General features: G+C 41.8%; 1 non-coding gene across 1 annotated transcript; it reads left to right on the top strand.

Annotated features, from left to right (window-relative positions):
• The first annotated feature begins 56,099 nt into the window (after positions 1-56,099).
• Positions 56,100-56,201, top strand: LOC114921028 (U6 spliceosomal RNA). Its single transcript, XR_003809328.1, has one exon. It is a non-coding gene; the product is annotated as a U6 spliceosomal RNA (small nuclear RNA).
• Positions 56,202-72,089: the final 15,888 nt, after the last annotated feature.

Below are 72,089 nucleotides of genomic sequence, written 5' to 3'. Positions count from 1 at the left end.
TGTCCATTAATATAAGCCCCATTCACCTGACCAGTCCAGATTATTATTTCAATTTAAGATAATACGATCAAGGCCTAAAATTCTTGTAGGGAGAAAAAATATCTGCCAGTGCAACAAGCAAAATGGTTTAGTTTATTAACATATGTTAAGTGTCTTAGTTCAAGCAATTAAGGCCCTAATATTTAACGTGTATTATCTTAAAACAAGATTTCTTTTCCTGGATTTGTCAGGTGAATGTGGCCTAAGTGTAATGAGATAATTTGGACAAGAAATTAAACAAAGGCACCTGATAAGATAAGAGTTTTTACAGTGAATAAATGAATGTGAAACTCAGTGAATGGCTGTCAATGGGGGGGGGGGGGAAGGCGATTGAAAAGAATACTTTACACATCTATTTTAAAGACAGGCGAAGAATGACTCCATCAAAAAGTTGCAAGCAAACTCCTGAACACCTTTTAACTTGCCATAGTACATTTACTGACAACTTCTGTAATGGTTTGCCTGGTTTGTCTCCTGAATTGTTGCCAATACATGTGTGTTTTCAATTTAGACAGTGTGCAAGTGAGTTTACCTTTTAGTTTTTGATGGACACGTTGCTCTCCTTCTCACCTGTCTTATGAGATGGATGAGCAAAGGTTTTAAAATCTCTTGTACCAAACATAGCTAATAAATGTGTTAATGCATGTTAGACTGTATTAGAGTTTCGTCTCTGAACAAATCAATAATTCTCACTTTACTAGTTCACATATATTACTTTTTTTTTTTTTTTTTTTTTTTTTTTTTGCAGAAAAGTTTAAAATGATATGTAAATTAAAAAAAATCCATCTGCATGCCAGACTTCTGCTGGAGGAAACTCTGCACACTTTGATCTCTCAAACAAACACAACCTTCAACCTGTGTGCTCTCAAAGAGACCCCCTGGTGTTAGTGCACAACTACGGATGCACTTTCAACCTTCAGTCCCGAATAATGAACCAGTGGGAGCTTATAGTACAACTATCTACATTTCAGTTGTTATAATTATGATATGTATTTATCTGAATAGATTGACTTTGCTGGATGCGCCTGCTTTCTGTTTGTTTTCACAGCCCAGACTGCGTTCTACATTTCATCCAACTGTCTGGGACTCACTGCTGAGAGTCAGGACTCATACAGTGCAGGAGCGTTGGTTCAGTTGTTACCAGAGAGGGCTACTGCCTGAGGAGCAGAAAGCTTCCCTTTGTTTGTCCTCTAGACAAAGAGACGTGGATGTGCTATCACTTGAAAAAAACTCCTCGTCTAGGCCGCACACCAAAAGAAGACCATCAAAAAAGCTCTCGGGTTTTGGATTACACCCAATCAACATACCATGAGGGCGTGCTTCAGACACACTTATGAGGAGCACAGACCAGAAGAAGATGAGTCTGGGTTTTCTTTTTTTAAAGGGAGATTCCACTCATCTTAATCCTCCTTTTGATGTGTGTTTTTGCATCAGAGCTTTGTGTATCAGAGATGGCGTTGTATTCTTACACCTGGTTGATGCTATACAGCTGCATTTACTGGAAGAGAAGTGTGTTAATGCTTTGTGGTACAGGATGTGATAGACTGCACACAAGTATTTGCATACTTTCACACACAGCTGTGTTTCCACATCAGTTGAAGGGAAGTCCTCGATGTGTAATTGGGACTGTAAAAAGATAGAATGCACATTACCAGAGATAGAAACACACACACATACATAGTGTTGCTGGAAGACTCGTATCTCTGTGGACTCTCAGAATTTTTAATCACTGTGTGACAGGCGGGGCGAGGGCAGCAGATTTGTGACATGTCTTATTCCACTAGGAGACTATTTCTAATGAGGACAGATGTTATCATGCTTTGGGTAAAATGAAAATATACAAGACTAATGAAGTCTGACATCAGCAAAATCAAATCTGTGGGGGTCATTTTTTTGTTACAGTTAACAAAAGCTTTCTCAGAGTCCAAAATGTCTTCACAACCTGCAGCGTATTTTCCAACAAGAACTGCCTACCACAGTGTTTTAGTACTGTAATGAATGTTTTCATGGGTGATGTTTATGTGTGTGTTTTTTTTACGATGGCTGATTGACCTGCATTGGCCCGAAACGAAGAAGGACAAACGTGCAGCAAATTCAGAAAGCAAGTGCAAGTGTCCAAAACAAATGCAACGACTCAAACTTGCTGCAAATGAAAGAACTGCGATAACATCAAACGCGATGCAAATACATAAATGATCCATGATCCAAAAGTAATGTATTGAGAAAACATGTGCATTATGAAATACGCTGCAAATCCAGTCTTCAACAGAAGTGCTCCAGGCCTGTAGGGGCGCTCAGTGGAACGGTTTATTATTGACGCGAGAGAGTGAAGGAGACGAGGAAGTGAATGTTTTGTTTAGATGGGAAAGCTATTGATGACTTGATAGAGGGTAACGTTAGAATAACCGCAACGAGGACGTCTAAAGCAAGGACGGCTGGACCAGGGATGCATGGAGCAAGAGTTACCTTTGCTTAGCCACACCCCTTTACTGACCACCAGTCATGTGGATGTTGGACTATCAGGAGGTTGGAGTTATAAGGTCGGCAGAGGGAAGCCCAGTTGGTCCCCTGTACCCCGATATCCCTGAGACCCATGAATCCAGTTTGACTCTAGTAGCCTGGTGGTTTTGCCAGGTTTGGCTCTAGGCATCCCAGGGCTGTTCTCACCGAACCCCCCGCTTAGATCCCTGGAGATGGACACTGTCATATGATGTGGGAGGATATGCGGAAGTTAATTTATTATCAGACCAAATGACAATAAACACAACTTGAGCCGAGTGTCTCCAGGGACCACGTCTCACTGTCTGCTGTACAAAAACACAACTTTATGACAAGCACAAAAACCCACCCGGCTTTGAGAAATGATGTCCGATGGATTGATAGCTCTGCTAAGCTAGCTGTGCATCGAAAGGTACTGTAAGCTCTATGTCTTTATGTTGGGGGGGTTTGAGTAATAAGTCCTCTGAGGGGGATGGGACTGGTCCTGGTTGACAGGCCTTTGGACATGAGCCTCACAAGTTAAATCTCCTGGCGGTCCGAAGTCCTATCAGCTGTTTTACAACATACTGTCACCATCTCAAATACTGTCAGAATGTTAAATGTCAAGATTTAATTTCCGTTCTGCCAAATCAAAGGGCTTCACAGTTTCCAACAATTACCTAAGAGCTCGAACTGTAAAAGCAGCAGAGGCCAAAATCTCTGCAGATTGCAGCTGTGTTAGGCTTAAATGTAGTGTAGCTACACAACATATGTGGAGTATTTTTAGAAAGTGGCATGGTAGGCTCGATATACTTAAACAAACGTGTAGTTGAATGAAGTGATATCACACCCTGTCTCTAGGGATTCTCAACTTTGTTCGAGTAAATGTGGCTAAATGCATTTTTAAGTAGAAGTAGGTTGAGGGGAAGTGGGTAGACCAAGAAACATTAGCGTCATCATACATGTCCCAAAATAACTCCTTAGTGCTATAAAACACTCCACACTCAGATGAGATGTCCGACCTAGTTAAGAACGCAGTCGTTGGTACTCCATCTGATAATTTTTATGCTGCAGTGACTTTGATGAAGATCCTGGATTTGGCAGTTCAATTGACGCTCTGAATTAGCCTGTTGGTTTGATTCCAACCTGAGCCGGTCTTTGAAACACAAGGCAGGCGCTCAGTCCAATCAGCCGACAGAACACCGGTCCACGAGGGAACCGTTTAGAGTTTTGAAAGACTTGTGTTTTTTCATCATTGTAATGTTGATGATGGCAGTCGGAATGGTTGGAATCGAACACGAGGTAGTTGCTCAATCTGCTGATCTAACGAGAGGCTGTCTATGTTTTTTAAAACTACATTTTTATGGCTAAGGCAGGTACTGGAATGCTAATTTTTGTGTTTCCGAAAAGGCGGGAATCAAACCAACATGTGAATGGGTTTTTCAGGGGGCACTTGAGCACGGGGTTTTTGGGGCCGACACCAATATAGATGTTTAAGAAGAGGAAAAAACCCAATGCCATTAAATCCGACGATATATTTTTATAAGATAGATAAAAATACACACATTTATTGTGTTTATCCCCTTAAATGCAGTTATTAACACTTGTAGAAAAGATATACAATGAAGACAAGATCACTCAACTGGAGAGTAACTGCACATGAACGTGCATCGGCGCTTGACACTCACTCACTCACCACATTGCGATAAAGTTAGCTGATGCCGATAGTCACTTGATATGCTAATATTGGCCGATATTATCGGCTGTCCGATAAATCAGTCAGGTTCTAATTCTAGCGTAGAAGCCTATGCTAAATTTAATTTGACTAAAAGACAAAGATCCCTCTGCGCTCAGCTACGTTCATTGCCTTTAGCTGTAGAGACCGGCAGGTTTAATGCCATTCCAGAGGAAGATCGAGTTTGTTTGTTGTGTGAGTTAAGAGAAACTGAAAACGAGATTCACTTTTTGTTTTACTGCCCGATGTGTGCTGACATCAGGGATGTTCTTTTTAAAAGAATGTCTTCAAATTATGTTGATTTCTTTTGGTTAGACGATTATGAAAAACTTGGACTTATAAGCCCATGAGGGTTGGGCACTTTGTGTGCATGACATTAATCATCATCATCATCATCATCATCATCTAACTCAGAGCTTGAGTGTTCATATGTTTAAGGTGGATAAATACAGGTTAGAGGTACTTTTCCCCTTTTGTCAGCATGCAGCATATTCTTTCCAACATTTACCACAACACGGGGATTTCTCTGTTCAGGACTCGTTTTAAGGCCTGTGTCTAGTGGAAACACTGAATCTTACCGGCCTTTCTTTAGCACATCCAAATATTTTTGCGCGTGATCATGAAAAAGTGAAATGTTTACTAAAACCTTACAGACTTTCTGTTCACTGACTTTACTCTTATGCGTCCAATCCAGACAGTTACTCAGACATGCAGCCTTGCTCTACTTGGAACTGTGCTGATTTACTTCTGCCACTTGCTATAGAAATGGCAGCGCTGACAGATACAAGTTTTGTAAAAGATGTACGAGGGGAAGAAAAAAAAAAAAACCCCGGCTCAACCAGACCTCTGATGGGTCTTAAGTAGTTTCATAAAAGCAGCAGTGGGTTAAGGAGCAAACCGTGTATCTGCGATGTTGGATTCATTAAAAAATAAAGTGAAAAAGACAGACGGAGCCAAGAATGAACAGTGTCTCAGGAGGGCCGTTTTACCCATGCTGCCAAAAAGGAATGATGGCTGGGAGGCGGACATAAAGTCAATACGACACAATTCAAATGGAAGTGTAAAAAGAAATTAAATCAGGAATTATAATATCGTGTGCCTTGCAGTTATACATAAAACACAAGTGTTGGAAATCTCATAATTGCTGTTCATAACTAACATTAAGAATTTTTTTTTAACTCTAGTGACCCATTTTCTGTTCATTGGAGAATGCTGTAGAAATCCTTTTATACCTTTTTAGTAGTAGCAGGATGCAGCACACATGAATCATGCAAACACACAATCTGCAGATGAACAATAAAAACACGCAGGCAACAACTCACACACAGACTCTTGTGACCTCTCCCACACACACACAGCAGCAGCAGCAGCAGGCGTGATTAGAGCAGAGGATGTATGTCGCTGAGCCCAGCTGTGGCGAGCCGGCCCCCTGGATGTGGTATATCAGCCTCTCAGCCCCCTAAATGAAAACTAAATGAAAGGCTCTCAGATGGTGTGAGCGTTGCGTAAGCGGAGGCACTGAGCGAGCGAGGTCCTGGGATAAGCTGATTACGTGGCAGACTCATATTCATTTCCACGGCCCCTAAAGAGCCGAGCGGCGGAGGGCTTAGCGAGACCGGCTTCCTCGCTGCTGTAGCGCCGCAATCTGTTCCTCTCCTCTCTTTGTTCCGTATCTTCCTCAATTTCTTCTCTCTCTCTCGTGTGTGTGTGTGTGTGTGTGTGTGTGTGTGTGTGGTCAGTGTGTTTCCATAAGTGTGTGTGTGTCGCAAATGATTTCTCAAATGCCTCCCTTGGCAGAAAGAGTCAAAAGGGGCCGCTAAGTCAACTTTGGATGGCTGTGGCAACACGGCTAAAAAAATAAAAAATATGAAGCCCTCGCAAAATACACACATGTGCTTACATGTCCGTGCCTCGGGTCAGCGTGCAGGGCCGACAAAGTGAAGCCAATGTAGAAGTGCCAAAAAAAAACCTGCAGTTCCTCGAGTGTCCACTTGAGGCTGACTCCAAAAGTGAGTCAATTCTTCAGACTGTATAAAAAGTGACGTTGGCCATGGCGTCTGAATAGGCCTTATGAAGCCCAATTACATGACATCTCTACCTATTTTTGATCGATCAAGAAACAGGCAAAGAGGCGGAGCTTAGGCGAGCTATAGTTTCCTGGAAAATAGCTTCAACCTGGTCAACCTAGACTGCTGTCAGTAATCCAAAACCACGTCCCTAACTATCCAAATTTGCAAACATTTTAACTTTAATATGATTGAAAAGCAGATGAGTTATTAAAAAACCCCATCCCCTGTACAGTCTAAGCCAACAAAGAAGTGACCAAACCATTTTTGTGTAACATGCTTAACCGAACATCAGAGGTGAACATGTTTACAGCGTGGTAAAAACAACAGTTTTGGTTTCTATAGCTTATTTTTCTTTTCATGGCGTGGCCCCTTTAAGTGACTGGTGTTTGTTGCTAGCTGTCACCTCCGCTATTTCAGTCATTTGCACTTTACAGTGGGCTATGGTGGTGTTGTTGATGCCTTTGGAGGATTTCTTTCCATGCAAATAATGTGTGCACCAGCTTTTACACAGTATTAGTACACAGTATTATTTTTTTCTTTATAGGCCTAATTAGCATGCATACCCCCCAATGTCACCCCTGGATACCCCCCCTGGACACGCACCAGCTTGTTAGCTCCCGTTTTCCATACAATTAATTACGTGCACAGGACTCAGGACTGTTGTTGGTTTCCCCCACAGAGATTATGGCGGCCTGTCAGAGACAAAGAAAACCCGTATTTTAAGTTACCTGGTACTAGTTTTGTGGCTCTCTCACTAGAGAATCAACGAGTACGCCATGTTCACAATCTTCCTTGACGTCTTAAGTCTGTTTGATGAACATCTCTGTCAACTTGCACCTCAAATAGAATCTCATTCTGTGGGGAAACAACATGGCTTACGAACTAATTGGCCAGCTAAAGAATTAGCCACAGGGCATATATATAGCTCTAATAACTAGCAGCTCCCTCTTGTCCGAATATGATGACTTGTGGCTCTAGAAAACCAACATGGCAGCATCCACTGGCTTTATAAAGACAGTCATTAAACCTATGTGACTTGTTGGTGGGAATGTACATTACTAATATAGTCTATGGTTCCTCACACACACACAAACAGAAGCAACATCCTTCACATAGCTGAACCTAATGTAATGTACACACTGAGCAGCTGTGAAGGTGAAAGCGACAGGACAGCTGGTCGTGTTATCTGATTGTCAGAGTATGTCCTGTATGTCACCGTGTGCTTGTTTGTGCGGTCAGTTGAACAGTAGCCGTGCAGTCAGAAGGTCAGAGGTGACATCACAGTGTCTCAAAGAGTCGCAGCTCAAGGTGACTCAGTAATTGTTGCTGTAATGAAGAAGAAGGGGCTGATGGGAGAGCGAGTGCCGTGGCTAGAAAATGATCTTAGGACAGGTGGAAACACTCACCCTGCCTTTCCTCTCATTATAGGATATGCCCGTGTCATAAATGTCATGTGTGTTCCCGCGTGTAGCACACAGTCTGTTATTGTACAGTTAATCCCCAGCTGAGGCCGCGGTGTGGAAACGGAACAACTGTGCTCACAGGGGCCGAGAGGAACACCAGCGCTTCCTGGTTTAGACTTAAATCTCAGTGGGTAGTTCAGGAGCAGTGGGCTTCATTTCCAGCACAAGGAGCAGATTGTCTTCTCGAGCAGTTGGTCTTAATACTTAAACCAACAGTAACTCCAATTACACCTTGTATCCATCAGTGTTTCCAACAGAATGACTGAGTAACTGTGGCTAGGAGCAAGACTGCAGATATTTTTGTAAAAGGATAAAACAAGTGTTATATGGTGTTGAAAAATTAACACAATATGGATATGCCAAAAAACTGCAGTTCCTCAAGTGTCCATTCAAGTCTGGCTGCAAAAGCCAAGAAATTCCCATCAGGTCCCATGTTAAAATGCCCATTTTTACAGCAGAAATAATCATGTTTACTTTACTAAAATAGATGAAATTAAAATGAATTAACAAATGGAAAAAAATTGTATAAAATAAAAATAATAAAAAAAGCCAATTTCAATATAATACACATCTGACTCGATCGAAAAGGGACATCCTGGTTAATAATAATACCTCATATCTGTGACACATCTGTGTTTATTTATTTATATTATTAGTTGATGAAATTTGTTTTTGTTTCTATTTTTTTTTCTTTTTCCTGTACCACTGAGATTTTTTTTGCAAAAATGTAAAGTGCGTTACAAATTAAATGTATTATTATTATTATTATTATTTAATCAAGCCTCAGAGTTATTCAGAACATTTGCATAATTAGGGGCGTGGACACCTTGTAGCTCCACCTTTTTTTTCCTGCTGCTATAGATTGATTACAAGTTACGAGGGTGAAACACGACAAGATTTCTGACCAAAGTTCAAAAAAGGTCAAATTATCTGATAGTTCCAAAAAATGATACAGATAAAGTTAAGAGTAATTTTACCCTCCCTGATCTGGCTGCCTTGATTTGAAATCACACATGTTTAATATTTACCTGCTCTCTGCATTATCACGTGGGACAAGAACGATAGCCAATCAGGAAGCAGTATAAGAACAACTCTGTCATTATTTGTGGTCGTGTGTGTGTGTGTGGTTTCTCCCATTTTCAAAAAGATTTCATCTTAAACAATTTTACAGACTCTCAGTGTGTACCAGCCTTTAGGTTGAGACACCATTTCCAACATGGTGACCTCCATTGTTTGGCTTCATAACGGCTGTTCAGAAACCAATGGTGATGTCACTGTTTGTGTGGTGACGTCTATGTTTATACGTGTACAAATTCAAAATAAATGTGCAGTCCTGTTGTACACATTTTGTGTTTAAGCTGCTTTATTATATTTCTAAACACTCTCTCACTGTGCCGTCAGTCATGTTCATTTCTCTCAGTCCCCTGAGCAGCACTTCATATCTGTAATATAGAGAAGAAGACGCTCAGTCGTCCCCACAGAATAACATCCTGCAATGCAGAGTTTACTCAAGCATTTCCTCCAGCTTTATAAGTACGTCACGGTGCAGTGAGCAGCAGGATGCTCATAATACTGTAGTTCCTCTTCAGTTGCACTGGATCCTGTGCAGACTGAATGAACATGAGCGCTTGAATGAAACAGAAGACGGTCGAGGCTTAGACCTGTTACAGCGAACAGAAATCTCCCGCAGTGTGTTTGTTATATTGATTGCATGGCACTGAGCAGCTCCTGCACATAGGACAAGGACAAAAGAGATGATGAGATGTTATCTAAAAGAGAAGTACGGTGGCCCTGAAGTGCAAAACACAACGACAAATCACAAAACACAACGACAAATCACAAAACACAACAAGTTTTTGTTTTTGTTGTTGTGTTTTGTGATTTGTTGATGTGTTTTTTGATTTGTCGTTCTGTTTTCTTATTTGTTGTTGTGTTTTGTAATTTGTTGTTGTGTTTTTTGATTTGTCGTTGTGTTTTCTTATTTATCGTTGTGTTTTTTGATTTGTCGTTGTGTTTTCTTATTTATCGTTGTGTTTTTTGATTTGTCGTTCTGTTTTCTTATTTGTTGTTGTGTTTTGCACTTCAGGGCCACCGTAGAGAGGGGCTGTTATATGACAAACATCATGAGAGAAACGACCGAACTCTGTAACAGTGTGGGGTGTTTTTGGTGCCAAACTAGCAAACTCTTCATCCTTCTAAAAATAATTTGTCTGGTTTGACCGTCATGAGTTCTAACAACGGAGATTCACACACTGCTCTAAGAAGACACATTGTCTCACCAGTGCATGAAACGTGGTGAAACTCTAACTTTTGTTTGGGTTCATCTGTGTTTTTTTTTTTAAAGTTTAAGGATTAAGATCGTTTGCTTTTAAGATTGATGGAATTTTTTATTTTATTTACATTATTTACATTTTTTACATTTTTGGGGGGATTTTTGGGCCTTTATTGAAGAGATAGGACAGTGGATAGAGTCGTAAATCAGGGAGACAGTGGGGGACTGATATGCGGCAATGATGAGCAACAGGTTGGATTGAAACCAGGCCGTCTTACTGTTACTGTAAGTTACTGTAAACACTAAAATAAAACCAAGTTCTGCTTTTGAAAAAATTAAGCCAATGTCGTATTGCAGTTACGAGTTTCTGCTTGAGGCTGGCGGGAAAAGCCCAGGAAGTCACATTAGAGCCCAAGTTAAGACATCCATCTTATACTGTATGAAGACTGACAGGAAGACTTAAGGCCTCCTTCAATCAGCGGGAGCTTCACATACACACACTCAAACATGCACACACACACACACACACACACACACACACACAGTGCTCCTTTCCTTGTCTCACCTCTGTTACTACCTCCGAAGGTGGCACAGAGGTGGGATCACTTTGTTCCCCCGTTACACCGCTGTGACATCCATAATGAAGGAGAGACGTCACAGGAGCCATTTTCAAACCTCATTCATCGCAGAGTGTGGAGTTCCTTTTTATTATAACACACACTGTATGTATGAAAGTCAAAACCACATTATATGAAACATTTGTTTTATTATTTAAAGTCTATTGTCTTTTCTCCGTCCTGACTTTTCTCCCTGTATACTTTCACTACTTGTTTATTAAGTTTTTATGCACTTCCTGAATGATGCTGTAAAGATATCAGTTCCAAGTTTCTACCCTGCAACAGGCTGTGTGTGTGTGTGTGTGTGTGTGTGTGTGTGTGTGTGTGTGTGTGTGTGTGTGTGTGTGTGTGTGTGTGTGTGTGTGTGTGTGTGTGTGTGTGTGTGTTGGTGTACACGCTGTTTGTTACCTGCCAGCCAGCCAACTTATTATCAGTGCAGTGACAGCAGGGTCACAGTAACTGCCCTTTATTCACACACACACACACACATTCACACACACACACACACACACACACACACACACACACACACACACACACACACACACACACACACACACATTCACTTTCCCGCCAACCTCCTCTGTCTGCTACCGTCTCCCCACACTGTGCCTTGTGTGTCCATAGCAACTGGACAAAATAAGTGACTTATTATATGAAAGGTTCTCAGCTGGCAGCTGGTTTCCAATGAGGTTTGTCAAAGGTCTCTTCCTCACAGGTCAACAGCATATGAGGTATAGTCAGGCAGTCAGTTTACTGTGTTAGGGTTTTCTTTCTGTTTAATCAAACAATGAATTTTTTAACATACTCAATTCTAAAACTTACCACAGTTATTTCAATGATGTTGTCAAATATGAATTTTGTATTTTGTTCCCTGCTTGTGAGAGATATTATGATAGTTTGCTTTCATACAGTATCACTTTACACAAACTGGCTTTGGGAAAACTAACCCAGGAGACACATGTTGAACTTAAACAAACATTTTAAATGCACACTATACTGGAACATTGTGTGTTAGCGTGTAGCGTGTAGCACGTAGCCATGTGGTTTTCTTAAGTTAACGGTATGTTTTCACTTTAATTCAGGATCAAGTGTGAGGTAGAGCAGAACTTTGTCCAAACTGAAGTTAAACCTCCGAATAATTGTCAAGAAAAATGAGCAGGGTCTAAGCCTCTCAGTAATATGTTTGTTCTTTCCTTTAGTAAGAGTTTGTGCTATAGGTCACTCTTTAGTGGAGGTAGTGGTAGCAGTGGTATTTGTGATGGTAGCAATAGTACTACTCGCAGGAATAGTGATGGTAGTATTAGTTGTAATGTTTATGGTGGTAGTATTAGTGTTGGCTGTGGTATTATTATTAGTGGTGGTGGTAGTATTAGTGGTGATGGTGGTATTAGTAGTGGTGGTAGTATTAGTGGTGGTGGTAGTATTAGTGGTGGTGGTGGTGGTGGTAGTATTAGTAGTGGTGGTGGTGGTATTAGTGGTGGTGGTGGTGGTAGTATTAGTGGTGGTGGTGGTGGTGGTAGTATTGGTAGTGGTGGTGGTAGTATTAGTGGTATTAGTGGTGGTGGTGGTGGTATTAGTGGTGGTGGTGGTGGTAGTATTAGTGGTGGTGGTATTAGTGGTGGTGGTGGTGGTAGTATTAGTGGTGGTGGTGGTGGTGGTAGTATTAGTGGTGGTGGTGGTGATATTAGTGGTGGTGGTAGTATTAGTGGTGGTGGTGGTGGTGGTATTAGTGGTGGTGGTGGTGGTGGTGGTAGTATTAGTAGTGGTGGTGGTGGTATTAGTGGTGGTGGTGGTGGTGGTAGTATTAGTAGTGGTGGTGTTGGTATTAGTGGTGGTGGTGGTGGTGGTGGTGGTATTAGTGGTGGTGGTGGTAGTATTAGTAGTGGTGGTGGTGGTATTAGTGATGGTGGTGGTAGTATTAGTAGTGGTGGTGGTGGTATTAGTGGTGGTGGTAGTAGTATTAGTGGTGGTGGTGGTATTAGTGGTGGTGGTGGTATTAGTGGTGGTGGTGGTGGTGGTAGTATTAGTAGTGGTGGTGGTAGTATTAGTGGTGGTGGTGGTGGTGGTGGTATTAGTGATGGTGGTGGTGGTGGTAGTATTAGTGGTGGTGGTGGTGGTATTAGTGGTGGTGGTGGTGGTATTAGTAGTGGTGGTGGTGGTGGTAGTATTAGTGGTGGTGGTGGTGGTGGTATTAGTAGTGATGGTGGTGGTGGTGGTGGTATTAGTAGTGGTGGTGGTGGTGGTAGTATTAGTGGTGGTGGTGGTAGTATTAGTGGTGGTGGTGGTGGTAGTATTAGTAGTGGTGGTGGTGGTATTAGTAGTGATGGTGGTGGTGGTGGTATTAGTAGTGATGGTGGTAGTATTAGTAGTGATGGTGGTGGTAGTATTAATAGGGTAGCACGTAGCCATATGGTTTTCTTAAGTTAACGGTATGTTTTCACTTTAATTCAGGATCAAGTGTGAGGTAGAGCAGAACTTTGTCCAAACTGAAGTTAAACCTCCGAATAATTGTCAAGAAAAATGAGCAGGGTCTAAGCCTCTCAGTAATATGTTTGTTCTTTCCTTTAGTAAGAGTTTGTGCTATAGGTCACTCTTTAGTGGAGGTAGTGGTAGCAGTGGTAGTTGTGATGGTAGCAATAGTACTACTCGCAGGAATAGTGATGGTAGTATTAGTTGTAATGTTTATGGTGGTAGTATTAGTGTTGGCTGTGGTATTATTATTAGTGGTGGTGGTAGTATTAGTGGTGATGGTGGTATTAGTAGTGGTGGTAGTATTAGTGGTGGTGGTAGTATTAGTGGTGGTGGTGGTGGTGGTGGTAGTATTAGTAGTGGTGGTGGTAGTATTAGTGGTGGTAGTATTAGTGGTGGTGGTAGTATTAGTGGTGGTGGTGGTGGTGGTGGTAGTATTAGTGGTGGTGGTAGTAGTATTAGTGTTGGTGGTGGTATTAGTGGTGGTGGTGGTGGTGGTGGTAGTATTAGTAGTGGTGGTGGTAGTATTAGTGGTGGTGGTGGTGGTGGTGGTATTAGTGATGGTGGTGGTGGTGGTAGTATTAGTGGTGGTGGTGGTGGTATTAGTGGTGGTGGTGGTAGTATTAGTGGTGGTGGTGGTGGTGGTATTAGTAGTGATGGTGGTGGTGGTGGTGGTATTAGTAGTGGTGGTGGTGGTGGTAGTATTAGTGGTGGTGGTGGTGGTAGTATTAGTAGTGGTGGTGGTGGTATTAGTAGTGATGGTGGTGGTAGTATTAATAGTGATGGTGGTAGTATTAGTAGGGGTGGTGGTAGTATTAGTAGTGATGGTGGTGGTATTAGTAGTGATGGTGGTGGTGGTGGTATTAGTAGTGATGGTGGTAGTATTAGTAGTGGTGGTGGTAGTATTAGTAGTGGTGGTGGTGGTGGTGGTAGTATTAGTGGTGATGGTGGTAGTATTAGTGGTGGTGGTGGTGGTGGTAGTATTAGTAGTGGTGGTGGTGGTATTAGTAGTGATGGTGGTGGTAGTATTAATAGTGATGGTGGTAGTATTAGTAGGGGTGGTGGTAGTATTAGTAGTGATGGTGGTAGTATTAGTAGTGATGGTGGTGATGGTAGTATTAGTAGTGGTGGTGGTGGTATTAGTGGTGGTGGTAGTAGTATTAGTGGTGGTGGTGGTGGTATTAGTGGTGGTGGTGGTGGTGGTAGTATTAGTAGTGGTGGTGGTAGTATTAGTGGTGGTGGTGGTGGTGGTGGTGGTATTAGTGATGGTGGTGGTGGTGGTAGTATTAGTGGTGGTGGTATTAGTGGTGGTGGTGGTGGTATTAGTAGTGGTGGTGGTGGTGGTATTAGTAGTGGTGGTGGTAGTATTAGTGGTGGTGGTGGTAGTATTAGTGGTGGTGGTGGTGGTGGTATTAGTAGTGATGGTGGTGGTGGTGGTGGTATTAGTAGTGGTGGTGGTGGTGGTAGTATTAGTGGTGGTGGTGGTAGTATTAGTGGTGGTGGTGGTGGTAGTATTAGTAGTGGTGGTGGTGGTGGTGGTGGTGGTATTAGTAGTGGTGGTGGTGGTGGTAGTATTAGTGGTGGTGGTGGTAGTATTAGTGGTGGTGGTGGTGGTAGTATTAGTAGTGGTGGTGGTGGTTTTAGTAGTGATGGTGGTGATGGTAGTCTTAGTAGTGATGGTGGTAGTATTAGTAGTGATGGTGGTGATGGTAGTCTTAGTAGTGATGGTGGTAGTATTAGTAGTGATGGTGGTGGTGGTGGTGGTGGTAGTAGTGATGGTGGTGATGGTGGTAGTATTAATAGTGGTGGTGGTGGTTTTAGTAGTGATGGTGGTGATGGTCGTATTAGTAGTGATGGTGGTAGTATTAGTAGTGATGGTGGTGATGGTAGTATTAGTAGTGGTGGTGGTAGTATTAGTGGTGGTAGTATTAGTGGTGGTGGTAGTATTAGTGGTGGTGGTGGTGGTGGTGGTAGTATTAGTGGTGGTGGTAGTAGTATTAGTGTTGGTGGTGGTATTAGTGGTGGTGGTGGTGGTGGTAGTATTAGTAGTGGTGGTGGTAGTATTAGTGGTGGTGGTGGTGGTGGTGGTATTAGTGATGGTGGTGGTGGTGGTAGTATTAGTGGTGGTGGTGGTGGTGGTATTAGTGGTGGTGGTGGTATTAGTAGTGGTGGTGGTGGTGGTAGTATTAGTGGTGGTGGTGGTGGTGGTATTAGTAGTGATGGTGGTGGTGGTGGTGGTGGTATTAGTAGTGGTGGTGGTGGTGGTGGTAGTATTAGTGGTGGTGGTGGTAGTATTAGTGGTGGTGGTGGTGGTAGTATTAGTAGTGGTGGTGGTGGTGGTATTAGTAGTGATGGTGGTGGTAGTATTAATAGTGATGGTGGTAGTATTAGTAGGGGTGGTGGTAGTATTAGTAGTGATGGTGGTGGTATTAGTAGTGATGGTGGTGGTGGTGGTATTAGTAGTGATGGTGGTAGTATTAGTAGTGGTGGTGGTAGTATTAGTAGTGATGGTGGTGGTGGTGGTATTAGTAGTGATGGTGGTAGTATTAGTGGTGGTGGTGGTGGTGGTATTAGTAGTGATGGTGGTAGTATTAGTAGTGATGGTGGTGGTGGTAGTAGTGATGGTGGTGATGGTATTAGTATTAATAGTGGTGGTAGTGGTTTTAGTAGTGATGGTGGTGATGGTAGTATTAGTAGTGATGGTGGTAGTATTAGTAGTGATGGTGGTGATGGTAGTATTAGTAGTGGTGGTGGTGGTGGTATTAGTGATGGTGGTGGTAGTATTAGTAGTGGTGGTGGTGGTATTAGTGGTGGTGGTAGTAGTATTAGTGGTGGTGGTGGTGGTATTAGTGGTGGTGGTGGTGGTGGTAGTATTAGTAGTGGTGGTGGTAGTATTAGTGGTGGTGGTGGTGGTGGTGGTGGTATTAGTGATGGTGGTGGTGGTGGTAGTATTAGTGGTGGTGGTATTAGTGGTGGTGGTGGTGGTATTAGTAGTGGTGGTGGTGGTGGTATTAGTAGTGGTGGTGGTAGTATTAGTGGTGGTGGTGGTAGTATTAGTGGTGGTGGTGGTGGTGGTATTAGTAGTGATGGTGGTGGTGGTGGTGGTATTAGTAGTGGTGGTGGTGGTGGTGGTAGTATTAGTGGTGGTGGTGGTAGTATTAGTGGTGGTGGTGGTGGTAGTATTAGTAGTGGTGGTGGTGGTTTTAGTAGTGATGGTGGTGATGGTAGTCTTAGTAGTGATGGTGGTAGTATTAGTAGTGATGGTGGTGGTATTAGTAGTGATGGTGGTAGTATTAGTAGTGATGGTGGTGGTGGTGGTGGTGGTAGTAGTGATGGTGGTGATGGTGGTAGTATTAATAGTGGTGGTGGTGGTTTTAGTAGTGATGGTGGTGATGGTCGTATTAGTAGTGATGGTGGTAGTATTAGTAGTGATGGTGGTGATGGTAGTATTAGTAGTGATGGTGGTGATGGTAGTATTAATAGTGGTGGTGGTGGTGATGGTAGTATTAGTAGTGATGGTGGTGATGGTGGTAGTATTAGTAGTGATGGTGGTGATGGTGGTAGTATTAGTAGTGATGGTGGTAGTATTAGTAGTGGTGGTGGTAGTATTAGTGGTGGTGGTGGTGGTAGTATTAGTAGTGGTGGTGGTGGTTTTAGTAGTGATGGTGGTGATGGTAGTCTTAGTAGTGATGGTGGTAGTATTAGTAGTGATGGTGGTGGTATTAGTAGTGATGGTGGTAGTATTAGTAGTGATGGTGGTGGTGGTGGTGGTGGTAGTAGTGATGGTGGTGATGGTGGTAGTATTAATAGTGGTGGTGGTGGTTTTAGTAGTGATGGTGGTGATGGTCGTATTAGTAGTGATGGTGGTAGTATTAGTAGTGATGGTGGTGATGGTAGTATTAGTAGTGATGGTGGTGATGGTAGTATTAGTAGTGGTGGTGGTAGTATTAGTGGTGGTAGTATTAGTGGTGGTGGTAGTATTAGTGGTGGTGGTGGTGGTGGTAGTATTAGTGGTGGTGGTAGTAGTATTAGTGTTGGTGGTGGTATTAGTGGTGGTATTAGTAGTGGTGGTGGTAGTATTAGTGGTGGTGGTGGTGGTGGTGGTATTAGTGATGGTGGTGGTGGTGGTAGTATTAGTGGTGGTGGTGGTGGTATTAGTGGTGGTGGTGGTATTAGTAGTGGTGGTGGTGGTGGTAGTATTAGTGGTGGTGGTGGTGGTGGTATTAGTAGTGATGGTGGTGGTGGTGGTGGTATTAGTAGTGGTGGTGGTGGTGGTGGTAGTATTAGTGGTGGTGGTGGTAGTATTAGTGGTGGTGGTGGTAGTATTAGTAGTGGTGGTGGTGGTATTAGTAGTGATGGTGGTGGTAGTATTAATAGTGATGGTGGTAGTATTAGTAGGGGTGGTGGTAGTATTAGTAGTGATGGTGGTGGTATTAGTAGTGATGGTGGTGGTGGTGGTATTAGTAGTGATGGTGGTAGTATTAGTAGTGGTGGTGGTAGTATTAGTAGTGATGGTGGTGGTGGTGGTATTAGTAGTGATGGTGGTAGTATTAGTGGTGGTGGTGGTGGTGGTGGTGGTATTAGTAGTGATGGTGGTAGTATTAGTAGTGATGGTGGTGGTGGTAGTAGTGATGGTGGTGATGGTATTAGTATTAATAGTGGTGGTAGTGGTTTTAGTAGTGATGGTGGTGATGGTAGTATTAGTAGTGATGGTGGTAGTATTAGTAGTGATGGTGGTGATGGTAGTATTAGTAGTGGTGGTGGTGGTGGTATTAGTGATGGTGGTGGTAGTATTAGTAGTGGTGGTGGTGGTATTAGTGGTGGTGGTAGTAGTATTAGTGGTGGTGGTGGTGGTATTAGTGGTGGTGGTGGTGGTGGTAGTATTAGTAGTGGTGGTGGTAGTATTAGTGGTGGTGGTGGTGGTGGTGGTGGTATTAGTGATGGTGGTGGTGGTGGTAGTATTAGTGGTGGTGGTATTAGTGGTGGTGGTGGTGGTATTAGTAGTGGTGGTGGTGGTGGTGGTATTAGTAGTGGTGGTGGTAGTATTAGTGGTGGTGGTGGTAGTATTAGTGGTGGTGGTGGTGGTGGTATTAGTAGTGATGGTGGTGGTGGTGGTGGTATTAGTAGTGGTGGTGGTGGTGGTAGTATTAGTGGTGGTGGTGGTAGTATTAGTGGTGGTGGTGGTGGTAGTATTAGTAGTGGTGGTGGTGGTTTTAGTAGTGATGGTGGTGATGGTAGTCTTAGTAGTGATGGTGGTAGTATTAGTAGTGATGGTGGTGGTATTAGTAGTGATGGTGGTAGTATTAGTAGTGATGGTGGTGGTGGTGGTGGTGGTGGTAGTAGTGATGGTGGTGATGGTGGTAGTATTAATAGTGGTGGTGGTGGTTTTAGTAGTGATGGTGGTGATGGTCGTATTAGTAGTGATGGTGGTAGTATTAGTAGTGATGGTGGTGATGGTAGTATTAGTAGTGATGGTGGTGATGGTAGTATTAATAGTGGTGGTGGTGATGGTAGTATTAGTAGTGATGGTGGTGATGGTGGTAGTATTAGTAGTGATGGTGGTGATGGTGGTAGTATTAGTAGTGATGGTGGTAGTATTAGTAGTGGTGGTGGTAGTATTAGTAGTGATGATGGTAGTAGTATCAGTAGTGGTGGTGGTAGTTTTAGTATCAGAAGTGATAGTGGTGTTAATTAAAAGATAGTCTCTGCATGCTGTTCATCTCCTTGTCTGACTCCTACTCTCCAGCAGAGGTAACAGTTTTAAAAATGACTATATAGTAAAAATCAGTCTTTATGCTGATGCACTTGTTTTCCTTTGAAGGTCATAAAGAGGCCCAAAATATACATTACTCTGACAGTTTCATAGGAGCTTTGAAAAAGTCTTTCCCTGTTTAGATAATAGTATTAGTGGTGGTGGTAGTATTAGTAGTGGTGGTGGTGGTATTAGTAGTGATGGTGGTGGTGGTGGTATTAGTAGTGATGGTGGTAGTATTAGTAGTGGTGGTGGTGGTATTAGTAGTGATGGTGGTGGTGGTGGTATTAATAGTGATGGTGGTGGTAGTATTAATAGTGATGGTGGTAGTATTAGTTGTGGTGGTGGTAGTATTAGTAGTGATGGTGGTGGTATTAGTAGTGATGGTGGTGGTGGTGGTATTAGTAGTGGTGGTGGTAGTATTAGTAGTGATGGTGGTGGTGGTGGTATTAGTAGTGATGGTGGTAGTATTAGTGGTGGTGGTGGTGGTGGTGGTGGTGGTGGTAGTATTAGTAGTGATGGTGGTAGTATTAGTAGTGATGGTGGTGGTGGTGGTGGTGGTAGTAGTGATGGTGGTGATGGTGGTATTAGTAGTGATGGTGGTAGTATTAGTAGTGATGGTGGTGATGGTAGTATTAGTAGTGATGGTGGTGATGGTAGTATTAGTAGTGATGGTGGTAGTATTAGTAGTGATGGTGGTGATGGTAGTAGTATCAGTAGTGGTGGTGGTAGTTTTAGTATCAGAAGTGATGGTGGTGGTGGTAGTATTAGTAGTGGTGGTGGTAGTATTAGTAGTGATGGTGGTAGTATTAGTAGTGGTGGTGGTAGTATTAGTAGTGATGATGGTAGTAGTATCAGTAGTGGTGGTGGTAGTTTTAGTATCAGAAGTGATGGTGGTGTTAATTAAAAGATAGTCTCTGCATGCTGTTCATCTCCTTGTCTGACTCCTACTCTCCAGCAGAGGTAACAGTTTTAAAAATGACTATATAGTAAAAATCAGTCTTTATGCTGATGCACTTGTTTTCCTTTGAAGGTCATAAAGAGGCCCAAAATATACATTACTCTGACAGTTTCATAGGAGCTTTGAAAAAGTCTTTCCCTGTTTAGATAATACCAATAAATTACAAAAAATCATTTTTGAACACTCATTGTGTTATTTGGTTACTGGTGGTTCTGGAGGAGGAGGCAGGGGGAGGTCAGTCGGTAGCAGCTGCGGGTGGAGATTGAAAGATAGCGTTGCGGATCGTCACATTCCTCCCCTATCCTCTGTCATCTGAAGCACATCTGTGAAGAGGCCGGCGAGCGGGGACCTCAACAAAGGAGGACATTCAGAGACTCAGATAAACTCTTCTCCTGCTCCCCGACGCACCACCATCACCGCTGTTATCTCCACTCCCCCCCCAACAACCTCTACCTCCTCCTTCTTCATGCTCCTTACATTTTCTCCTCCCGCTTCCTCCAAATCTCAGCACTGCCTCCATATCTCTGTGGCCGTCCCCTCCTCGCCCTGTGATAAAGTAGTTCCTGCTCTGCGTTCACCACAGTCCCTCCTGTTATCACCCTGCTGTTAAACTGCACCATGAGGGCTTTACCAGATGTGACACGCTGCTGCGAAAGCACTTTCTCTAAAATACTGAGCTCAGGTTTTTAACTTTTTGCCCGAGCTTTTCATTGTATTACGAATGCATCTGTCTTCCTCTGTTTCTTAGATGCTTACAAATGATGTATACACATCACAAAATAACCAACAAGTAGTTTAACATTGTTTTTTATAGGTAACTTTTGAACTAAATAGAATATAAGATTTGTGCTCAAAAGTTCAGTGTTCTCTCCTTAAAGGCTTAAATGTCTCCTCTGTTTTTTTTAACTGTTTCCCCTCACTTAGATGATAACATTTAACACATCACAAAGTTTTAAAGTTCCTCAAAAAGAACATAGAAAAACAGATTTGAGGACACATTTCCAGAAAATTCCATCTTCCTTTTCAAGGCTTTCGTGCAGGCCTTTTCAGTATTTTCAAAAAGAATCTATCTGAATTTCTTCATTGTCTGTCCCTTTTAAATTGAATGCTAAGATTTTTTCAAGGAGGCTTGGGAAGCTTTGTACGGAGCCCCGCAAGGCTCAGGTGCGAAAAAAATAAAAATCCATTCCAACTGATTTCCAAGCCGTGCGCACGGTCTACAAATCTGTGCGCATGGTTCACAAATGTTTTCATTAATTCAATACAAATTCAAGCATTAACACTTGAGATGCCGCCTCACATCTCTCAGATGAATTAAGAATTTTCCATTGGAGAAAAAAGAATCTTAGTTTTAATATTCAGTGAATAATCAACTTGGAGTTGGACAGAAACAACAGACTCTTTAACAGCATCACCACCTCATGCTACACACTGTGTGTTTTAAAAAAAAATAACAATAACTCTTTCCAGTGTAGTTACTGTGTCATTTTCCATTATTGTATTTTTTTATTTAACTGATTTTTAACTTCTATTTTCATTTTTAATAATTATATTCCCGTCCTCTGTTTTCTGGAGCTGCTGTAATGCACAAATTTCCCCCACGGGGGATCAATAAAGTTTATCTTTATCTTTATCTTCATCTTTAAACATGACTCCATGAGTGCTAATGTTGCTGTGAGTCTGCAGGATTTGTTATTAAAAATGTTTGCAAACCATCATATCAATGTGAAGGGGAAAATATTTAACTTAAATTTGTGATTTGTTGTGCACGTTTAAAAAAAATGTAGTTTAAGTAAAACTAACTTTACTGCAACGCCCTGCACAATCTAAAGTGATGCCTTTACAACCCAGATATTCACTTTTTAAAGTTTGAAGACCTGCATACAAAGCTGGTGGACAAGACGAGTTTATACCCAAAAATCTGCCATGAGTTTGTTGGACAACATCTGGGACGCCCACTTGGAGGACTGTATCTTCTGTACATGGGCCGCGACCTCACCGCTAGGTCGTCTGCGCCCCTTTTCTCCCTCCTTTAAAGTCAATCTGTGACCACAATTAAACCTCAATCCCTCCACCACCACAGCAGTCAGCAGAACACTCTGTATGTTTAGCTGAATGTGTTTATGTTGGATAAGGACTCACACAGCTTTAGGACACCGACGTTGTGTTTGCTCTTTTCTTTTGTCAAAGCAATTAAAACCGGCCAATCAGGGCGGCTGTAGCTTTATTACCAGGATGCTGGATTATATGTATCAGCGTCAAAACTGTAATAAACCGAATCCTCCCCATAATGAGCACATTAATCCACCCAGCATCCCTCCTTACCCCCAACTCCCCTCTTGTCTGTTTGCTGTGATAAACCTGCAGGAACAGATAGAACTATCCGAGCGCTCGCCACAGAGTGGGGAAATTAGAAATGAATCATGGGATGTTTGAAATGGATCATAAACTCCTCCCTTAGGTTTGATGTATTTATCATTTGAATAAATGCAGCAGGGAAACTAGGAGTAATCCCACAGATAATCTGGCCTATAGGTTAACAGCAGTTTAATCCTGAAGGATGACTCATCGGTGTTGATGCTGCAGGTTATGGAGGTTCAGAGTGGAGGAATCAGGTAAAGCTGCATGGAGAGTTCAACATGTGACACTAATCTGGAAACAGTACTGACTCCTTCAGGGTCAGATTGTATAATAAAAAGAAAGAAACTCATAAAACAATCATCTATAATGAAATATACTTCAATCTTAACCTCACCTGAATGATATTAGAGCCCAAATAATGTGACTTAAAGGTCACATAAAGGTCATTTGTCTGTCTACAAACCCCCCAAATCATGAGAAAAGTCCGTCCTCTCCGCCTTTTGCCTGCTCCACTTTTCAGAAAACGTGTGCGCCAACAGGCCGTTTGGAGATTTTCCCTTCATGACATCACAAAGGGCAGTAACCCCTCCCCCAGGTGGATGACACTCCCACAGCTAACGGTTTGTTCGGCCCTGCAAGTCTTCCTTCTCAGCGCAAACAAAAGCCCATCCTCTCTGTCTTTTGCCTGCTCCACTTTTTAGAAAATGTGTGCTCCAACGCTGTTTGTAGATTTTCCCTTTGTGACATCACAAAGGGGGGGTAGCCCCTCCCCCTAGGTGGGTGACACTCCCACAGCTAGGTGTTTTTTTATTCTGCCCTCTGAGTCTGCCTTCTTCTCACTGTAAACCACGAGGCATGGTGCAAGAAAGGCTATGACATATATGAAAGAGTTATGTTTTTTTTTGTGTGTATTTAAGTCTCTTGATTCATCACACCAAGCCTTTTCTTCTCTGTTTTAATCTGTGTGTGTGGGTGGATGGGGGGGGGGGGGGGGGAGCAAGCACAGTTTTATTAAATAGAAAATATGGCTAAAAAAACAACCTAAATAAATTGATGAATCAAACATATGTGCACGTATATAACACAGGCTAAGACAACACAGATGATGTTCTTTGACAAATAAGTGGATTTCTATTCATTACAGTTTATCCAGGTTACCTCGCACACCCACCACAGTCATTAATTATGCTGATTATGACCAACAGCTCGGCTCCCTCCCACATAGTTTTTCCGAAAAAAAGTCCAGTTTCACTTTCATAATGAATGTTAATTTTTCCATAGCAACACATGTTGAGATCCATTTCTCTTTTAGCTTGTAGGAGGCTTAAGTCTGCAAATACACCCTGGCTCTTGTTAGTCGTAAAGTCTCTTTGAGTAAATAAATACCCAGAATGCAACACTGCAGCCAAAAGGGGATCCTCAGTTTTTGGTATTTTATTAATCACAACAAGCACCTCCTCCCAGAAGCTTTTAACCTACTTTACATTCCTATAAGCAGAGAATTCTTTTCTCTGTTTTTCACCTTTTTGTTTCAAATGAAATCTTCTTATTGTCTGAGTCTGGCTCCTCTGCCTGTGAGATCTAGAGATCGAGAAGGTCAGACTCTTCACCTACAGGAAGTAATCGATCATTACTGCCTACAGACAGACGCTGTGTTTTCTTTTGGAGGTTATTCCATAGGCCCGGCTGGCTAACAAAGGCCGCACCCTTGAACACGGGAGTGAAGAACGATGTTTCCTATTAGCGCTGCTGTCGTCTCAGGGTTATAATGCTGTTCCCATGACAACCTCGTGCGTTTGCCCTTTTTTAAAATTAAAAATCTGCTTAATGGCACCAAAGACATGTTTGTTCCACTGTTTAGACGAGCAATAAACCTGAAGTCTGCGTCACACGCTGCGTTTAATGATGTGTGTGTTTTGTGCACAGGAGCAATAAGAGCTGAAGCTCACAAGCCAGAGCTATTAGATTAGCACTAGCAGAATGCTAAATGGATAATGGGAAAATAGTGAACCGGCCACATTATGACCCCAAGTGTCACGGCCGCTAATAATCCAAGAACATACAGTACTGCTGAGGTGAAGCATGTGATTGGTCTAGAATGGACGTGATGTTTTATGACATCATTTCAGATTGGCTAAATGTTAATGATCTATTTGCAGACAAACTTTTTGACCCCGCTTCGTGCATTCTGTTTGCAGAGGTTTGGTATGTTTTGGAGGTTTTCCTTGACTCAGAGCTTCTTATGTTGATTGAAACGATGTTGTTTATGCTGCAGATGAAGAAAAAAGCCGTCTTAATCCTCTCCAAACCTCCCTGCCATAACAGTTCACTGTGACTCTCCTCTGCACGGATGTTATCCTTACATTACAGGGCAAACAAACATAAAGAGTGTCTATGTGCTTTATTTTTGCACAAGCGGGGTCTTTTGCACTCTGCGGCTAAACTGGGTAAAACGAACAAAAACAATAACAAGACTTAAAGAGTCTTCAGCCGTGCAAACAGGGCTGCATTTAAGCACAGTGGGGCTTTCATCTAAATACTAACTTTAGCCTTTTAGCTGTTTTAAAACAATGTTGTATTCATGTGATGATATGGTATGCCTACAATACAGTCTAAACACTCAGAGCCAGAGGCTGAAACAGTTTGGAAACAGCAGAGTGAAGTAAAAATAAAGTCAAATAAAGTTCTGTGCAGAGGCAAAAGGTCAAATAAACTGTGATGAATAATCAAAGTCATACAAATGAATAAGAGAGTGTGAAAAAGAACATTAAATAATCAAGACACACAATACAAAGATACACAATACTTCAGAGTGACTTCTTCATGTTCAGACTAAGAAGTTTGATTTAAAGTACGAGTGGTTTTCAAAACTTTCATTAAAAGTATTTATACGTTGATATTTATGCAGAGATAGGCGGTGACTGTGAGCCATGAAGTATTTGGAGGAAACAGACAAATCCATGTAAAATTAGACATTAAACACCCACATAAAGATGGAGTGGAATCATCAATCAATCAAACTTTATTTGTATAGCACTTTTCATACAAGTAATGTATCACAAAGTGCTTTACATCAACATTTAATCAAACGGCAACAACATGACTTCCTATCCCACAATCCAAAAGATAAAAAATAACTAGATAAGCTATCTATCATTTATTCTACATGAGGAAACACAGAAGGTTCAAAATGTAATAAAAAAACGAGATGAAATGAGATTCAGTTTAAAGCTCCACTAAAAAGGCAGGTCTTGACTTTACTTTTTAAAATCCATCCATGTGCGCGTCTATAAGACCGCCAGTCGACTGAGGCGCTGATGAAAAATCAGAGAGCGATAGGAGGGATCATCCTCTGGGAAACATGATGTCACCAAAGATATGAGATTTCTTACTAATAGGAAGACTTTTTTGAAGTATGCTAATTAAATGTATTATTAAAAGCAAGTGTCAGTGTTCTGTTGAGATGTGCTCCCTTGTTGAAAAATGCTAATGTCATGCAAACTGATAGCAGACGCTGTCCGTTTCCCCCCTCAAATAATTCTCCTGGTGTAATATAACTTTATCTCAAACCACTACTCCTGCATTTGCACAGCTCCTTAAAGAACACCTGGAAATGTGAATATGAGCACGCAAAGTTGCCTGTTAAAGAAGTGTGACACGTCTTGTCTTCAAACGAAAGCCTGACCCGCACAGCCATGACAGAACACTTTGCAGGGCTCGTCGTGTAATGACAGCACCTTTTCTCACAGTCACCATAGATCCAACACTTACCCCTCCTCTTCCTCCTCTTTAATCCTTTCATCCCCTTCCTCTCCCTCTCCCTCCGCTCGTCTCACTCTGATCTTCCTTTTCGCTTATCTTATTCAGGGGGGTCTGTGAGCGACGGGCCTCTTCTGTGGAAACGACATGATCTGGTAGATAAAAGGCGAGTTTAAAATGCAGGCGACTCGAGGCCCCGGGAGCCGTCGGGGGGTAAATTGGGGCGACACCTCTCGGGTCCCATCGGACGTTACCTGCTTTGCTTTTTGGATTCCGCGGATCAGATAAGAGGGCGACCGCTAACGAAGGTGCGACGTTTCTGTCTGCACCAACCGTCACAAAGATTCATTCTGGCTCGATTGCTCTCTGACATATTTTCTCTCTCAAGCCCTCTCCTTTAATCAGCTCTCTGCGTGCTTATTTGGAGAGTAAGTGATTGCCGGTAATGTGCTCTGAAACCGAGGGGGCCAGAGCCCGGGACCTCATCGAAAACCATACATCTTCTCCCGCCGCTATCGCTCGCTCTCCGGGTGTGAGTGATGATCTCCATATGCCCATGCTTACCCCCTATTCTCACCGCCGAGCCTCTGTGTATTAGTCATGCCTGCATGCCATTATCGCCATGTGTCAAGTGCACACCTGGTATATGTGTGTGTGTGTGTGTGTGTGTGTGTGTGTGTGTGTGTGTGTGCTGGCGCCTCGCCTCATCGCTGCCTCACCTCCTTAGTCATGTTAGCTTTTAGCCACAGCTGCTCACTGGTTGTTTACACTGACCTTGTCTGCACCGCTCGCCTCACCTGGGCCGCATTTCCTGCTGCTGCTTTATCAGTCGAAAAGTCATAATACAGAAAAAAACATCCAGCAGATGTCCAACAGCTGTGTAATACGTCTTATCTTTATGAGGGGTTTTAATCTTCAATATTTGGTTTTAAAGAGGAGCTGGTCTAACCGTAACATTCATTTTGCTGGCTTTATCTTGAGGAGCAGTTGAACTGTTTCCTGTTATAAAGGGAGGTGGGTCTCTTTTTAATCTAATCATTTTTTTATTCAAAAAGCGCCAGCTCATACCCAAAGTTCTCCCGTGGTACTTTTCATAAAGAGCAGACCATAATGTGCACGTATTAACGCATGTGCACTATTCTTTGTTTGGTATGTTTGGTGTTTTTAAACACAAGTTTAGCGCCGGTAGCCAAGTGGTTAGTGTCCGCGCCCCGTGTAAGGAGGAAAAATGAATGAAAAATAAAATAGACGCGCGGCCGAGTCCACAGGTGAGTCCGCGCCCGCACATCGGAGAACAACACAGAGAGTATGACAGCTACTTTGTGTCTTATATTGAGTCATGTTAGTCAGATACAGCCATGAAACTCTGGATTTCTCCATAATGAAGACTGTCAGCGTTGTTTACCCGCGTGCTTGTGCTCGTGCGTGAAGTGTACCGTGCCTGAGCACGATACGGAGCGTCACACTGGTCAAACGAACTGGACTTTAGAGTTGAAGTGTGCTTGGGCACGGTACAGATGGCCAGTGTGACCGCGCCCTCATGCCACACAGGTAGAGAGGAACACTGAGGTGTTCAGATACTTGTGAGCATCATGTTGTGTCCCCATCATCACTGGTGTGGTTTAGTGAATATCTTGAGAAGTACATGCCGTCCTCTATGAAAGAAGCATCTTGTTAAACGCAACATTTCCCAGTTTGAATTAGATTATTTGATTGGTAACAAGTTCAGGCTTGTGATTTGGAACACTGGTTTTTAATTGATGAATATTAAACATGTCGGCTTCCAACAATAAGTTCATAAAGCTGGTCACATGTGATACAGAAAAACATTTTTCATTTCCTTTATGGCAGGGATTCAACATCTCGCTCTGTGATAAATCATAACGAAACCCTGCTGCCTGTTATATCACATTCTAAACACACATGGAGAGAGAGAGGGCGAGAGAGAGGGAGAGAGAGAGGGCGAGAGAGAGAGGGGGCGGGTAAAGAATTAGAGACATGCAGGGTAAAGATAGAGAGAGACACAATGTGACAAATACGCTTAAAACAAAGTAAGAAAGACGAAAACAGAGGAAGAAAATTCAAGAACAAAGGGAAGGAGTGGAGTGGAAAATGGAGACATTTTGGAAGATGGAGAAAGAGAGAGAGAGACTGAAAGAAAGAGTCAGACAGACATGGAAAGAAAGAAAGAATGAGAGAAAGATTTAGAGGAATAAAGGAGAGACATTCAGGTGAAGAATGAATGAGAGAGAGATGCAGAGACAGAGAGAAATATGATTAAAGAAATAAAGAGAGATAAGAGGGAGAGAAAGAAGGAAAGAGAGTGAGTGAGCAGTAGAGTAAGAGATAGGGGAGAGAGCGAGTGAAAGAGTCAGACAGAAATATGGAATGAAAGACAGAAATTAAGAAAGAAAAAATTAAGGAGAGAGAGATTCAGAGGACAGAGAGAGAGATGATTAAAGAAAGAGAGATAGAGGGAGAGATGAACAGAGAGAGCAGTAGAGTAAGAGATAGAGGGAGAAAGACATGTAAGATAAGAACGACAGAGATGCAGAGGGGAAAAAAAGAAACACAAGTAAAGAAAGAGAGAGAGAAGGGAGGAGAGAGAGATTCAGAGGAATAAAGGAGGAAAGATGCAGGGTCAGAATGAGAGAGATAAATATGAGTAAAGAAAGACAAATAGACAAGAGGAAGGGAGTAAAAGAGAGAGCAGAGGTAGGGAGAGAGAGAGAGAGAGAGAGAGAGAGAGAGAGAGTCAGGAAGAGAGAAAAAATAATTCATAAGAAATAAAGAAAGGAAGGGCTTATTGACTCACTCACAAGTCAGCCTTGAGAAACAAAGTCCCTCTCAGCAGGACGAGCACCGTGTGTGTGTGTGTGTGTGTGTGTGTGTGTGTGTGTGTGTGTGTGTGTGTGTGTGTGTGTGTGTGTGTGTGTGTGTGTGTGTGTGTGTGTGTGCGTGTGTGTGTTTGTCGCTGTCACTCTGACACAAACGACCATGGCTTCATTTTGTCAGAAGCTCCCGACAAGTAGCGCCACAGTGGCAGTCTCCACACAGACGCACGAAAAACATGAACTTCTGCTGAGGTGAAGGAGACATGAAGGGGGGGGACGCTGGGAAGGAGGCAGAAATCAAAAAATAAATAAGATAGACAGATAGATAGATACTTTGTTGATCCTGAGGGAAATTCAAATCATCCAGTAGCAGGTTACAAAGACATGACATGAAACATTTGTTACAAATTAAACCACAAAACCGACGCCCCCCCTCCCATACATATATATTAACCCGAGAAAAAGATTTAAAGAATACCTCTAGATGAATCAAACTTAAACTGAGCAATTAAAAATAGACTTACACAAGAACTGTACATAACCTGTGCAGGGATAAAAATATATGTGACATTTAAACAAGAACCTAAAAACAGTTGAAGAAAAACATCTGTAATTAGACCTGAATATAAAAAATAAAAAAGTGTTGACCCTCTGAAGTTGTGTTGTTTATATATGTACAGCAATGTTTAAAAAGCAGAATGTGCAGAGTTATCAAAAACAGACATTAGATAACAGGCAGTGCAAACATTAAATTAAAGGTGCTGTTTAACTATTTAAGTAATTGATGTGATCATTAAAGTGTCTGACTAGAGGCTGACTCTTGGGACAGCTGTGCAGATGGGAAATGGAAAAAGGAGGATTTAGTCCGAGTGTGTGCGTTCCCCCTGCTATAACCGTGAGGTGTTGTACAGACGTGTGTCCAGGGGGACAAAAGAGTTATTGAGTGTGTCTGTGGAGCACTGAACACACACTCCTCTGCCTGCTGAAGGTGCTGTGCAGAGGGTGGTACGTGTTGTCCATGATGGAGAGCATTCTGTTCAGGGTCTATAATATATATATAACCTTTAGAAATAAAGGTTGGAATCCAAAGAAAGAGAGACAGAGGGATTTCTAATGATGCATACGGGAGAATGAGGAAAGAAGAATCGGAGAGAGAGAGAGGATTGTCTTTTATAATTTCCGCATCAAGATTTAAATTTCCTTCGCTGCTTTTTCAATTTCTTCTCCTTCTTTCCTGCAGGATCGTTTTACATTGATATCCGGCTCCCTTTAGTGTCCTGCAGGTTTTAATGTAAAGACCTGGGCCTGCACACACACACACACACACACACACACACACACACACACACACACACACACACACACACACACACACACACACACACACACACACACACACACACACACACATTTTTAAGGACACATACAGATATGCAGGCTCTACAAACTGGTGCATGCATGGTGAGGTTATTCAAATAAAAAAAGGGTGTTTTTGGTGGAAGTCCAACCAGTGCATGTACATTGGCTCAATCACAGCACAGATAATAAGCAGGGAAATGCCTACACACACACACACACACACACACACACACACACACACACACACACACACACTCCCTTGAAGAAATGTGAAATTGAAGCCTGTACCACCACACCCTGCAGAGAGTGTGCAGCACTACTTTCCCTGCCAGAGATCCCGTTTAATGAGACTGTAAGGGACCACAAGCTGAAGACAGTACACCTAGAGACCGCACACACACACACACACACACACACACACATTAATTAAGGATATATATACAGTTCCTCCGATGGATAATTACTTGTTGCTAAGTGCACATCGCTATAGAAACGCAAAGTAATCTGCAGGAGAAATCACGGAGCAGGTGGGTAAAGAGTGCAAAGCTAAACAAGCTCATAAAGCTGCACACACACACACACACACACACACACACACACACACACACACACACCAGCCAACATGTGCTTTATATTATTCTGGAGGGAAACTGTATACATCACGCCGCAGTGGACATTTTTGTGCAAGGTATGCTTTAATACGCCGGTGTAAGCAAGAATCTCCGGTTGCTCTGGCATGTCTGTTCTCTCGTCTGTGTTTACGTTTCGTTGTACATTACATGTGAATTTATATTTATGCTGTATACATCCATGCGTTTGTTGTGAGAAACTGGAGATGCCTCTGCAGACGTTAAAAGCTTAGGCTGCATCTGACGTTAATTTAAAGGTTTGGTTCAAGACAACTACTTGAAACGGTTTTTTTTCAGCAAGTAAATGTAATTTTTAGGACGTAATAAAGTTCTCAAAATAATATCTTTACAGATCTAAAATGGTCCATTTTGTACGGAAGGCGATTAGGGCCACTGAAAAAGTTTTTTTACTTTAATCTCAGAATTCAGATTTAGATATTACAACACTGTTTATTAACAGTATAAACACTATAACAATGACAAAAGTTACATTACAGAAGACGCTACATTATTCAAAATGGATTGTGGGATTTGTAGTTCCTTGACTCAGTCTTGTACCTGTGTCTTTTTCTCCATCTTTCAATCATTTGTTTAAACAAATGTTTGTTTTTTTGAGTATCGGGGTACCTGGGTTTCTTGGTTCCAAGCTTCAGTCTCTTGATTTTGGGAAATGTCAATGGAGGACTTGAATGGGAAAATTTGCTTCCAGAATCAGAGAGGCAGAAAAAGTGGGCTTTCACTGCTGAGCTCCATTATGGAAGTTTTTTATTGTATTTCCCTCCACTCTAAATTTTAATACTGTAAAAAAAATTCCATAACTGTGTATAATGAACGGGCTTAAACTCAATTTTATTGTCTTTACTCTTTGAGTAAAATGACAAGTAAATGATTTGGACGTGTGTTTTGACCTTCACATAACTTCGTCTGTGGAGAAAAATGACCAGATCTCTGACTCCTAAAACCACAGAAGCTATCACAATCCAAGTATCATTCAGACTTTTCTGCCTCATTTCCGCTCTTCCCATGTGCTACATCTTGTCTCTGACATTAGCTCGTAGCTTACCTGACATTATTTCCTCCCTCCCTCCCTCCCTCCCTCCCTCCCTCCCTCACTCCTTTTCCTTTCACTGTCTTTATCTTGGGATTTTAAATTCCAGCCCCTGAAGTCCTCCAGGGTACGGGCACTCGGCCAGGACAGTGAGCAGTGTTTAAATCTGTCTATTCTCCTCCTGAAGAGATCTGCCCTGTAGGCAGAGAGAGAGAGTAATAAACAGTGCGGAAAGAGTGTGCAGGGGTTATGACAAATTACAGTGAGGCAGGAAATGGTTTTGTGTACCGTCGGCATTATTCATAAAGTACTTAAATTGCTTGAATATTCATACACCTGCAACTAAACCTGCAGCTTTGGGGCTTTTAAAAACCTACTGAATGCATGCAGTAGATTCAAAAACCTCGAATAAACAAAGAAGGATTCAAGTGCATGCTTTCTCATGAGATTATTACGGATAAACCTTTTTCTCTTCTAAAGGATGCATTCATGCTTATTCTCACTTACAGACATTTAAAGGCTACCATTAAAGAATAAAGAAGCTTTTCAATATGAATGCTCTGTAAAAAAAGGAGAAAAAAAGAGTTTCAACGCAGACGGTTGAACAAAAATGGCCTTTTAACGTTCCAGTCACAACTGCTCCCTTCCCAAAGGACTTCATAATAGAGTGAGAGGTTTCAAGCGGTCAACTGAAAACCTAAACCCATCTATAAATTAGCGTGCAGGTCTTGTGGTCAGCGAAAGCCCGGGGGGAACGACGGCACCGATTTGTGCCAATAACTCTCAGACACGGCAGGCACCATGCTGACCACACCGCTCGCTCATTTCCTCGTATTTGTTCTGTCACATTTCTTATTTTCCTCTCCTTCAGTGTGTTTTTAATGTCGAGGCTTTATGTTGTGGTTCGTCGATGTCTCCTAATATTTATCATCCCGCGGTCTCTTGTCTCTGCCTCTCTTCTTCTTCTTCGTGGATTTGATGAATGGGGCAGTCCACTGTAACCCGATTCCCGTCTCCTCCCTGCATACCTGAATAATAACATGTACATGGAGGAACTGTAGACAGGTCACAGGGGGCTGCGACCCCGCTCTCTGCCCAGGGGTCACGGCCCCTGTGTGACTTGAACGTCGGATCTAAACATAACTCGTGGAGGCGCCTTTGGGAAAAGGAAGAGTTTAGAGGAAAGAGAGAGAGAGAGAGTCTGATTTAGATATTTCTGAGCACATCCCCCCCAAAAATAACTTACAAATCATTGCGACGCGGAAGCTCAGCGCGACTACAAAAGCTGTTTGTGGCAACATCCTGCAACTTTAATGAGGCACAAAAATGTGTCACTCTTTGAAGAAGAAAGCCTTAAATACCCTCGTATATGTTTTTGTCTTCACACTACAGGGATGATGTCACCGTGTGTCTGACAGATCTGTCATTATATGAAATCACTGTCTCACTGAAGAGTTCTTTAACGAAGTTACCCTCAGATAACCCCCCCCCCGTCTTTGAAGTCTGACTAATCGCGATTCAGGCTCCGAGTGTCTCCTTGGCTCCAGCCGGGTCGACCTCTGACCTCTGTGACATCACGGCTGACACTGTGTCGGTACCAGCTGTGGCCATAAATATTGACAATCGATCACATGCAGCGGGAAGATTTTGGTTTCATACAATAAAGAAGGAGAGATGGACCGAGACTGAGTACAGAAAGAGAGCTTTGTATTTGGATTATGTCAGCCTTTGTTACCTTTTATTTGAAGTCATTTAAAAGAGGTATAACTTTTCAAAAGATTGTGAAGTTTTTGCCATATTGTGATGAACTTTGTTGTAGTATCAGCAAAGAGTAATGGCAGTTTAGGGACATTTATTAAAATGAGATCAGTCTATTAAGATTCCGTCTCAACTGTTGTCGAACCGCAACAAGGCGCTATGTGGCATGGTGCCTGCCGTGGCCAATCAGATAAGACGAGGAATAATAACAATATGTAACTCTGACATGTAGAATTAAGAATGGGTACTGTAGTCTAAATTCAAGACGACGGAGAGAGCAGTCTTCCCCCGCCCACTCCTTCCTCGAGTCGATGCGCACGCAGGTTGCCATGTCCTGAACACTGAAGCTTCAGTGTTTAGCCAGCTCTGCATCGGTCACTTCGCTCTAACCTCTCTCCATTTTTTCAAAATCAGCTCTGATATTTATCCAAGTTTTATCACGTTTCTGGTCATGGAGCTTATTAGAAAAATACTTTTTAAGTCGGGTAGAACAACTTATATCTGAACCAGTCCGCTTCCATCGCTGCAACACGTGTTGGTTTACCGCCTGCCTGGCGAACCAAGGGGCGTCCAAAACGGCCGTGTGAGTTCCTTAACACTGTCTTCCTTCTCTGGTCAAAACCTAAACAAATCATTTCAGACCGAACTTGAAACTTGGAAGGACTGGCTGCTGCATTGGTGTCAGAGAAACCAGTATGTCAACATAGCATGACCCCTTAATGTCTAATGATAAAGAAAGGTCATTTTTATAATTAAATTCAGTAGGTATCTCACATATTGCTGCTTTAAATCTTAACTCAGCAACATGTCCTCCTTTTGTTTCCATAGCAGAAAAAGACACAGTAATACTCTTTAGACATACTTCGCAATGACCTGAAACTCAAGCTTGTTTACATCAACTGCTTGAACCACACAGATTCAACTCCAACTCCCCTCCTGGCTCGTTTTTCTCTTTGTATGTTTCCATCAGCAGTTTTTTACTGGAATAACCATTCAAGTAATTGTCCACAACTGTCAAATTCAATTGATTCACTTTACGAGGACTTATCGGAGCACATAATAAAAAGCAGTGAAAACCATCATCATTACCCGGCTTTCGCTCAACGTTTATTCTTCCTTACCCCGGCTATTTAACAAGCATGACGGTTTTATTAGCGTCTCTGCACCGTAATAGGCCCTCTCATTGTTAAGGAGCCATGTGGCCTCGGGGCTATGTGTGCTGGTTTTTAAAAGATGGATCTGCTCGACATGTACTGCAGAAGCAATCTTCAAACATGCCTCTGTCAAAGTGTCAGGCATGGCTTGGAGCGCCAGTTTGTATTTACAGGTGGAAGGTGTAAGAGTTATACAAAAACCTGAATTGACATCTAAAGTGTTTGCTGTCTGTTTAGAACGTTGTGTCGGGAATTTAAGGATTTATGGGCTTCAGATGTTTCCACAGTTTTCCATTGAAAGACGATACATTGACTGACTCTTTAAGTCACTTTCTTCTAGAGCAGTGGTTCCCAAAGTGGGGGTCGCGGCACACTGGGAGGGGGGTCGCGAGATGCCTTCCAAAAACTACAAAAAAAAACAACTGGAAATTACTTGGAATCTACATATTTTACCCATTATTGAGAAATTACATACAAAATGTTTTTGTTCTAATGTCAGAGTTTGGATAAGCCCATTAGTGCGTGCTGCTGTGTGCAACGTTATGCTTTAACCACTAACATGGACAGAGGGGGTCCCCGGTCTCTCGCGTTGTTATTTTGGGGGTCGTGGGATGAAAAGTTTGGGAACCCCTGGTCTAGAGCAGTGGTTCCCAACCTTCCAGTCCTTCCCCCTTCTCCCACCTGTATAAGGGAAAAGCTCAGTCCCCACAGTAGCAAGATTAGAAAAAATCCCCGCAGTGTGCAGTGGTTAGCGCTGTCACCTCACAGCAAGAAGGTTCCTGGTTCGAGTCCTCCAGACTTCCTGTGCATGTGTGGGTTTCTTCTGGGTACTCCGGCTTCCTCCCACAGCGGAGGAAGCAACAACAGAACATCATAGACATGCCCGTTAGGTCAATCTGTGAATCTGAATTGCCCATATGAGTGTGACAATTCATGTTTGTTGGTTTCTGTATGTCCGCTCTGTGATTGACAGGCGCCCAATGACAGCTGGGATCGGCTCCACCCTTGACCTTGACCCTACAAGAGGTAGGCAAATGGAAATATCAACAAAATCTTATTTTGTCAACCTTAGCTCAGACAAAGCATTTCGCCCAGCTTGGGGTGTCCAGACCCCCGGGGTTGGCAACCAATGTTATAGAATAAGGTGCTTCCATCCTTCAAAGCTCACTGCAGTGGAAAACTATGGTTACATGTAAGCACATTGTGCTGTTGCCCTTGACAAAATGCAAGACATTTTGTGGCAGCCGTGGAGAATTCCAGTATGACAACTCCTAATCGATTCGTGCTCTTTTTCTGCTACATTGTGCATTGAAGCGAACGCTCCGAACAAATCAGGTGACATTTCCCTGAATAAAATATATTCACCACTTTGTCCTTGCTGCAGCTTTCACCTCTCTTTTCCAGGTGATTTTTTTTCTTAAAGTTTAGACACATAAGGTCCACTGTCAACTGCCATTTTTGACCATGACTTTCGGCAAAATATTCCCAATTTTTTTTTCCTCTCAGGCTGCTTATTGTATCATTTCGCCTATATGGTCATATTTTCTATCAAACTGAGAGACGAGTTTAGACAATGAACTTGTGTTTAATGGAAACCTAAATTGACAATAAAGAGTTGTGAGTTTTAAATGGTGTATTATGCCTGCACAGAGGTCTCAGAGTGTAACAGAGAAACCAGCTGCAGCCAAGTGTGCAGTCAGTGCATCACGCAATGTCAAATGTTGGGCGTGCTGCTTTTGTCCCAGGAGACATTGGGAAGTCAGCTTAGTGCAGAACCACAGGTCAGGGGACATCGTGTGTGTGTGTGTGTGTGTGTGTGTGTGTGAAGAGTAGTTGGTTTGTGTGTGACAGGTCACATGGGTTCAGGTGTGTGCAGGAGTTGCAATCTAGAGTCTAACGCATCAATGCAGCAAGTTTAGACGGATAAACATAGTGACTGACTTTCTCTATGCTGACATATAAGACACATGTACATCACGTTTTTTGCTGCAAATGGATATTAAGTGCAGGTTTTGTTATCGTAGGATGATTGTGGGGGTCCCCTCTTAAACAATCACACAGCTTATCAGCCACTATAGGGGAACGTGTGATTAATCGTCATGTTTATTAACCCGGAGTCGAGCTCTCAATCTGTGGACGGTTATTTCTCAGTCTGATCGTTTGTTATTTCAGGGCTGTCCTGATGTCAAACCAAAATCACTGAATCCTCTTTCATCTGGCTCCTCTGAAGCAGCCCATATGGCTTCACGTTCAGAGGAGTATATTTACCTTTTCTAAGTGAGGTGAAAAGTGTCCCCATTAATAATCCTGGATTGTTTTGTCTGCGTGCTGTCTTGCATGCTCGGCGTTTGCTCGGCCGCTAGTTGCTTTAAAAAACAGAGGGCGTGCATCCGTGCAGAAGTATAGGCCCTTTGAGAGGTAGCACATTCAGCTGCACCACTAATCTGAATATTAAATGCAAACATTCAGCTTGCATAAGTCGTGGAAAGAAAAGCTGCTTATGCTTTAAAAGGAGGAGGGGGATTTAAATGGAAAAAGGTATATTGGGAGTGTGTGCATTCATGAGTGTTTGCATACGTGTCGAACATGCATATCAGAATGTCTGCACAGCTGAGGAGGGGGGGGGGATTTGCAGGGTTGGATTTCATCCGGTTGAGCTCGGCAGACTGATATACGTTTTGGTGAGTGAGGTAAATCACAGAGCGGGGGACCGCTGTCAGGAAAAACGACACTTCCAACAGTGCTAAAGGTCACGAGGGACGCTGAAGAGGACTTAACTCTATTTGGTTCAGTTGTTCTCTACATGATTGTTTTTGTTTATTTATCATTATTCTAAATTACATGCTGTGTAATCCCCTCTGAAGCACCGCAGACCCTCCTGTCTAATCTCCCAGACCCCCATGACTCATCAACTCACCGCCTCGCTACAAGACAGCTTTTCATTATCAGTTTTTTTTTCTTCCTCCTCTGTGGGAAGCTTAATGCATCTTATTTTCATTGAACTGTATTCATATTAGTGCGGCGCAGAGAGAAAAGGAGATACTGAATCTATGAATTTCAATCCACAGCACCCCCCCCCCCCCCCCCCCCTCCCCATGTGATCCGTGTGCTGCAGCCACATGCCACAGCGGGGATGGAGGCTTATTCCAGTGGGAGGGGGGTTGGCTTACAAATTCATCACATGGATGTTTTTTTTTTCTTGTCCTCCAGCCATACAACTGGCTTTTGTGTTTTTCATTACGCTAATATGAGGAGGTCTTCTGAGAGTGTGTGTGTGTGTGTGTGTGTGTGTGTGTGTGTGTGTGTGTGTGTGTGTGTGTGTGTGTGTGTGTGTGTGTGTCGAGTGGGGATGTGCTGTCATTTTTCAAAATAAATTCCGCTTTTGGTTTTCGGAAAAGTGACACAACGTTTTAAATCAAAAGCAATGTTTCATAACACTCGTTAATCCTGTTTTGAGTGTCTTGTACCATTTGGAAAAAAAAGTGTTGTACTTATTTAATCCTTCATATAATCACAGAGTGTATAATAGTATTATTATAAAACACGAGAATCAACCTGAGGTTTGTAAAACAAGGTCCACCAATGGAAACAGAAATAGAAGTCCAGGAAAATAAAAAAGTGTCACAATGTGGGTCATGACGGTATTGTCGTAGACCGGTGAACTCTAGTCCAGGTACCAGGTCCTCTCGAAGATTACAAAGTCAACAATCAAATAAGGGATGCCACAGGGCTTACTTCAGGCACACTCACATTTTACTACAATGAAGACAAATGTCGAAAGAAAGTCTGTGTATGTTTTGAAGGCAGTTTGTTGGGTCTCATTGGACTCGCAATGGATTCTGGGATGCAGAGTTCTTTGACTCCTGAGAAAGAAATACACAGTTTTGTACCGTCTTTGATTGGTGGAGCTCGCTTTGACCATGTGTTAAGTTTCCCACCCCCAAACATCGTGTGCGAACGGATTGTTCCGCTAGCAGGCTAGCTGGTTAGGAAGCTAACATAAAATGTACTTGCTGCCGTGAATGTAATTTATATATTCACACAACACAAACTACAAGATATTACGAAACTTGTATTAATAAACAAGGAGAATAGTCTCAATTTAAGAAGAAGCCGTGACATTCGCAATGGATTGTGGGATGGGTAGTTCCTTGACTCAAGAGTAAATTATACACAGTCTTGAACATTTGTCGTTTTCTCTATTTTCCAATAGTTTTTTTTGTGTGCCAATCAAATGTATTAAAGTCACGAGTATTCAGATAGCTGGTTGTCTTGGTTCCATGCTTAAAGAATATTCATATCAGAAGGTTTAAATGTGTAATTTTTACTTCCGGGACTAGAGCCGCCAAAGAAAATGGGCTGTTACTGTTGAGCTCACAACATATTGTTGCTTTAATCACCTACAGATGACTGCTTTCTGCTAGAAACATGGATTATGGTCAAGTTGGTACATGACTTGACTGTCTTATTGTGTTCACTGGGCAGCCAAAATTTGGGGGATTTTGAAGGATTTAAATGTTCACATCAGTATCCTTTCTCTGTGTGTGTGTGTGTGTGTGTGTGCGCGTGCGTGTGTGTGTGTGTGTGTGTGTGTGTGTGCGCACTTGTGTGTGCTGTCACAGAACAATGGCCCTGAAAATGAGGATTTGTGTTACAGCAAACCTGTCATGAAAAAAAAAAGCAGAATTCCAGACGCAACATGTCTGCCTCGAGCACCCTTCAACGACACTGTGCAGCGCATGTGTGAGTGTGTGTGTGTCTGTGTGTGTGTGTGTGTGTGTGTGTCAGTGTGACTGCTTGTCTGAATCTGTACTCTCACTTTGTGTGTGTGTGTGTGCTTGAAATGGGACTTTATTTAAGTCCCCTGGTCCTCCATTGGTTTCTTTTGTCTGATCCCTCAGAGGGTGTGGAGTTGTTGTTGACTGTTTCCTACACACACACACACACACACACACACACACACACACACACACACACACACACACACACACACACACACACACACACACACACGCACGCACACACTTGTCCAGTTTTGCTGTATAGATTTGCCTCTTCTTACAATCGACTCAACAGAAAAAGGGTCCCGAGGGGCCTGAGTCAGCCTCTCTATTCATACTCTCCATGTCTGACATCGATAAAAATGACCGGCAGCCACTCAAACACACCTCTCTGTCACTTCCAATTTCCTGTCTGCTAACTGAAACAACACAGTCATGAAGAAGACGTCTTATATATAGAAGTGACTTATATAATGTAACCTTTAGGGCACCGTAGACCTGCACTCATCAACGTGATCAGACTGTAGTTTTTGTCACGACTGACAGCTGCTGTAAATCCGCCCCCCACCCACATGACAGACAGCAGAGATGCCTGCGTCTGGCACTTTCCATGCTGGGCTGACGGGGGAATTAGTTGTTTTTTTTTGCAGATATCTCTTCTGCTTGATCAAAAAGCCACCGGTGAAAACAGATGGAAAGGGAGATGAGGACTGAAACAGGCAGAAGGAGAGAAGGAGAAAAAAAAAGAACTGCAGTTACATTTTGTTGATCTAATAAATGGTGAAAAGCTGTAATAAATCAGTATATAAATAGATTCTTGGGATTCATGCAGGTGAGCAGAGAGGAGCCGCAGCTGTCTCCTGTCCTGACAGGGCCGCCGCACACCGAGGACTGAGCCGTGTTTGGCAGGTTGCACACAAGACAGAGAGCTAAATAATGGGGATTTTAATTTTTTTCTTCCACAACAGGAATCCTATTGTGTGTTATCGGTGTTGTGCACCGTCCACACGACAGCATTCCTGTGACAGGTGGGTAATCTCAGCAAAAGTGTTGTGACAGTCCGTCAAACCCCTCAAAACGACGGCTGGAGTCTCATCCTGTTCTGCTTCATTTTGAACGTCTCTCTGTTTTGATTTTAATCTGCTATATGAAAGCTGCCGCTGACATATGCAAGCACCCGACATTTACACAAACACACACACACACAAAACACTCTCATATCCCCCACTGCTGCACACTCACAGTCACTTTCTCTGCAGGTTTTTATTGCAGATCCATATCATGATCTGTTCTCAGGGTTTTGTCCGTCACCTCAGCCCTGCTGCAGCGAACTGAGAAGAAAGACACCGACGCATAATAACAGAAATCCATAGTGGCTTCATTACTCTACAGCTGAAATATTCATCTCCATGCCACTGCTTCAGGCTTTTTTAATCTTACTCTATGGGTAAGAAAAAATAAACAAAGCAACATGCCTCTTTGATTGTTTTCTGTCACAAACAACATTAGATCCTTCATGTTGCTGGACTGCATTTCTCTTGTATGAAGTTTTGGTTGCAAAATAATGCAGCACGATGATAAAAAGCATATCTAACTTTGCTATGTTGTCGAGACGCACTAGGGGTGCAAGGGATCACAGATCTCATTATTAGGATCAGATCACAGATTTTAGACTTTACTTTTCAGATTGGCAAAAGAAAACAGCTATTTGTCAGCTAGCTATGACTCCAATCATGTGTTTTGACAGCACTGCAAATCAAAATGCATCTCCATCTTAATAATGTATCACATCCTCAATTTACTTATTTTCTTAACATTACAAGCAGTGAGAGAAGGTTTTTTTTTTTTTTTTTAAATCTATGTACAACAGACTTTAATAGAAAAAGCTGCATGTAACAGTCTTTCCTACTCCTTTTAAGGAGCAATATGTAAGATATCTGTGGAATTGAATCTTAAAATGACCTTATTATATCATCAGACATTTAAGGCTTTATGTCTGATGTGATTTTTTGATCCAGCAGATGTCGCCCTTGAGCACCAGCATGAAACCAAAACAACTCGCGGTGCATTGTTGTGTTAGCATGCTAATGCTAGCGATCTTTATTATGCTGGTATCTTCACACTGCATGTAAATTTACCTGAAATGAGCGTGATCCAGAAACACAGTTAAGCAGTGAGTACAGTATGTTATTCTTCTTTTCTCTAGTCCCTCAATTAAACAACTTTTATACACGAGGGGAGGAGTCAGCCGGCCGTCCCGGCGATGAAAACAAAGTGAAGATAGGACTCTGAAAACTCTGAAAACATCACAGACAGTGGGACTCGGGTGTTACACCCATTGTAGACAGTCATGACTCACAGAGTTATTTTCAGAGGATAGACTTGATTTCTACATTTAAGTGTGAAAAATCGCATGTAAAGCTTTTAAGGAAACATGCTATGTTGAAGTGCTGGCTTCTCTGTCAACAATGTAGCAACCTGTATGTCCTCCTTCTAAGTTTCGATTACGGTCTGGAATGGTTTGTTTTTGTTTTGACCAGACAAGTAAGGAGTTTTAAGGAGAGATGCACCGATCCACTTTTTCCAGTTCTGACCAGATTTCAAAACACATGTACCGATATCAATTCTGATTCCAATATTTGGCTGATGTTCTCGTTTCCTTTTGCAGGTCAAAAAGATGCAGAAGTATTAGCTTTAATTTGTTTCATTGTCAGTTAAAAAACTACGCATTTCACAACAATAGTAAAAACAAGTCTTATACTTTATAGTGCATCTTAGAGATTAATCATCAGGACTCAACTAGCCAAGGTAATACCTTCCACTGTCTTTTAAGAACCTGTCAGCCAGCGGAGGCCTTTAATAATCAACTTCTCAGTGCAGTGGGATTCTGAAAAACCATTAAATGTGACTTACAAAAAAAAAGTCAGTATACTTCCTTTGTTACACTCTCCCATAAGCCTAATTCATTCTAAATCTCCATCACACACAAACATCCACACTCCATGCTCTCTTTATGAGGCCTTAAATAGCTCTCTGTCTCTTTCACCGGTCTGTCACTTAAGGATAGGATGTGCACAGGGTCCAGTGAGCACGCTGAATGATGGCATACTCGCCTGTGTTTCTCCTTTCTCCGTCAAGAGTTTGAAGTGGCTCTCCCCCTCCCTTGCTCTGTGTTTGCATCCTCACTGTTGTGGCCGAGGTAGATTAATCATTAATCAGTGCTCCCTCTCTGTCCCAGCCCATCTGCGTGGGCTCATTCTCAACTGAAAAGACCCCAACCAGTCCCACCCACACTCCTCTGTAGCCTTTGTTGGGACTTTCTTTGTACCAGTTTTTTTTGTTGCTTAATGCTACAAACAATGTTTTTTAATCCTCTTTGGATTGTGGCCGTTTGGTATCAAGGGGTGGAACAATGTTACACAGAAATGGTTTGGCTTTACACTAGAGATAGGATGAAGGACACAACTCTTTCATTCTAATCAGGTTTGAAAAACATGGAACATTTACACAAGTGGTTACCTCAGAGTGGGATTATGAAAACTTTTAAACTGGGATTTACAAAGCCTAATAATCCAATGCATAGATGTTTGTTATTTTCTGATACAAATATATTTTCCTTTAAGCCTCTGTGTTAAATCAGCTCCATTATAAAATGACATTGCATACATTTAAACCACATTGAGTACCTGATTTTTACACCTTTTATCGACAGTTTACAGCGCGTGGCTCAAGCATAAGCAGAAGTTATTCTCAGTCTGTCTTCAGCTACAGTGTTATTTTCTGGTTTTACTCATTCACCATGTGTTGTTACTTGATTTGGCCCTCAGAGGCCTCACAGATTAAGGGAGCATGAGGACTCTGGCCCCCACAGCTGCTTTTCCCATTCTCATTTCTCCAACCCTGTTGATTTCATTTCCTGCAGGCCTCACCACAGGACACCTTTGTCTGCTCTGTAACTCCTCTGGTTTTCTGTTTCTCCTCTCTGGATGTTTGTTTCTCTATGCGTGTCTCTTGCCGTGTGTATTTACCGACTTCTACTTACTGTTGTTTCAAACTTTTTTTCACAACTCCTCTCTCCCTACTGAGACCTGACGTTGACCCAGCAGAACTTCTCAGATCCATCCTGTTCCCCTGAACAAAACATCCACGCCTAAATATGGAAATGTAAAACCTGATATAAAGTCTAGCTTGCTGAGATCTCCATTACCATGAGCGGTGATTATACAACAGCTATGTCTAACCAAGTAGTCTGATTGGACAAGAAACATGCCATGAGTGCTGATATAGAGTATAACAGCACTTTAAACAATATGTATAACTCAGTCTTAAGGGCCTGTGTCCACTAAGGCATTTTGTTTTTTTTGCGCTGGTAGCGCCCATTTCCAATTCTAAACCAATGCAGTTCAGCTATTTCAGAAAAAAACAACCTTGCACTCGTCAATGTCACTTCCTCCTAACTGACCAATCAAAATTGAGAAGGGGCAGGGCTTCTGATATCAGCGTGTCAACAACGATGGCTGAAGAGAAACTTATCTGACTCGTCATTTCCAGTTATAGAGCCGCCGCTTATACCAGCGCACGATACCTTTTACATGTTTTCTTGGTGATATTTCCCTGAATAAAAGCAAAAAAATGAAGCACACTGAGCTAACTAAACCAGAACTGTCATTAAAATAGGAAGTGGAGGTTAACTTTCGTACTAATGCTTTGCTAAAGTGCTCATGATGGATAGGCCGGGTCTTTGTAACATAACAATGAGTAAGGTCTTTTACCTGCTTTTTGTAACATAACAATGAGTAAGGTCTTTTTCCTGCTCTTTTGTAATGTTAACAGACAAAGAGTAAGGTATTTTACCTGCTTTTTGTAAAGTGTCTTGAGATAACACTTGTTATGAGTTGACGGTATACAAATAAATTGAATTGAATTGAATAATGTGCCCTGTTGAAAAAGAGCTCTGAAATTGAGGTTGTGGGCGCTGCCAGCTCAAAAAAAGATGTTAATAAACAGAAATAATACCTGATTGTTGCTTATAACTGATAAATTATTGCATGCTCGTAGAAGTGTTTTGAAAAATAAATATTGCAGTTGCACTTGTGCTGTTGTCATGAATATCAGCACGTCTGTGATTCAAAAAATTTTCACAGCTGTGCTAATATTCAGCACAACAGCACTCCCTATTGTGGACTCTTGTTTATGTGAACCAAAATGTTGACCTCAAGCTTTTGAGCAAAGAAGAGGTTAAACTACTTTATTTTCCTTAAGTCATTGCTGTTTCCAGACTTCAACATTTATTTGCTCCCCTGTTCTCCATCTGCTCCCTAAGTAGCTGTAAAAGTACTGTAGTAAGTTATCATCAAATATTAAACTTCTGACACACAGAAGTGTGTGTGTGTGTGTGTGTGTGTGTGTGTGTGTGTGTGTGTGTGTGTGGGGTCTAAGCTTTAGCTATTTAAATGACTTTTTTAAAAGCTGGCGGTTCATCAGCAGGTCAACCTTGAAGAGACATTGGATGATTTATGTTGTCTCCATGAGGTGGGGGGTGAGGAGGAAGACGGAAGGGGTGAGGGAGGGGAGAGGAGGTGGGGAGCCATCTAACACCCAAATCCAGAATGGGATGTTTTGGCAGCCTGCATGTTTAGCGCCCCTGCCGTGACAAACTGTGTTGACGCCGTTGATAAATAAGTAGGCCAAGGTGCTTTCAGGAACATGGAACCGAGAAAAACATGGGAACTAACTTTTATTGAGGCTTAATCCCACTTTTTTTGTACCACCCCCCCACCCTTCTTAACAGGTCTCCATCCCATGAGTTACCAAATGTATACTTATCTGGTCACACAGGCCAGTGCACACCTACATTTTATTGCTCAAAAGTAAGGAAAAGAATTAGGATCATTGTTAAATTGGCATTAGAATGGCAACCATGACTAACCAATCACATAAACTGCTTCCCTGCTGTGCTCCCCTCCTACACTCACCCATTTTTCCCTTTCATCTTGTGCCTCGCTTTAATCACAATCACCCTTGATTTCCTCTCCATTTCCTTTCTTTTCTCTGTGTCTGGTCTGCTCTCACACTCATATATCTGTCATGCCCAGGTCTATTAGTTGTGACATTCGCTACAGAAATTGTAATACCGTCTGTGAAGAGATCCTACTGCCGCCCATGCACTCTGTAGTGAGCGAGCACAGAGTTAGTCTGGGCGACATTAGAAATGTCAGAGGCTTCTGTAAAGACGAGTCCTTTGAGAACAGACGAGGATAGAAAAAAGAAGATTACAGCACTTCTGGGTTTGAAGATAGCAGTGTCTTGGTGTTGTAGCTTTTGTCATTTAGTTGAGCTTGTACACTAAAGGAAAGCCTAAAATGGCAGCACACATGCAACACAATTAAATGCACAGATAAAAGGAAATTTACACCAATAATGTATACATTTTTTAGATTAAACAATCACAGAGTGGATATCAAAATATGTTTAAAAATAGATCCAAGATCTAAGCAAGTGGCAACATGTAGATGTTAAAAAGAATGGGCCCAAGAATTGAACCCTGGGGAACGCCATATTATGATGTAATATTCATAATTACCAAAAGACACAAAATAATCCCCATCTTATAAGTATGTTTTGAACCAATCAGTAACATCACCAGAAAGTCCCACCCACCGTTCCAGTCTGCCGAGCAGTAGGCTGCGTCAACTGTGTCAAAAGCAGCACTGAGGTCAAGTAAAACAAAAACTGTGACTCCTGATGCATCAATGATGAATGTCATTTAAAGAACACAAGATACCAGGCTGTTTTGGCCCAAGAAAGTGTTAAGGTGCTAATAGACAACTTTATCAATTATCTGTCCTAGAACAGGGAAGTTTTAAATTGGCCTATATTTGTTTATTATCATAGCATCCAGGTGAGAGTTTTTTTGTGTTTTAAAGTGGTTTAAAAACAATTGAGAGAACTCCCTGCCTTGTTGTCATCGTTTGTCATTGTAGTATTGATTGAGAGCCCCTTGGCAGTGGAATCTACATTTAGTATATTTAATACATTATATTGATGTTATTTTAACAATATGAAAGGATATGTTTGTGACTACAGTACACTATCAATTTAATATTTTATTTGACTTTAAGTTGTGCTACCAGTTGGGATGCTATGGTGACTTTTGTGTGATTGTTTTTAATTATGCAGCACCACATTTGCTTTTTCAAGTCATTAGCCTATACCAGCTTACAAAGTTCTGAAATATTAATGGTGAAACCAAATTAATACAATGGCTAGTTGTAAACCAGTAACCAACAACGTGAAAGGGAATTTTTAACACACACTTGTGGATTTACAACCCAAAGCAGAATTCGGAAAATTATGATGTCCCATCAATTTAATTAAACTAGACCAGCTTGTCATGTCTTATTAGTTGATATGTAGGTAGGACATGTATTTACATTCTTATATGAAGATTAAAAAGGAGAGAAGAAATCCTAATTGTTTTAGATTATCTCACAGAGACAAACAGCTGCTCTGCTTAATGAGAAAGACGTTTTTAACTGATTTTGCATATTTTCACAAATTCAAATCCTGTTGACTCAATTTAGTTCCAGATCATTTCCCATAAAACACAATAAATACATCAGAGTATATTTAGCGCGTAAATATTTTGATTAATTTTGATCTTCACCGTCGCTCCTGTTTACTCAGTGTTTGTGTTTTCCTCTACTGGATGCATCAGCTCAGTGCTTCTCCTGTGGGTCTAATGTTTGATGTGGAGTAAAAGGCTCCAGGAGTTTATGAATGAATATTTTAAAGGGATTCAGCCAGGCGGAGGGGCACAAAATGGTTCCTCTGTCCTCTCTACAAGCCAGTCAGTCATCCTGCTGCAAGCCCTGAACTCCGGTATCTCATAAAAAGCAAAGCTGCATCACTCTGCTGGGAAGGGAAGCAGAGCACAGCAAAACTCTTGTGTATGAATGTGTTTTCACTAAAGAGAGAGGGAGCTGACAGAGAGAAAGAGCGGAGACAGAAAACAGAGGTGCAGGTTGTGGGAAAAAGAGCAAAGGAAAATGTGTGGGCTGGGGTTTCTAAAATGAGAATTATGAACCTGTATGTCTTCACATTTATCTTTATATATTTTTTTCCCTGTTGGACAGTGTGAGAAAGACAGGAAATATGGGGGAAAGAGAGTGGGGGGGTGACATGCACTGAACAGTGTCAGGACCGGGAATCGAGCTTGCAACCAGTGCAATGATAGCCTTAGCCTCTGTACATGGGGTGACTGATCTAAATGAGCTAAATCAGCACCCCAAGAGTATTTTTTTTCAAGTCTGTGTCTATTTTGTAATTGCATTTTGAATGCATCTCCAAATCAGCAGGGATGAAAACGTCTTGTTTGCTAAATGTGTGTTGTGGTGGTTTCCACTTAGTTTTTGATGCAGAAAATAAAATAAGCTACAAACAAGTGTACGAGAAGCACCTTTGTAGCTAATAGTTACAGCTAATCTGGCATTTCGGACATTACCGTTACATCCGTGTCGTACCCAGTCCTCTTTTCCTGTTTGTTTTTTTGTAACAAAAATGCTCAAAGTGACCTTAGTGAAAATATAAATGTTTATTCAACTTTGTCATTGGCCAACCTGACCTATAAAAACATGATTGTAAAATTTAAACAGCTGAGATTGAAGAGCATGGGTTCAATGTTCAATACAATACTGATCGTTTTTACAGTGAAGAATTAAGGTCTGAGTGCAAACAAGGAAGTAAAAACTTTTTTTTTGTTTAAAACATGAAGTAAACTTTTTCCCCCTCCAACTTAAATAACAGCACTGCGGACAAACTGACTTAATTAGTAAATGCAGAGAGTCCTGCTCAAAGTCTCTGTTTTCTGTCCTCTCTGTTGCATAAGCACTGACTGTTAGCCAATCCTGTGAAAGCTTGCAGTCAGCATGAGGCCAGTATCAGTGCAAGCTCAAAAACTACATCTACACGCAATGTGATCTCTGCTCTGGTCTCTGATGTTTGGACACAGTGCTGAAATTCCTCTTTGTCTGGTTCTAACCTGCCGTTCTCTGTGGGTATGGAAGAGAGGTCATGGTGTTGGAGAGCTGAAATTCAAGTTCCATAAGGGTTCGTCTGTGCTGTTATCTTTTTCCATGAAATGTACGGCACCAGTGATAACATCAGAGGGGACTCTTACAGGGGGAATAGAAATAACCAGTCAAGGTTTTAACTGTTCGGATAGATAAAACTATCTAACATAACTTTAATCAAGTTTAAGTAAAGCATGATGTCATCAGTATAAAGTGTGTTTTGAGTTTTCTTAGCATGTACTGTTTTGACACAAAATGTATATTTGTTGTTAGTCGAGAGCAACAAAAACAAGTGCATCTGCTCTGCCTTCCACTCCGAGATTATCTTGGAGAAATCCCAACCCTCAGGTCGTTTTGAGCTTAACATCCTGAACTTGAGTTGAGTCTGGGAATGCTAACATGGCTGGAAACATTACCTCAGACGTCTCAGGACAGGCCGGAGCTGTTGAGTGGACAGGTGTGATAAAGACAACAACATGCAGGAATGCTAAGAACCTAAGTGGTTATGTGTCATAATTTGGTATGCTTTAAAGTACGTGTTTTCATCACTGACGAGTGACAAAGTTGTTTACAGTTGTTTATACAGGGGATTGATAAAAAGGTCTTTTCATACACACAGGCTTGGAATGCTAAAACCGAGTGAAGTATCTCGTAAATACTGACCTTCTACTGTGGACTCAGTTCACCACATTCACATAGTGGATGTTTCTGGAGGGATTGGGACATATTTGTTCGTGAAATTACATATTGGTTAGCCTACATTAGCTACCATGAAACAACAGCTAAAGTTAGCATTCAACAACTATCTAGCTAACATTACAAATAGTTCAAATTTGTTCCTTTACAATTGTATTGATATCAACTCACTTGTTTACTATTTAGCTAGTCACAGGGGTATCAGGACATACTTTGAAGTAAAACAACATATTTGTTGCTACCATCACACAACAGCTAATGTTAGCATTCAGTCACCTCTCAGACAAAGTTAGCTAGGAACTGGCTGAATGCTAACATTACTGTTTGATAGAATAAGACGCTACAATCATTTAGCCTAGCAGTTAAACTAATCTAAGAGGTGACTGAATGCTAACATTAGCTGTTGTGTGATGCTAGCACCAAATATGTTGTTTACTTAGAAGTATGCTGATATCCCTTTTAAAAAAAACTTTCCATTGTGTTCTTATCTGCTTATCAATCAGGAACAACCTTAATTACAGAAATACAACTTCTTAACAGCATTTGAGCTTCCCACCCTGAGTTTAGCCTCAGAGGAAAATGGCCGCCATGTGAACATGGTCAGTTAACGTCATATGGCTGCAGTGTCGCGCAAACACAATTTCCTATCTATAATTCCCAGCTTTTCCTCAAGTTTAGAACTTTGTTATCAGCCACCTGTGGTTCACTGCACTATTGTGCATTTTAAATTGGTCGAGTATAAATGTCTTCGTCTGAGTCTTTGGTCAATACCCTTTGGTAACAGTTTGAGGCAAAGTCAATAGACATGACCTTCAGCATGGACAAGGATTGTCAAAAAAAAGACAAAATCAATATCATAGTAGGCTCTGAGCAAACATTAAATGAAAAAAAAAGAAGTCTGTCAGACAAATATTCTAAAAGGATTAGTGTGTCTGTAGAATAATACATTGTAATGTGTATAATGTGCAAATCCATTACCCACGAGTCCACCATGTTAAATTTTAATCACTGAAACGTCTTATGGATTGGGACCCAGAATGTATAACTAAAAAAGGAGACCTCAAGTCTCCTAAGGTGCAGCTGAGGAAAAGCTCTCAGCTCCCAGTTGCTCACGTGGAGCCAATCAGAAGCCAGTGGCAGCTCTTTGGTGTGACTATAGGAAACATAATGATGACAGCAAAACTGAAGAATGTTGTGAACAGCTACAAACAAAAGTAGCAAAAACACCAAGTCAAGGCAAGTCAATTGTAGTTAAATATGCCCAAATTACAAATACCAAAAAATGCCTCAAGGGGCCATTACAAACTTTAACAACACCCTGCAACCTCAAACTGTGATTTGGATCAGGAAAATTCCCCCTTAAAAATCCCCTTTACAATACAAGACCAACCTGGAACAATGTGTGAGTTCTCCAGCAGGTATATGGAACGTTTGAGGCAGCCGTGTGTTGCCTGGCTCCGACCGTGCATTTGGAAAGAGTGATTCACTATTGTTTAAACACGTAGAATCCTCAGATGATGAATCCTTAATCAGATGATTATTATGGTGTGTTCACGTTTTTAACAGCCGATGGCGTAAGAGAAAAATGTTTAAAGCATGATCACATTTGCAGCGTATTTTCTCCTGATTTTCATTTAAGAGCACTTAAGGTTCTGCTTAGCCACCCTAATAAAGTCTTGTGAAGACCTGCTGATTTCCTTTAAATGTTTGTTGATAAAGAAAACAGGAAGGCACGCAGGCCTGCGTTCATTAGTTACCCGGTGAACGAGGCTTTAGGTGCGCACAACTCTCATTCCAAACATACACAACTGAGTACTGTAAACACACATGTCGCACATTGAAGGAAACCAGAAAACACACACACACACACACACACACACACACACACACACACACACCCCCCCCCCACACACACACACACACACACACACACACACACACACACACAAATTGCTTACATCTATGCAGTTAAGAACGTGCACAAAACTATGAGTGATTAAAACAAGCTTGAAGAACTTCATACTGAGTATCCCAAACATACACACACACACACACACACACACACACACACACACACACACACACACACACACACACACACACACACACACACACACACACACACACACACAACGTACACACAGAGGTGTGATCTGCAAGGCCGCAAAACGCTGCTATGTGAGAAAACACCTCCCAAAGCAAACAGAGCCTCACAAGGCAGCCGCTTGTTTCAAGGCCAGAACCCAGGGCAGCGCTCTTCACATCTCTGTGAGAGGAGAGGAAGGAGGTGAGGGAGCAGAAAGAGAGAGAGAGAGAGAGAGAGAGAGAGATCAGATGAGACGAGAGTATAGACACGATCAGAGACATGAAGAACCTGTTGAAATAGCAAGAAATAAGGCGAGAAATGAGGAAAGTTTCACAAGTTCAGGGACGTTTGAGGACGGGGTTGTCGGAGAGGTGGCAGGGAGGCTGTGAGGGAAAAGATGAAAAAGAGAAAATATAAGGCAGCTTGAAAATATGGAGAAGAGAAGGTGATACAGATCTGCAACCTGTCGATTTAAGACGGGAATAACAAGATACAGAATTATGAGTAGAACAGAGAATATTGCTACAACTGTTAGCTGTTTGCTAACCCAAGCTGGTAATGGTAACTGGACTTGAGCTTTTCTATTCTTCTGAGTACTCAAAGTGCTTTTACAGTGCAGGTCACACCTACCCATTCACACACTGATGGCAGATGTCTACGTAAAGCGACCATCAGAAGTAACTAATCCCATTCATACACAAATCCATACGCTGCAGCGGGTGCAATTCTGTTTTAAGTGTCTTGCCCAAAGGTCACATCGGACATGTTGCTACAGGAGCTGGGGGTCGAACCCCGAACCTTCCGACTCTACCAACTGATCCACAGCCGTCCCCTGAAACTAAAACTCAATCATAGCTTACAAACTGCAAGGTGGCATTTCCAAGCCAACAATAGCCAATGAAAGCATGAGTTGAAACGGAGATGTCTTCCCACCTTTTCGGATGTATCTTATGTATTACCGAGCCAATTGCATCGCAACTGTGCGGATGACTGACGTTCCTTATAGCCATTGAAATTCTGAACATGCGGATATGCTGCTTCAATCAACGAATCAGGTCCTAAAAGCAGTAAGAATGTTTCTAATGCCAAGCAGATCACAACTTAACAACTAGTGACACATCTGCTGTATCTACTCTGTTATAGTTCTGGATAGTTTCCCACCAAGAATTTTCTGCGGAGACTATATGCAAAGGGGCCCCAAATCTTTTCTCTGCAGAGACAACAATGATCCACGATGTCTGGAATCCAACATCTAACAGAATATTATTTTCTCCCCCTCTCTCTTTACTCTCTCTCTTTCTCAAATCGCTTCCATCCCCCCCAACCCCCCGAGCAGCAGCCAACTGTTTTTGAGAAATGTGAGCTTGTTATGCTTTATGATCTGCAACCTGGCGTCTTATTGACACATTGCCTCCTTTACCACAAGAGAACCTTTTGAATAACGTACTTCCACATCCCATGCAGCTGACTTTGAGAAAGTTTGTTTTATGATGTTGATGTATTTACCGGCATGCCTTGCTGTTTTTGAAGATGCTACTTTAGGATGGTTTCCAGCTCAGCTCAGAGTGGATGACTGCTTTTCTATCCTCACTGGATGTGTATCTTGCTCTAAAAGTCGTCCATTGAAGCAACCTGCTGCCAAACATTATGATGACTGCTCTGGTGCCAGGGAAATTTTCATCCTACAGACAAAGCCGATCTTTGGTTTTGTGGCCAGAAAAACACCCAAAGTACAGCCATGACATTAATTCCCTGCTTGATAATATTTGTTAAGGGGATTTCTTTTTCTTCATTTCTTGTTCAGTTTTCTTTCTAAACCGTGCTGATTATTTTGGACACTTTAGCCAGTCTGGAAAACTTTTTACTGGGATTGGATGATGAGTCGCCCTGGTGCCCGGCCCTCTGCTCTGTTCTGTTGCCATGTACACGTTGGGTTGCTGAGATGTCCTGGCACATGGCGTACCGGCTCGCTTGTTTATGTTGGCGGTGGGAGGCCGGCCAGCTAAAGGGTCCTGGAGCCCAGCTGTAATGAAATGCAATACTGAATATTTCCCCCTCGAAATCAAAACAGAAAACCAAATGTCAATAGTTGTATTAAACATCCTGAAATCCTTCCTCTGCGTTGCTATACGTTGCACATGTTGGTGAAGACAGCTTACAGAGACTTATTGGTGAACAGGCAGATCAAACAGGGACTGATCTCACATTTTCAAATGACATCAGATCTTCCTGTGTTCCCTATCTGCTTTGTGTTTTGATAAACATCTGTCAGCCGTTAACGTCAAACCACTTCAGATCGATGCACATGAAACCATTGGATCAACTAGGATGAATGAACAGATATCAAAGAATTCAACCACAAAATAATCAAAAACTTGCTTACCATCCTGACAGTGTTTTTAATAAATGTAAGATGTTTTCTCTATATAAAAAACATGTGTGAGTAATTCATCTTACTGTGAAGAAATGCTTTTATTTTGTACTGGGGTGTTGTACTAAACGTTTGTGTAGTCATTTGTTTTTTTCTGCTGAATGTTTAAATGGAAACACATAGGGATACAATGCATATCCATGTACATTCACAGAAGTTAAAATGCCCAACACCATGTCTCTGCAGTAGCTTTTTCTAAAATTAGAGCCCGACCGATTAATTGGCCAGACGATAATATCGGCCAACATTAGCTTATCCAGTTATCGGTATCGGCTAATTTTATCCCAGATATGTGCAGATATTACTAAATTTATTCACCAGTCAAAAGCAGTTCCCTTTCACCAGCAGAGTGCGCTATATGGACTACAAAAATAATTTATCAGAGTGTCCAGCGGTGAAGTGTTTGATCTGCATTTGAGGGATCCACACAAAAAAATGTGTATATTTATATCTATCTGTCTCTACAGATTGAACATAGATCTAAGAAAGATATCGGCCAATACATCAGTATCAGATTTATTTTCCCTCCCAAACATCAAAATCGGTATTTGCTACAAAAAAAAAACGCTATCGGTTGGGCCCTGGTTAAAATAATCTTTAATTGCTTAATAGTTTTCTTCATAAACTCTAACTATAGTGTTTGTAAGATGTCTTCTAAAAGTCAAAGTTAGCTGATCTTTTCAGTCTTATTTTCCTGGTTAATCTTCCATTTCTCTACTTTAAAAAAAAGGCTTTGTGCCTTAGTGTACAGTATGTGCTTGTGTGAGTGTGTAGTAGACTGTGTGTGCTGTCCAGGTGTGTATTTCTTCTTTTCCTTTGCACGTGTGGGACGTCTACTATCTGGGAGCCCGGATCTGGACCTTCAGCTTCTGCAGGACACCCTGCTCGCGTTGATATCCACTAAAACAGATTATCTGTGGCATTCCACATCTGGAAGCAGTTGAGGGCCGAGCAGCCGCTTCTTCTGAGAAATATACAAATATGTAGGACAAAGTGCACACGAGTGGACGGGATGTGGCCCATTACTGTACGCCACTGTATGGAACTGTGTGCTGACAGGGTTTAAGTTTTAGGTTATAAATATGTAACAGACATCTTTCTTTGTAATGTAGGAACAGTCATCAAACACAATATGGTGTATGTTCATGATGTGCATATTAAAAGGTTTTTCAGCAGTATGTCCATCAAATGTAACTTTTTCTCAGCATTATAAACTGTTACGTTTGACTGAATACTTTCAGGCTTGTTTGCCCACCTCCCAGACGTTAGATGAGGAGCTCAACAACACGATCATGTCTGTTTGTCAAATATATATAACTGGAGCAGAGCATTGTTAGCTTAGCTTAGCATAACGACTTAAACCAGGGAGACAACTCTAGACTGTTTATTTCTTCAAATTTACATAAAATGTAACCACCGACCATTTACCTTTCTATGTGCTTATAAAGAAACCTAGACTTTGACCTCAACAAGCCAATCATCTTTTTTTTTCTAGTGTAATTAAAAATGTTCTCTTCTAATTATGCGTTATATCACTATAAATGTAAACACATCAGAAAAGGGGAATACTTAGACCCTATCCATTTCTCCATCTCATTCCTTTTTAAATAAATGTATAATTATAATTTTTTTTACAGCTTTGTAAGCCTTCGTTATCATTCAGTTTCAGTTTTGCGGGGACTCGGCCCTCCGAGACAAAAGCTATTTAAGGAATGCAAAGAAAATTGCAGGTTTTGAGAAAAGTGTCGGTGTGTGAAGTCGAGCAGAGAGGCACAATGTTCTGACAGAAACCTCTGTGATATTCATACATAATAGACCAGCATATTCACAGAGACACACCTGAGCCTCTACACACACACACACACACACACACACAATCAAGGTGATAATATTGTAACCTCTGCGTAAACATCAACAACCTGCCATATATGGGATTTTTTTTCATGCCACATGCTCTCTGGAGTGTAATGTGTGGCTGAAAGCTTTAAAAAAAGAAAAAGAAGAAGATGATTCATGTGAGCACACAGCATGGTAATCACCAGTTAGTTGCTGTGCATCAATCAATTAAGTGAAGCTGTCAGAGCTCCACAATGGTTCTAATACGCTGCTCCATCCACCGGCTCACTGAGTCTGCCGGGTAATTGCGGTATAATTACAAAGAGTCATCTTAGGTTGGGTGTCTACCTGGTTAAGTCAGCGCAGGAATATAAATGCAATGAGAGTTAGTTTCGGTCGGCTTGTTTGAAAGCAGAGCAACCTCTCAGGGGAGCCGCCGCCGCTGCAGCGATACGTAATCAAAGTGAATTGATAAAGTGATGATTAGTATTACACCTGCAGGAGGAAGACACTGAAATCAGAGAAGCATTTTATATGTGGCTGACTGATTTGATTTGTGACTGAGGGGAAATCTAAGCATCATGTGCCACAGGAAGTGTGTGAGGCAGTATTCAGATCCAGTACTTTAATTACAGCAAGATGAAAACACACAAGGAAGTAAATATGAATATCTCATAATTAAGCCTTAACATAAATAAAAAAAGGTGTAAACAAACAGTATGTAAATGCTACCTGTAGGGGGCTCTCAATCAAAACAATAAGAAAAGATGACGTCGAGGTTGCCGGGGAATCATGGGAGTGACTCTCTCTGCTACCCCTCTCTACCGTGATGTAAACAAACCATCGTCAAGACAAACAGGAAGTAAGGATTTTTCCACTAAAATATCTAAATTAATAAAAAATGTACTAAACCTACTTTATATTACACATTTTTGTGTTTGTGTTCTGATATTATCTCAAATATTTCCAACATTTATAAAATCCAGTGAAATCCACAATATTATAGTTGAAACAAATATTATCAAACAAGTTGTATTGTGGCAGCGGCCGCCATGACAGAGCCACCATGACGGACACAGAATGTTTAGCGTTACCGTGGAAACGCTGGATGTTACGTCACAGGCCGCTGCATAAGGAAGCGGGAACTGCTACTGAAAGCTGCCGTACTAGTTGCTGTATGCGCTGCTGTGATAGAAATGTAATTTAAACGATCCTTGGTTAAACATATTCTCTCCCGTTCGTCTTGACTACGGTCCACTCTGAGTTTACTTTCATCCGGGTTTGGGGTGGAGTAGCAGACAGAATCACTCCCATGATTCCCCACCTGCCTTGACTCATCTTTTGCCGTTTTGATTGAGAGCCCCCTGGTGGTCAAATGCACATACTGTGCGTTTAAGAAAAGGTAACAAAACGACTTAATTTTAGTCTGGCACAGACGATGATTGACATGACATTAAAATGTAGAAAAAGGCAAACTAATAACTGATCTATTATATGTGATTGTAACGGTGTTTCAGTGTTGGCTTGCCAAGGAGGAGCTTCTTCTAACAACTGTATGAGTAGTTTAATGTGTGTACACATTGCTTTATATCAGCAGCTCATTTCTAAATACCAATAAATTTTAGGAAACATGCCATTTTAAACTCGGACTATTGGGTTTGATGCGTTTTGGTCGAGGAAATCGAATCCACCTCACATTACTATCGCTAAATGAAAACAGTACATGCTGAAATATTCAGAGCGGCCGAGTCACAGCCTTCACTATCTAATAACACCGTGGCTTTTTGCATGGAGTGATACAGCGACATTCAATTCAGCTCCATTTGCCTTTCAAATGAGCCTGTTGATGGTTTGAAAGTCACGTTCCAGCTGTGCCGGTTGGAGGTGGCGATAGCAAGTGGTAACAGCTGCAGAGTTTAAAAAAAACAAAAAAAAACTGACAAGACGGGCTGAAACCTTTGTTTCTTTTGTACAACCCCCGTCTCTTCTTCTATCTGCTCTGCCTTTATCTTCCCCTTTCAACTTATTGTGTACAGCCATGATTTATCAGTCGGGCGGTGAAAAACAAATACCACCCCTCCAGTCGTCTGTTTTTTCCAGTTGCCTCAGAAAGCCCCCGTTGGTGCCGCTGATTAATTCTGTCCAGCCTGACAGTGTTTCCCACATCCAGCGCCCCTTAGTCTCTCATCTAATTAGAGTCATTCTCCAGTAATATTCCTAAATCAACTGTTTCCTCTTGCCTATTTGAGGTCTAATTGGAAGCATGTGCCCACGACCCCAAAGGGCCTCCTTCTTTAACCCCTGACACATGAAGAATGTGTCTGTCGCCGCCATTGGTTGTTGAGTTCTTTGATTCTAGCGTATGAAGACAAAGTGCGACTGTGACCCGTTGCTGTTTGATAAAAGTTTCACTGTAAAGGTTTTGTGGATCACGTTGTGATGTGGTTTCGATGCCTTCTGGGAGGAGTTTTCCCAGCATGATCAGCTTATGGGTTTGACATTTTACCGCAAAACTGCAAAGCCCTCATGATGACCCCATGCTTCTCGTTAAGAGGAGTGAGCTGAGGTCACAGAATCTAATAAAGGTAGTGACATTTCAGTTTTTTTCATGAATGTCCAACAACAGCTAAACGCATCTTGTCTGCAGACACGTGGCTATTGAAATGCAAAGTGCTCCTCTGATTGTCATTTCACACCCATTTCATCATTTTTCATCTTCACAGCTCCTTCTTCAAATTGTCTCGAAGACACGCACTTTGATTTGGTTTCATACTCTTTGTCCTCTTTTAAACACACATTATTGAAACATCTCGGGAAAGATTAGAGTATTTAAAGATGAAACAATGTTGTGTGTGTGTGTGTTTGTGTGAGTGTGTATCCATAATGTAGCCCAATCTAAAATATGGCATTCCCAAGTGACATCCTTAAGTGTTTAAAAATGCTCGTTTTAACAGCAAACATTACAGTCTGGTACAAAAATAAGGATTTTGGTCCGACTAGTGATTTGTCCTCATCCGTTTGGATTTATATGAAGGATATGAGTTATGCATTGTTAGGCGCGTGTCTGACCTGATCGACAGGCGAGCGCATCATATTGTTTGTTAAGAGGCTTAAAACTCGCCTCAGCTCTAAGCCTGTCGTTAGTTTGACTGAAAGTTAGGTTGAGACAGCATTGCGATCGCCACCGACAGGCCTCCAAAGCCCCCTGCTGTGACAGATGGGTGACATCACTCAGGCTTTGTTTGATTAATATGTACAGTCTATTGTCATTTCAGATAAATCAATATGTTAAAATGTCTCTTAAGGGAGATAAAAAAGGATGCCGGTCGGATGTAACTGAGGCACACAAAGCCGTCTGCTGCTTCAAACCAATTACAGACGAAGAACAGGCGGTTAGGAGCGGTCATGTGATCTTAATCGACTCAAGAAGAAACTCTTCTGGACTCAAACAAAGACTTTGGTGTTTCTCTACAAAGACTGGTCGTCTGTTAACTTGCTTCAATCGTTCATCGAGGCAAATTTGAAAGTTGTTTCGACCCGCCTTGCTGATGAAGAAAGACACAAAACAAACAGGCCATTTTGAGAGATGAGTTCAAAGACAAATGGTTGTGATATTTCACCCGTGTACCAGTTCATTGGTCGGATGGAGCCATGGCTGTGACGCATGGAGGCGCCCGAGCTTCCATGCGTGAAACAAAAAAACCACAAACTGGAAGCAGAGGGATGAGAGAGGCAGAGAGAGAGAGAGAGAGAGAGAGAGAGGGAGATTGATTTCTCAGCCACCATTTCTGATCCATTAAGCTTTACGGTTTCTTTTCCCCCCTCCTGCTCCGCCTCCCCCTCTCACACCTGCTTCCTTATGGGACATTAGTCGTGTTCAGAGGGGAGATGAGACGCTCCACCTCTCAGCTTCTGTTGGCCGACGACGTCCATCTTGTGCCCATAGATGCTCTGCGAATGCTGAACAACTGTACCCGTGCAAATGACGGTTTACAGGCGGGCGGTTATTATTCTTTTCCATTGGAGGGTCGTCACCACAGTTAAGAGAAAAGTTAATGCCGGGGCAGCGAGAGATCAGACGCAGATGATTACAATAAGTAAAAGCAAACACTGCCTCCTACCTCTGCAAAGTGACATCCAATCTGCAGTGACTACAGATGTTACATGAGGGGCCTCAGCTTGTTGCAGTCATTACCGTCACACACTGGACTTTAAGGAGCACTGAGCCGCTATCTCTAGTGATATCACAGGAGCCTTAAAGAAAAGTGATACACAAATAAAAACTGTAAACAGTTAAGCTTAATGCCTTATGAGGACGTTAAAGGTGTGGCTCAGTTGGTAAAATCCGTCGTCTTCTAACTGGAAGATCCCATGTGTCCTCTGGAACCTTAACCCCTAGTTGCAACCGCTGCTTCGTCGATGGAGTATGAATGTGTATGATTGGGATAAGTTACTTCTTCTGATAGTCGCTTTACATAGCAACCGTTGCCATGAGTGTGTGAATGGGTGAAATTGGTAGGTGGTGACCTGCAGACCTGCTCAAAATCTATTCAACAATGACCATTTACCATGAGGTCGTCAGTAGTTTAAAATCTGAAACCTCCAAGTGGAAAACGTGTCCCAACCTGATGCACATACAGTTTTGTCCATAGGACCGAAAGTCAGACATTATATCCAATTGGTAGACTTTTTTGATTTTATTAGACAGTCCAACTGAAGAGTGACAGGAAGTGATAAGGTTAGGATTCAAACCAATGGACACTGTGATTGTGTTAAAAGCTGTAGAGGAAGGATGTGCCAATTTTTTCCAAGTCTAGTTTAAAGAACTAGAATCCAAATGTAGCCAGTGATAGAATCCAACTCGGCCCAGCTTTCCAGAACTGAACCTCTAAACATCTCCATTATAGTCATCAGATTAACTGTCCCGGCATCATGAGGGTCTGCTTGTGACACATGGTACTACATGCTTCAAGATTTAAGCTAATTTTTTGCATGTGCTGTCAGGAGTTCTGAGACATTTCTCCATTTTTTTGTTTTTTACAAATATGGTAAGATCATTTCCATGTGCCACACTGCTTTTTGTTTAAACTTTGCATGAATTACTCGTGTTACTGTGTTATTGTAATTTTCCTGAAGCGAGCTGGTGATGCTTAATGTCGTGCAGAAGGAGGCAGATGTGTCAAATCCTGCTGATGTATGCTAATCAGACATGTCTGCAGGGTTTCAATGGGATATGTCCTTGACAGTTCAACATTCAGACTCAAACACGATGTGAAAAGACATCTTTCAGCAGAACAAAAAACAATTTTTTTGCATCACAACATTGCAATAAACTGCATAACTGTGCTGTTGCATCATAAGGCATTTAACTTTCATCATTTTTTGGGGCCCAGTGACTTAGCCAATTGCCTTCCAGCTGAGTCCAGGAGAGAGAGAGAGAGAGAGAGCGAGAGAGAGAGGAGAGTTGATGTCAAAGGTCTTGTGAAGGCCACAGTGGCCTCTGCTGGGTGTTTGAGGAAGAGCATGCAGGGTTAGAGACCACTGAGGAGGAGCCCAGCTGTGATATCTATTCAAGAATTAGTTTGATGGGAGCTAATTAGCTTAATCCTGAATTAAACTATGTGCTCATGCTTACCTTCAGATGATGAATCCCTCTCGGCCAACCGCTTTGCTGGATAGTAATTGGCAGGAATGGGCCCTCTGACTGTTTACCCGGAGGAGGCTGTGGGCTACATCGGCCCTGCCTTTGCACAGCTGCCGAAGAAAGACGACAGCAGTGTTTGGCTTTTTAATTGAACTGGAATATAGCACTGTTTACTAGACTCGAGGCAGCAGGCAGTCATGAATGTAGCTCATTAAATTATACCGGAAAACATTCAGAAGTCGAGTATATTATTAACATCTAATCATGAGGATGAATATGAAATAAATGTATGTATTATTTTGTATTGGATCATCATCAGTTGTTACCACGGCAACAGCTATTCTCCCTGTGGTTCATACAAAAGAAAGCAAGACATGACATACAAGATCAATCAAATACACAACTTCAGAAAAGAAACAAAAAGAAAATACAATCCCAAACTAATCCAGAACTTTTACAATTCATGTTATCATGAGCACAGTTTAACATCGTCATATACATGAAGTCCTCCTTAAAGCATTGGATTCAGGCAGGAGGGGGGTTAATGTGAAGCGCCCAATAAAGGTTTGTCCTGTGTCATAACAATGTCTCTTACTTGTGTATGTATTGTAAGCTGCAAGTTTGTAGGTTTTCTAGAGATTTATATTCTTCTCATCGCTTGCAAAACAGCGACAAAAACATCTCCTTCTTACTTTAACTCTCTCATCAGGTCTACACTCCCTCACGCCCACTACGCTCTGCCAATGAAAGGTGTCTGATCCAACCTTCACAACAGGGTCCTAAGTCTCTGACTAGACTCTTCTCCTCTGTCGCCCCCCGGTGGTGGAATGAACTTCCAAACTCCATTGGATCTGCAGAGTCCCTCTGCACCTTTAAGAAAAAGCTAAAGACCCAGCTCTTTCATGAATACCTACTAACTTAATGATGATGGTCTCCATATTATTGATGATGATGATGGTAATGACGATGGTTTTTGTTTGATAACGACGACTTATAAGATGGTTTCTATACTGATTAGAGCTCTCAAGAACTGCCCTCAATGTTGTGCTTTGTCTCTGGTCACTTCCTGTCAGCACCTGTGTGTCCAATCAGACTCAAAGCTGATCGTTTGCTCTTACTGACATTGTTCCCTTTTTTTCTAGATCCTCGCTTGTGTTGTTCTTACTCTCTGATGTACGTCGCTTTGGATAAAAGCGTCTGCTGAGTGAATTGTAGAATTCTCATAAACTGGACCAGGCTTCATTCAGGTCTTTTGTCCACCCTGATCCATGACAGCCTCACATGCATCCCTTGCACCCCGTCCCTCATTGAGCAGTGTGGAGACTGTTGGTCATTAGTTGAGGTGGGATACCCCTAAAGATAGTAGCACTTGTTTAATCTTTTTTTCTGTTAGACATAAAGCGTTCTTTCTCACAAAAAACAAATGTCGTCTGAAGGCAGACCACGCAGCCTACATGCACAGCGAGTGATCTTTTCTTTTTCTTGCTATAGACTGCTCTTCACTAAGTTCACTAAAGTTCTTTTCAGTGTGTTTTAAAGCAGCCACTCTCTCACATAAATCAGATAATTGTTTGCACAGTCTCGTGATTTAATTGCAGCTTTCAGCGCCAAAAAAAGCAGAGATGGAATATCATGCTGGAATAGAAATGATACCGTTTAATTATTCTCCATTCAGTGGCCTTTTTTGCTTTCCGCAGTCCCAACAGTGCATCGCTGCTTCAAGAAGAAGAAGAAGAAGAAGAAGAAGAAGAAGAAGAAGAAGTGTGTTTTATGTGCTGCTTGTAAAGCTTTTTATGTCACAGTGATTGGATCCAAAGCTATAGCGCTGAGGGATTAAGCGTGACTCTGACGGAGCAGTAAAGAGGGAGGGGCCATTTGGTAGAAAACACATGAAAGCGGTTCTTGGATCATAAACGATAACTTTAATCTCTGAGCCAAATTTTCCACAACAAACCTACAGACGGTACAGGGCTTATGTGTCATCATTAGAGGGTGTTTTTTTTTCCGTGACACACACAGATTGTGTTACTGTATTCTGACACAAATAGCCCTGGATAGTCACTTCAAGATGCCAGCGTTTTGGTTTTGTCATCCTGTTACAGCCGTGTTTAACTGGATTAGAAAGGAAGCTTTTGCAAAAGGGGGGGGCGACTAAATATGTAACAAAAACATTTTTGTCATACTTCTAAAATGTGCTTTCTTGATTTTGTTGTTTCTTCTCTCCCGGGTGGACTTTTTCGATCAAATATGAAAAGTATAATTTCAGAATAATTGCTGAGTAATTCTCGTCAGAATCCTCCGCCAAAACCCCCGAACTACAAAAACCCAACATCTCCCTCCACCACTGCCGTGTCATGACATCATCCTGTTTCCTCTCTACTGGTGTCTCTGTGGTCTGGACTCCAAATTCTCTGGCTCTAACACAGACGCTCTGAAGAGTGCTAGGCTGCCTAAACGGACTCTAAGAGACAAGAGAGTATGAATGTTTGGCTTCAGTAACGTCCCATTTGTGTGTCAGTGTGATTATCCTTCTCTATATATGTGATGAAGCCTGACATTACCGGCTCAGATCCCCCTCCCCCCCACACCCTAATGAGATAAGAGTTAGTTTTGGCTGCTCTCACCTCTTAACAGAGGAAAAACCTGCACACACAGTGTGATGTCCAGAAACTTAGAAACGTCTCTAATGATGGACATGGTCCTGTAAATGACCCCCAGCTGGAGATAGGCGACGTCATTCAGATAAGTGGCATGTAGGGAAATAATTCAAGATGAAGTTTCAGAAAGTAAAAAAAAAAAATCAAAAGTGAATTTACTGAGCAGCTTACTGGTTAGTTCATGTCCTTCATGTACGGAGGCCACAGTCCTCCATTTGCTCTTTTCCTGCAAGTCATTCCCTACTCTCTCTCTCTCTCTCTCTCTCTCTCTCTCTATCTCTCCACGATTTACAATTCCCAATGAAAGGCGTCTGATCCAACCTTCACAACAGGGTCCTAAGTCTCTGACTAGACTCTTCTCCTCTGTCGCCCCCCGGTGGTGGAATGAACTTCCAAACTCCATTGGATCTGCAGAGTCCCTCTGCACCTTTAAGAAAAAGCTAAAGACCCAGCTCTTTATGAATACTTACTAACTTAATGATGATGGTCTCCATATTATTGATGATGATGATGATGGTAATGACGATGGTTTTTGTTTGATAACGACGACTTATAAGATGGTTTCTATACTGATTAGAGCTCTCAAGAACTGCCCTCAATGTTGTGCTTTGCCTCTGGTCACTTCCTGTCAGCACTTGTGTGTCCAATCAGACTCAAAGCTGATCGTTTGCTCTTACTGACATTGTTCCCTTTTTTCTAGATCCTTGCTTGTGTTGTTCTTACTCTCTGATGTACGTCGCTTTGGATAAAAGCGTCTGCTAAGTGAATTGTAATATTTGTAATATTTGTACTACAATCTCTACTGCCCTAACTCTAACTAAAGGTGTTTGAAGTCCAAAAATGAAGTTTAAAAAAGTTTTTTTTACCACTTCAGCTGTTTCACCGCTCCACCGGCCCTGAGCCTGTGATTGTTTTATTCAGATAAAGGTTTTTGAGTCTTAACTTTGTGACCTCTCATCTCGATGCTTGTCAATCAATTCATTAGCACGCCATCCATGTGTATCAAGAAGCTCACTCGGGGGAGACGGTTGTCTTCTTTTATCAATTTATCAATTTTCCTATGTTGCATGTTGCTCTTAGCGTCAGAGCGGAACCCATTATCTTATTAATTGATGGTGATAAACAGATAAACAAGCTACAGCTTGGTTAATATTAGATTAATTGTGGATCAATTTCTATACATAGAAGCTAAGATTCTGTATTAGCAGGCAGATTCTTAATTTTTTTTGATAAAGATTTATTTTGGGCTTTTCATGCCTTTAATGCAGAGAGAGGACAGTGGATAGAGTTGGAAACCAGGGAGAGAGAGCGGGGAATGACATGCGGAAAGGGGCCATGGGTGGAAGCAAACCCGGGCCTACCGCTCGAGATGAGAGTCTCAATACATGGGACGCGCGCCCTAACCATTGCGCCACCAGCGCGCCCCAGATTCTTAATTTTTGCTTCTAAGTTTTCGTGAGTTTTGCGAGAAGCTGTTTCATGCAGAGATGTACACTCAAGAGCAAAAGCATACCGGGCAGCAGAGGCTCTCTGAGGAGCTGATAAATGTTGGTTTCTCCATGACATCCAGCATGTCAGGCCATCTCAAATTTGATGAGTGCTCACTGCATTTGCAACATTCTCAGCACCACAGGGACTACGGAGAGGGGAGAGGTCATGGGGGTCATGTCAGTACTTGTTTGCATTGACCTGGTGGAAAGGGCTGTTTTTTTTCTGTGAGCAATAGCTATTGCTATACTCCTGATTCCAATGAGAACAAGTGCTTGTAAGCGCCTACAGATGCAGTCTAAAGATGCAAAACTGCACGGCTCTCTCAGGGCTCGCAGGATGCAGAAACTGGTAGCGGTGCAGCAGAATCTCAGCCCTTTTGGAGTTGGATGATTGTCAGATGGGCCTGTTTCACAGATGAATTTTGCTGTTTTTGCAGATGCTAAACCTGTGCAAGCGAGTCAAGAAGACACCTTCTAATCCAGAAGACACACAGAGAGGACGCACCCCAAACTGCACTGCAGAACAAACTGCGCCCCTGTGCACCGGAGCTGTTTACAGGACCCGTGTTGCAGATAGCTTCTCTCCACATTCAGATGCAAAAAAAAAAAAAAAAAGAAGAAAATATGCAGAGCAGGAGATTCTCTTTTTGTATGTGTTTGCACTTGTTGATCATCAGTGCCGTGTGCTTTGTAATTACACCTTGAGATGGAGCAGATAGTGGGAGAAGATTATGCACAATTATTTTAGCTATTAGCGTCTGCATACTATTGTTAGACTCTAGTTGGACCAATTTGGAGGCTCTTTAGGTCATACTTGCATGAACAACAGAATTTTAAGTAAACAAACACAAGCAGATAACCAGACCAAATGTCAAAGGGTGAAGCAGAAACTTAACCTTGATTGTGCTTATTGTGCTACTTTATGTTGTCTGCAAACACATGTTTATTGCACTCATGTTGTAGATGTTATTGTCCAAGTTTATAATATCGCCTTTTATAGGTCATATTTTGCATTTCCCGTGGATCCCGAAATTTGTAAATTGTAAAAATTGTCAAATTTTGACCTTAAAGGATATACCTAAAGAAATAAATAAACAATAATGAATTAAAGTAGTTTGATTTCTCGCTCTCTCTCTCTCTATCTCTCTATCTCTCTCTCACACACACACTTTTGGACAGTTATTTGGACAGCAAATCAGCTTGTGTCCTTTGATATCAAACTTTGGCTTTGGGCAAAGACAAATCCAATCTCACAAGTCCTGAGACTGAAATACAAAACCAAACAGACCATGTGAAAGAAAGTGGGGAAAAAAACCCCAAGTATTACACCTTTCAACAAAGATTTAATGAAACATAAAAAAACAGTCTCGGCTCATAAGAACGTTTAAAACCACAGCATCACAAAGACCTGCTGTGGGGGAAATCGCTGAGTTGTGTTGAAGTGTCTTTTTCACTCACACCCATACAGCGCTCTTCCATCCTCTCTGTTCTGCTGGAGGTTTGGCACAGGAGCTGTGACTTCTAAAGGAGAGACGTGGGGCTTGTAAATACTCGCATTATTAATCTTAATAGGAAGGAGCCAGGGCGGCTCTGGAGGTGTCTCCATCTCCGAGGCAGCAGACCTGCCGTAAATCCCCGAGACTTTGCTCTCCGCCGCGGCTCTCTGAAAAACTCCCACAGCGGCTTCACCCTGCTGCCTGATGTTTGTTCTACAGAGGGATTTGGTTGTCAGTGACGACAGATGTGTGGGCAATAATCAGAGTGATGGTATATGACTTATATATCACTTTCAGATGAAGAGCATGCTCAGGATGGGTGCTGTATCGGACAGATGGCAGTGCGTTGGTTGGTTTAAAGTTGCCGTTTGTGTGAGTGAGTCAAACAAAGCAGAAGGCTTCAAATTACAGTTATGGTGATTTTTTTTTAACTCATATCCTCGTTTCAGCCTTGTTTCATCATTCGTCCTGGCCTACATAATAACTATCAAGCTCTGGTGTGTTATTAGCTCAAGGGGGCGTTTCTGTAAGTTATTCTCACTGGAGGTCATAAAACTCAGCTAATGCATTACTTTAAGTTAAGACTTAAAGGCTTTATATGTAATTTTTTGATCCAGCAGATGTCGCCCTTGAGCACCAGCATGAAACTAAAACAACTCGCGCTGCATTGTTGTGTTAGCATGCTAATGCTAGCGATCTTTATTATGCTGGTATCTTCACACTGCATGTAAATTTACCTGAAATGAGCGTGATCTAGAAACACAGTTAAGCAGTGAGTACAGTATGTTATTCTTCTTTTCTCTAGTCCCTCAATTAAACAACTTTTATACGTGAGGGGAGGAGTCAGTCGTCTGTCCTGGCGATGTAAACAAACTGAAGACAGGACTCTGAAAACTCTGAAAGCATCACAGACAGTGGGACTCGGGTGTTACACCCATTGTAGACAGTCATTACTCACAATTATATATATCCTCTGAGTTACTTTCAGAGGATATACTTGATTTATATTACATTTAAGTGTGAAAAATTGCATATAAAGCCTTTAAACAAATATTCTGCTCTCATTTCATGTTTTTGAAACTTACAAAAAAAATCTGTCTGAAAGAACAAAATATACAATATAAATGTATATTTTTGCATTTCAAAAATTCTAAGTTAATTCTTGGTAACGGCTGTGCACTCGGGTAAAGCAAACGGACATAAGTGGAGAAATTCTTGATGTGTCTGCTCTAGATAAATACACAAGATTTGGTCCAGAGTATTAACAGTGGCAGGAATTAGCATGTGGGATTAATTAAATGAGATATTACATTCATTGTCATTTCTTTCAATACTTTGGCTCCTTGTGTGTTATTATTCTTTGGACAACAACACAGAGACAGGAAGGACATGTGGCAAACCCATCACTGAGAATGCATCTACATTACTATAGTTACAATTCAATTATTCACACTATGTGTTTATCAATCAATCAGTCAATCAATCATTATTTGTGAAGCGCCAATTCATAACAAGGGTTATCTCGAGACGCTTTACAAAAAGCAGGTAAAAGACCTCATTGGTATTTAAAATTACCAAAGAGCAGGTAGAAGACCTTACTCATTGTTATGTTACAAAAGAAAAATGGGATGTTGAGATGGGATAAGATGCAGGAAGGGTTTCTCATTTGGATTCCTTGCGTTCCTTGCCGCTGTGGTGGAGGTTGGAGCAGGCCGTGCATGAATTAGGATGACGGTGGTTGATGGGACAACACAGACCGATGGTGGTGGTTGGGCATCAGGGACATCCGGTGGTCGTAGTGCCCGATCACCTCGCTTTAGGTTCGGGGAGCTCCGTCTACTGCCGGGGCAAGGCCTCCTTGGCTTCTAACAAGCTAGCGACAATTGGTATGAAATTAATTTTGTAATTTGCTGTGAATACAACCAAAGCCTTCATCCTTTTCCTGACGTTGGGCCTACAACATATCATGTTGTTGGGCTTGGCGTCATATCATGACATTGAATGTGTTATTTCCTGATGCTGGAATAATGTCATATCTTGACATTGGCCTGATGTCATGTCCTGCCGTTTGGGTGACGTAAAATCATGACTCGGTGGGGTGATGTTACCATAATGCAACCACAATAAAAACATTTGGCTTCAAACAATACATTACAAATTCTATTTTCACCTCCCATTCATTCTGAGCGCCCCCAGATGTAAACGTCGGCCCCTCCAGAATAAAGGCACAAATTATGTTTTTTAAAGAATATACGTAATTTATGTTCATGTTTTATTGCATTTCCTCAGCAATGTCTTTCCTTGCATGTCCATGCCCCCCTTACAGATAAACCTTAGGGAAACACTGAAACTCAGTAGGTGGTCTTGTTACAATATTGCCAACAATGGCAAACATTTCCATTTCCTTGGAGAGTTCTGTTTGGGAAAAAAATTAAGCTGTCTGAATTCCCTGTTTAAGTCTTTATGGCACATTACCCACAATTCTCTGGACATTACAGCAGTTTTAGATATCTCTCTAAACTCTTGAGTCAAGGGACCCCGAATGCAATTTGTTTCTATTTGTAGAGCGCAGTCCAGAGCGACCTTTATGTCATAGTCGAATAATTAATGTCATATGAGATGGCGTATTATTTTGTAATCTTATCAGTTTCCCAAACGTACGTCTGCTTATACAGCTGGTGCCCATCCAACTGTAACTCCCCTCGTCAAGGACTGATACTATTATCTTGGCCTGAAACAATGGCTGGCTTTAGCAGTGAATGGGTGTAAAATACACAGAGAGGGAGTTTGTTAAGTGGGCTGCTTACATTGCAAACAAAAGGAAGCTTGTCTGGGGATCATTGAGAGCAGCTAGAGGTTAGCTTTTATACATCAGTATCAATGTCTGTTGGACAGACCTCAACAATCAACTCAGACAGGAAAGGTACAGTGTACATATTTGAATCAACAGGTCTTAAACTTCTCACTCGATGTAGCATAAGCTGCAGTCTGTACACTGTCAAATGTGCAGAAGAAATGGGAGACACTCGGTATCTCTTGAAGTGAAGTTAGTTTTTGGTAGTTTAGCTTCTTCAGAAAATCCAAATACTTACATGAACAGGTTAACAACTTGGAAAAAGACATGAGAATAAACCGTTGAGAGCCTGTGGTAGAGCTTTTGAACTATGTGTACTTCCCCCAAATGTGTAGTGGATGAGATCTCCTCACAGAAATGACCAGGGTGGAGATTTAAAGCTTGGACTGGTCCCATTGTGGGGAGCCAGTTCTTGCCACTGAGCCGCCCTGTAGATGTATTTAATAGAACGCTTCTGATGCTAAAGTGCAGACATGTTTGACCTTGAGATACATTTTAATTTTCAGTGTTTTCCTTTTCTCTATACGTCTGACTCAGCAGTGGGTACAGCCAGGCTAGAAATTGCCTCCTCCGCTTCTTCCTCCTCCTCCTCAGCGAGCCCAGGGTGGCTGACCGACTGCGTCAGTGGGCTGAGTCTTTATTTAGAGACGGGCCATTGTGTCAAACTGTTTGGCCGTGTAACTATTGCTAATGTTCAGCTTACTGTAATAACAGACCGGCAATCATTTTGTGGCCAGAGCCTCCCCATCATTTTCTCATTCCTCACTCAGACCGTCACCAGCCCACCCATCAACCCCATTCCCCTTCGTCTGAAAAACACAAACAACAGATTGGCAGTGCCAAGGAGACTGTGACCAGCTCCTGGCCATTACCACAGCGAGGAGTCGAGAGAGCCGTGGGAGGGGTCGAGCTGCTTGGGTTGCAGATATGTTAAGCAACCTGGTGGCAAGGAGAGTCTAGGCTGTTCTCCTTGGCACGTCTCATTCTTGCTGCTCTCAGCACCTCATAATGCTTTTATAATTACATTCCAACACAGCTGACGCATGGCACTTGATCGCAGCAGTTTCCCTCAGAGCATCAGATACAGTTACAAAACTTGTAAAGCAAATGTTAGGAAGGTACGTTTTAGTAGGAAGAATTTCAACTTAACCTCAGTGACGTGTCGAAAAAAAAAAATGTAAAGACCCCATTACAAAATGATGTCTTCCCTTCAAAATCTTCAAGCAGACATAGGAGTAGCTAAATATACCTAAAACATCAAAGGTAAAACTTTAGCAGATCCTTCCTGAGGACTGGGACCTCTCAAGACAACCACAAGAGAAAGCTATTTCTTCATATGATTAATTATAGCGTATAGAAAAGGAGGAAAAAGCTAGATGTGTTTGGTGATATTATATCGATTCATGGCCAGCAAGTCTTGATATTTTTATTATATTAATGTGAAATATGATTTTTTTAAATTTTGATTTGCTGAAGGGGTTGCACAATTAATTGTGAACAAGCTGCAATTGCACAGTCGTCCAAACATGTTTGTGTCCAGTTAAGTTTGATCAAACTAAAATACCAACAGTTCACAGTGTTGGACAGCATGTGGGCTTGATTTAGTTTGAATTTTGTGGACATAATATGCAGTTAAAAAAGTTTAATCGCAATATATTGCATCCCAATTCCCAATTCTCAGCATATCGCAAAACGTTTAAAAATCGAATTGTGACTCAAATATCGTGATGATATCGTATCGTGGGGCCTCTGGTGATTCCCACCCTTAATATACTGTACAAGCAAAAAAAAGTGGCTGAGCGATGTTGGTCATAACCAACCAGGATAAAGTTAGCTTCAGAGTGCTTAAAGTGCTGCTACAGGAGGTAAACTGCCGGAGTATTTAAGTGTAAAAGTGCTGGAGTATTGCAAATAGCCCTATTGTACAGAGTTTGCATATACAGACATGTATGCACATATTATTACACTGGGGTTAGCATACAAAGATGTATGTATGTAGACATAATTAAAGATAGACTTTTATACATGGTCACAGTTCTGGTGTATTCTGAGCTACATCATCAGATGACCCTGAAAGTGGCCAAGCTGGAGCAGTCCCTGACTGTTTATTAAAGCACCACACCGGCGTCTGCTGTGGGCATATTGGAAAACCACTTGTATTAAGCTGCATCTTGGATCTAGGAGACTTTTTTTGTTGTTGTTGTTGTCTGAAATTGGTTTGTTGCTATGAGCTGGCTGGTGTATGATTTTCATGATTTTCGTGTTATGCCTCATGAGGATGGAGCAC

This window comes from Labrus bergylta, chromosome 19 (genome assembly GCF_963930695.1).
Source record: "Labrus bergylta chromosome 19, fLabBer1.1, whole genome shotgun sequence".
NCBI lineage: Eukaryota > Metazoa > Chordata > Actinopteri > Labriformes > Labridae > Labrus > Labrus bergylta.
This window is presented reverse-complemented; position numbering and strand designations above follow the sequence as displayed.